This window comes from Microchirus variegatus (genome assembly GCF_963457635.1).
Source record: "Microchirus variegatus genome assembly, chromosome: 16".
Classification (NCBI taxonomy): Eukaryota; Metazoa; Chordata; class Actinopteri; order Pleuronectiformes; family Soleidae; genus Microchirus; species Microchirus variegatus.
This window is the reverse complement of record NC_139817.1, coordinates 19567177-19622077: the sequence shown is the minus strand read 5'-3', so window position 1 is coordinate 19622077 and position 54901 is coordinate 19567177. Positions and strand designations below refer to the sequence as shown.

Sequence of the window (54901 nt, the reverse complement as noted above, 5' to 3'; positions counted from 1 at the left end):
ATGTGTGTGTGTCTCTGTGTGTCTCTCTGTGTCCCTCTCCATCTCCCTCTGTCTGTCTTGTCTGTCTGTCTGGGTGTATTTGACAGTTGCTTCAACATGTGTTGGCATGACATGGACACATCGTGTCTCTGTGCCCACTGTCTCTCTTTTCCTGTCTCTTCTGTGTGTGTGTGTGTAGGGGTGTGTGACAGTTGGACATGTGTTGACCCGCTGACACTGGACGTGGCCAAAAAGTGTATTTTTTGTTGTTGTGAAGTGCAGTGATGCTGTCAATACCTGCGGTTGTTTTGTCGTGTTATTGATTAAATATTGATCATATTCATAACTGATCGATTTATGTGACTGCAGGTGATTCATCGTTTTTTTTTTTTTGTTCATGTTTCAGGATTCAGTCAACGGACAATCGAGTTCAATCAATCACTGCTTCATCAATTGCTCAGTCAACTATTTTGATAATGGATCAATCAATTTGAATGAGTCTGTGATTTCAGCGTGAACATATGGTGATTTGTTGCTCTGTGACAGTAAATTGAACATCTTTGTGGTAAAACTGAACATGTGGTGGTTTGTTGCTCTTTGGCAGTAAGTTTACCAACCACCGAGATTTTTCAAGATTTTCGAATATATTATTAACACAACTAATTTATCAGTAAAGTGAAGTCATTGAGTTTTTCCACCTCTAAATGCAGTGAGAACAAATTGACAGTTAAAAAGCAGAAATCACAGAGCTTGATTTTATTTAAAAATCTCTGAATTGTTGCAGCTTTAGTAAATTCACACTTTCTTCTGTAATGTGCGTGGAAAGTACTTTTCTATAAGGATTTCCCCCAGTGCATTATAAGCGTTGAATGTTTATTTATTTTAAAGATTTTTTTTTAATACACCACAGATTTTTGTAAATCGGGGAACAAGGGTGCTGCGCCCCCATGTAATTGGCGAGGGCCCCCCTTGTCCAGGTGCCAATTGAAACCCAAGTCACACTATCAAATACGTCGGTATTACGGTTGTATCAATTGTCAATAAATATGTTATATTTAGGCATGCACTGAACATTCGGCGGCCGAAACACAGAGAGTACACTGTGGAACAGCACTTTGCGCAAAGAGACTCGTCTAAAATCCAATTTTAAAGGTGAAGATGGTTAAATTAAATTAAATTCATCCATCCATCCATTATCTCTCGCTCTATCCTCCACCGGAGGGTCACGGCGGTTGCTGTGCCTATCTCAGCTGACATTGGGCGATAGGTGGGGTACACCCTGGACAGCTCGCCAGTCCATCGCAGGGCCACATATAGAGACAAACAACCGTTCACTCTCACATTCACACCTACAGTCAATTTAGAGTTCAGTTTTGTGCAAATATTGTCACACTCGACTAAGTCGTTTTTTGTCAAAAAAATGTTTTGGCCTACATCATCTCCTCATGACGCTGGCCACCTATGGTAAAATCGCCTACATCCTCAGTTGTTCAGATCATGTGATTTTACCCCTTTAAGATGATGGCCTATGTCAAGTGTGTGAGTTCAGTGGTGAACCTGAGAAAATGTGTTAGCCGATTATTTTAACAGGGTGACGATATAAAACTTTGTGAACTGAACGTGAACTCTTTGGTATATTGAGGACTCAGACTTCCAGAGTTCCACAACGATGTTCCTGTCATGTGGTCAGATGATCAGAACCTGGAGATTCAGTAATAATAAGTTTGAGATATCAAATATTAGTCTTTCTTATGACTATCAGATCGCTGCGGTTTTTGGAAACCTATTTGATTATGGATTAAGACCTCAAACAGCATCTGGTCTTTGTGATTACGGTGTCACTGTTTGCCCTGACTTTCTTTAACAACAGTGTTGTTGTTGTAGCTCGTGTGGCGGATAGAGCGACACTGAACTGCTCTGGTGAGGCAAACGTTCAAGATCAATTGATGTTCTTTTAAAAAAACGCTGTCACAAGTTCAGAGACGTGGAAACATTACAGTTTGAATAATCCGAGGATTGTGTTTTAGTGTGGATGAACGGATGCCTTTTATTTAGGAAAAGAATTAACATATTTTGTTAAATAAACACATTTGTATGTCGCCCACCCACAAACATATATTTTCCTTTTTTTAAACAGTTTAAAATATTTTGACTTTATTTACAGTGCTGCTAGCATTAGCATTGCTACACTAAAACACAGATGGTAAAAATTCTCATGTTATTTCTAGTTTTATTGTGACCCTTTTCATTGTTTGCAGACAAATGTAACATGAATTAACATGCAGGTAAAATCATCAGGCTGATTATTGATCATTGATAATTTTTCCTCCTCAGGCTCAACACATCATTCCATCATCGTATCCATCAGGTGCAGTTTCAGGCTCCCGGGGTTGGTCTGTATCCAGCCTGTATGCAGCCTGTCCAGGGCCCGGCCTAATTCCTGGTGCTCCTTCATTCCCACCACCTCCTCCCTCCTCCTCCCCCCCCCTTCCCCGCCCCCTCCCTCCATCCTGCATCCGTCCTACCAAAACACTCCGCATCGACATTAGCCTTGAACAGGCAGCGAAGGCTGCCCTTTACAGGTGGATGAATGAAGACTCCATTCAAGAGCCCAGCGGCCCCCCGGCCACGAGCAGATGGTGGTGAGTTCACTCTGACATAAGCAGATTGACAAGAGGAAACTTTTTTTTTTTACTGATCTGCTGCAGCTTTGACGTTAAATAACTGACATCTAGTTAGTGCTGTCTGGACTGTGACTGCCATAAAACCAGAAGGTCACTCTCAGTGAAAACATGGCTACTGACAGGGACAGAAGAACTAACTGATTTTAGCCATTTAACACAGGTCACACCTCATCAAATCTACGCCAGATGAATTCCATATGTTAGGTGCTATTTATTTATTTATTTATTTATTGATCTGGCTAGAAACCAACGTTTGTGGCACTTACTTTCCTGCACACAAACACTTATCAGTGACATCACGTAGCAAACATTTTATATAGTGAACCTTTGCTAAAGTGGATTAGACCTTGTGGCTCTGCTGGCAGCCATGCTGGTTGTAAAACTTGAACTAACCCTTTATCTTAAACTACATTCAACCAACTTAGCCTTTAAATCTGGAAACTAGCATCAATGCATCAAACCAGTGCTGTTGTGTTTCAGGACATTCCGGTGTGTCTGCAAACATGATGAAGAAGAAGAACTCGCACAAGTGAGTTATCTTTGAACTTCTTTTCATCTCTTCTGCTCCTCGTATCTGTTCAACTCTTCTCTTTCATGCGTCTTTTTTTTCTAATTCCTAATTTTTCCTGTTTTGTTTACCTTTGCACCTGCCCGCCCCTTTCAGGAAACAGAGGACCAGCGTTGGTCCTAATAAGACTCTGGCTACACCCAAGAGGAGCATAGTCGGCTATAGGATTCAGCACATTTGGAAGGAGGGCAGTAAGTACCATTGATCCGTCTGTTCATCCATCTCGTATTGCTGCTGTTATATATTATAGCAACCAACCAGTTGCTCTTCTTTGTTTTTGTTCCAGTGTCTCACCTGAAGGCACAAACACTGTTCCTTCAGGGAAGAAGTCTCACATTTTTCCCTTTTGCTTCCTCTTAGGCAAGTCATCTCAGTGGAAGGGGACAGTCCTGGACCAAGTTCCTGTTAACCCCTCCCTCTTTCTCATCAAATACGATGGCTTTGATTGTGTCTACGGCCTGGAGCTGTACAGAGATGAGCGGGTGGTGGGGCTGGAGGTGCTGCCCGACAGAGTGGGTGAGTTTAATCTGGTGAAACTAAGAAGTACGGATTTATCTTCCCAATTGAATCTACTGTCAGTATGTTTGCATGTGCAGTTCAATCGAGCTATGGTCATAGTCTGACTAAGTTTATGCATGCAAGAGTAATCCGACTATGAGTTACATTATCCAGGTATGTTATTCTGACTAAGACTAGCTTAAGACTAATGTGTTTACATGACAAGAAAACCAAACTATTGTCTTAAACCTTTGTGTAACCCTACAACCAGTACAGGTATATACTCGCATGAAGTGAGCACACAAAGTGTACATATGCACCATCTCTTGCCATGTTACAGAGCCTCAAAAGGGAAATGAGCAAAAACTATTGGTGCTCACAATGTTGTATTCGGAGTTTCTGGGTGGACAGGACTTTACGGAAGCTTGTTTGAGTTGATTTTGACCTCATTATAAGGACATTACTATTGTGACCGTCATATTGTCTTGTGTTTCGCTGCGAGGGATACACCAGTTTTAATTGGATATATATTTCATTCATCAGCAGTAATAAACATCATGGTAACTGATTAGTTAGACACCGACGTGTCCTGACCCTAACCCTAACCCCCACGTGTTTGGTCCAGCTCCAGCCCTCGTGAGCGACTCACTACTGGCAGACACGATGATTGGTAAAGCGGTGGAGCACATGTTTGAGACAGAGGATGGGCCAAAGGAGGAGTGGAGGGGGATGGTTCTGGCTCGGGCTCCCATCATGACATGCTGGTTCTACATCACCTACGAGAAAGACCCAGTTCTATACATGTACCAACTGCTGGACGACTACAAGGAAGGAGACCTACGCATCATGCCTGACTCAAGTGAGTCACTTAATTCATTAAGTCATTTTTATTTCTAATGACATCCATTCTACAACCAGGCAGAGGTTAAGTTATATTGCAGAGGAGAAGCCGTTAAATAGAACAATGTGTACGGCTCTCACCTTCAACATTACGTAGTGTCAATCTTGCTCTTGGCTAAATTCTTCTTTTTCAGCGTGCTGGGACTTGATATACCTGTCCGCAGTCTTTTATACATACGGCCACTGGACTCTTTTTTAAAGTCAAAAGAACATGTAAACATCCACGAGCTGCAGCAAAGGCCACTAACCTGCTCTTCTCTGTCTGTAGACGACAACGTAACGACGGAGCGAGAACCCGGCGAGGTGGTTGACAGTCTGGTGGGCAAACAGGTGGAGTATGCCAAAGAAGATGGCGGGAAGCGCTCGGGAATGGTCATCCACCAGGTGGAGGCCAAACCCTCCGTCTACTTCATCAAGTTTGATGACGACTTTCACATTTATGTCTATGACCTGGTCAAGACCTCCTAAGACCAAGAACTCTTGTCTAGGACATGCCAGAAAGACTTCCTGCCCAGATCCAGCATAAACATACCCCCCCCCCCCTTACCTCTGCCTGTGTATATCTGTGGACAGATAATATCAGAGGAGAAGATGCCAACGGTTCCCAAACAACACAAAGTCAAAGCCCTTACAGTTCAATCCTGAGACCCAAAAAAAATAAAATCTGAAACCAGGACCATCAACAGAAAGGAATCACTCACCTTTTCCTGAAACCATGTTGGACTGTTTGAAACCTCCGACATGTGGGGGTGAGGATGAGGGAGGTGTTCATGTCCGACTGTGCCGAGGATGATGAAGGGATGGTGACTTCAGGACGTGGTCTCCATCGGGCATCTGCGTTTTCATTCAAGGCGTAAACAGACATGACGATTGAAAACCTGGAGAAACCAGAGGATGTAGACTCTTTTCATTTCTCTTTCTCGTGTGTTGATTTCTACATTTCCCAGATGTATCTATCGCATCATTAACTGATTTATACATTCATTTTAACACAGCGTTCTCTGTTCTTTTCTTTCTTTCTTTTATTGGAGTTGTGATTTGTTGCTTGACCTTGTTTCTGGTGCTGCTTTGCCTCCCTAAATTTCAACATAAAGGATTGACCGATAACTTGTTTTATAAGGTTTTAAAAATGTTATATTTGTGCCAAAAAGATTCCAGAAAAGTATTGACAGGAAATGGAATCACTAAGATGATGCCACGTTAAGCATTGCCATACTTAAACCTTTCCTTGTTTTATAAACATGTTCAGTTTAATAGAATATAAAGCAGTTTAATCTAATTTAATTGTAATTAACTGAAAACAAGATTATCAGAAAAAAATAACAAATGGAAAGAAAAGAAATATGAACAATCTAAGTGTTGAAATTCAGTTTTATTGAATTTCGTTCTGCATTTTATTTTCTCATCTGTTTTGGATCAGATTTTAAAGGGATAGTTCAGATTTTTTGAAGGTAGTGTGCATGTGCGTGTGCGTGTGCGTGTGTGTGTGTGTGTGTGTGTGTAAATCTATGATATCTTTAGAAAATGTTACACAGCCTTTTCTGGCAGGAAACTGAATTTTATAAACCTCTCACTCCCCCACACCAAATCAGTAAGTTAAAAATATGAAATTCTTTGTTCAGATTTAACTTTTAAAGACTCAAACTTACTAAAAAAAAGGCAGCAGTTGACTTTGGTGCTTTTATCTGTTTTCTTTGGCAGCAAACGTATAAAGATATCATAGACTTAATTGGACACTGACCTTCTGTTTTCCTTGTGTTCTCACTGGCAGCCATGTTTTAGGCTGTTTCTGTGTAATTAAAAAAAAAAACCTTAAATATCCCTTTAATATCAGAACATGACTCATGATGTTGTTGTTCATAAGTGTTTATAGATGTTCATTATTTGTTTTGCATCATTGCCTTGTTTTACTGTGTTGTTCAGTTTCCACCTCAGTTGTTTGTTCAGCTTTAATAAACACTTAGACATGATTACAGCCGTCTTTAAAAAATATATATTATTATTCAAAGAACTGCCTGTAAAAATGTAAATGTAAAATATGGGGGTTAAAGTTAAGTTGCACCTTATTCTCTTCCATCGTGGTCTCTTTGGTTCGTTTCTCTTCTGTCCAGTGGGGACTGCACGTTCTCCGTCGTGAGGAACTTTAAACTGATCTGATCTGATCTCATAACTGACGACTGAAAGTCCCTGCCAATCGCATATTTCGTTCTTCAGGAAGAAACTCTCTCCATGATTTAACATCATATTCATCACAAATAATCTTCTCTTAGTTGCTCTGACCACCGAAAAGCAATGTCTGAATCTAAATGTTTAAAGAAACTGGATCACATCCCCCCTTTGAGTCTGTGTACAGTTGGAGCAGTTCCTCCATATTTTGTTATTTTTCTTTAGTGAAACTGGCTGATTGTAGCGTCTAGATTTGGCTTAAGATTCTGGAACCTAATTTTGAAGATGAACACAGTGCACATTAAGAACATAGCCGGTGTTTATGTCTGAGAACATTTGACTTCCATTGGATGAAGATCTGTTTGTTCTCTGGAGCTTCCAAGATCCAAATGAGCACATCCATCTTTTTTCTTTCTTCAAACATCAAATCAAAAGCCTTTTTCTTTAAATTCACAGCTTCAGGTTCTGGAATGATAAGACCCTTGTATGGAAAATAATGAGAGTTGTTGTGATTGAATTAAAGAGTATGGTATCGTAGAACTCATCCAATTCCAATGTTGATTGTTGTTCCACAGGGTTCTAAACATGTGAAGATAAGAACATCATGGACATCCAGTGTTTAATCATTTTTGATCTCTTCCCAAGACAATCTATTTGCTTTTCTGCAATACATTTTTTCCCCATAAAAAGACATCACAATACAGTTTCTTTGAACTCACAGCATTGGATTCTTTATATGTATGTATGTGTGTGTATATATATATATGTATATATGTATATATATACATGTATGTACACGTATGGATACTGATCTTCAGACTATCCAGAGTAGGAATCACCACCTACTTTGAGTCAAACTTGATGACTCATCGATTAGTTGATTATCAGAAAATGAGTCTGAAATGTATTAATAGTAATAGTAACATTTTTTTTTTTTGCCAGATGTTTGATGTTGTACAACTGAACAGAAAAAACATTTCCATCTGAATCACATAACTAAACTTCAGGGGGAGGCTCACGACTTCTCCACACACAGAGGTGACCTCTGACCTGAGCCATGTGTGATAAGGCAGGGCAATATGACCTGGGTGTTTCCCACAATGCATCTCTTCAGGGTGAAAATGGCAGGATGTTTGGGCTGTAATGAGCCTCCTGGTGTCCGGTGGGAAATCAGGGTGAAATCAAACTGACATGGACAGTCACATCATGGAGATCTGTCTTTCTTGTGGGGACAACAAGCAAGTCCCCATAAAGTAAATGACTTTATTTTAAGGTTAGGTTGAGAGTAGGGTCAGTGTTAGGATTAGGCCAGTATTAATTCTGGTTAAGGATAGAGTAAGTCTCCAGGAAATGAATGTAAGTCAGTTAATCAATCAGTCAATCAAATTCAATGTCCTCTGAAGTCATGGAAATCTCACGTGTGTGTGTATGTGTGTGTGCGCGCGTGTCTGTGTGTGAAGCAGCCCCTGTTCAGAGCTGTGTTTTTGCATGCCTATATAGCTCAGTGTAAATCAATGTGTGTTGCATGTCTGTGTAGTTTTCAGTTCTTCAGCTGATTCTGTCCTCTGTGGCTTTTGGTGCCTTTTATTTGGTTCCCCCGTCCTTTATTTCTCCGGTTATATTTAACGTTTATATCTCCGGTCAGAGGCTGGTGTTTCTGATATTTTGGGGTTCTATTAAAGGACAGAACATGACATCATGGTGGCCGTGAGTTCTGTTTTTGGGTGGATTGTCTCTTGAGTGCCAACTAGAGATGCCAATGTTGTAGAGTAGTGAAATGCTCATACTATTTACAAAAAATTAAAATGTATGTTGTTTTTCACTGGTGATTCTCGCTTATTTTTTGCTTCATCTGCACACAAGCAAAAATAATTTTTAAAACGACAGCCTTTAATATTCTCAGGCTTAAGTTTCTGACTAGCTTCTGACTTTCAGCTAGTACCAGTCACACTCCCACCACACACACAGACACAGTTTCTCACTCACACACACACACACACACACACACACACACACACACACACACACACACACACACACACACACACACACACCTTTACAATTGAGGCCCCTGGCCAGTGCAGGCCCTGAGTAATTTGGTGCCCTAGGCAAGATTTTAGCTGGCGCCCCCTTGCATCGCAGCAGTCAATTTCACAATCGACTTTCATACAATCACACAGAATCTGCATGTGTGCATTCAAGGTTTTTTCAAGGGTGGTACTGAAATATTTTAAAAGTGCATCTGAAGAGAGAAGTATATGTGACAGCCACATCAGCATAATGGTTACCCTCAAAGGGCCAGAGGTAACTGCCATACAGAATACATATAACTAAATGTTACCAAATATAATGTAAAATAAAGCCAACTACTCCGTAACATATTGCTAAATAACTTTCTGTATTTATTACTTGTTCAGTTTCACTTGTCGCACGATGCATATACAATGATACACTGTGAGCTTTGTGGGTAACGCAATCGGTATGCACTATGGGAAATGTAGTTTATGGTCAACACACGCCTTAAAGCAGCATAGACCTATTTTAACACTGATTTTTAAGACCAATTAATGAGGCCGCGGGCCGCATAAAATGCCGTGGCGGGCCACATCTGGCCCCCAGGCCTTGAGTTTGACACATGTGATTTAAGGTCACATAGAGTGGTCCTGTTGCACATATATGTTAGTTATGGAGGTCTACTTACATATATTAACTTGTTTTCAAGTTCAAAAACCTCCTAGTTGCTGTAAACGAGCCGAAATCCTCTTTTCTGACGCTGTTCATCAGCCGCGATGTTTCAGAGTGAACTCTGACCCCCAGAAGACAGAGTCTTGTGATTGGCCAATACTATTCAGCACACCAGCTCTCAGAAGCGCAGCTTCCCCCCTCTGGAACGGTGGATGCACTGCTACTCATTATCAAAACATTGTTTTAACAATGTTTAAAAATAGCTTCATCATGACTCCCCGCCGCAGTCCCTTTTATGACTTTGACCCAGAGTCAGACCCAGAGTCAGAAGACACTGTCGCTCGTGAAACACCTCCACAACGGACGTTATTCTTCTTCTGCGGTTCAATGCACGCAACCGGATGTGCCCGGACTAGTGCCCGGAGCAGGACAATCGGTTGGTCAGGAGAACCGCAGTTTACGTAACTATTACGGGATTTTCAGAGATCTTGCTGAGCCCCGAGATTACGATAAACACATCGTTCTCAGCAATGGCTGAACGGTTTGTTACGAAACCTCAGGGCTTCATAAACAAGGTAATGACGCAGATAAACACACACAAAAACAGCGGGACTTCCGCTACAAGTAAAGAGGCGCTTGATTTGTTCTCTCGCGTTTGTCCTTACAGGCTCCGGTAGAAACATGGCGTCTCGCTGCTAACAGTGGCTATGCGACCGCGGCCCGCGACCATGTTATTTTAAATGACTTTTTGAAACACTAAGAAAATGAAACAAAGAATATTATACAGCGACTAGACAATGCAGGAGCACATAATATGTATACAAAAGTGGATTTTGGGTAATATAAACCAATAAATACTACATATTGTCCCTTTAAAGAATGTTGCTATAGTCCGAAGTAAGCTAGCAAGCTAACACCCAACAACGGTCATTACGATGCATTAAACTATTCATTTCATGCACTTCATCACATTGACATTACTGTACCTCTTCTTTCCTTCTTTTCCTTCCTTGGCGCCGGATGGCTTCAGTCTTTTGGACATAATTCCGATACAGTGTCAATTAATCTTTTTCTTCGTCTCAGAGTCACGGTCACAGTCAGATTCAGGCCTCTTGACCCCACCCCCTCACAGAGGGCAGGTACAGAGCAACGAGCCAGGCACCCAGAAAAAGGCTTCTGCATTATTAAATAGTCTTTGCTATGACTTTATGTTGCTGTGGACTTATTTGATAGTTCGAAATAATAGTAGTAATGGCACTGGTAAAAAAAAAAGTAGTATATATAAAAAAACATTATTTTTTTTTTTTTCTCCCCCCGTTTTCGGCGCCCATCTGCCCCCGTCCGGTCAGGCAGAGCAAAATTTGAAGAGGCGAGTCAGTAGACAACAGTCTTGAGCCAGTGCCCCAAGGCCCTTAAGATTAGATAGTTGTGGCACACAAGGTCCTGAATTGTTTAGGCTTGTGCTTAGGAATGGGAGCTGATAACTTTAGAGAAGGCCGAATAATGTTTTTTCCCTTTTCTTCCCTACCACAGGTGCATTCAATGTGTTTTTCTAGCATAGGAATTTACATACACGCCGCGCCGTGCGGCGCATTAATCGTTTTTCTTCGATTATAATGTTTTTTATGTGGAGAACACGGGAGTAGCATGCTCGTTACTGAAACAAATCTAGATTTTTGTAAGCAGTGAGTTACACAAACAGCGGCCAGCGGTCGCAGTATTTAGTCCGCGACCGTTTTTAAAGGTGAAGTAAGTAGTTTATAGTGCCATCTAGAGGAGAGGCTGAAATTTACAACAAAGAACTGCTCCTCTGCTCACCCCTCCCTTCCCTGAGCGCTACGGTATCCGCAGCTGGTCAAATGTCGTCCTCGTTGTCTTTCTCCGTGTCAGCAGATGAGGTTCGTGAGGCGAGGGAGAGGGAAAGCTACCGCGGCCGTAGCAGACGAAGCGGAGAGAGAGGAGGCGGGACTTCATCTACAAGTAAAGAGACGCTTGATTTGTTCTCTCGCATTTGTCCTTACAGGCTCCGGAAGAAACATGGCATCTCGCTGCTAACAGCGGCAATGCAACAGTGGCCCGCGACCATGTTATTTTACATGACTTTTTGAAACACTACGAAAATGAAACAAAAACCATTATACAGCGACTAGACAATGCAGAATAGATAAGAAAGCATGCAAAGTGTATTATGTATGTAGATCATATATGTAAAACTGAAATTAAAAAAATCTTTAGGAATAAAAACACGTTTTTCAATTACACTGTAACATGTTTAAACTAGGGCTGGACGATTATGGCAAAAATATTACTCACAATTATTTTTGACAGATATTGAAATCATGGTTAATAGACACGATATTTATTGATTTCAAAACTTGAGTATTTATTGAACCACCAAAACTCAACTTTAAATATAATTTAAAAGAACAGCCAGAAATTACAGAGCCTCCGAAGTGACATGAGGAAAAAAAAGGACCACTTTTTTTTTTTAATCTTGAGTTTCCAAAAAAATATGAAAACTTTTTTTGGAAACTCGAGATCTCGGCTGTCCAAGAAAAATATGATTTTTTTTTGGGAAAGTCGAGATCTCGAGTTCCCAGAATATATGGATTTTTTTCATGAAATCATGAATAAAATTCAATTAATCGCCCAGCCATAGTTTAGACCCCCCTCAAATTTTGCCTTTGAGGCTTTCAGGGGGTCTCGAGTGTAAATCAGGGTGGTCTTAGAAACAGTGCAACATATTATGTTTGTCTGATACAAATATAAACGCGAAAGACAGCAGCTGTTCAAAGAACTATCAGATGTGGGTTTAACAGTTCTCTCAAGTCCATTTTTGGAGCATATCGGAACATCTATCTCATTGGAAAAGCAGTTATAACATTCCTTCATTATACTGGGTTGTATGTGAGAATTTAAGATGACTGTTTAGTCTTTACTGTGGAGGGCAGCATTACGCTCTTTTGCGAACAGTCTGCCGAAATTCCATTAGAAGAAGAAGACTCACTAAAGGGGGAGGGGCCAGTGTTAGAAACAAAGATGGAAGCGCTGTGAGAGAGCGCACATGTGGCGTCTCACACACCAAAAAAATCCGTTCTATCGTCATTATATCTTAATGTTGAAATAGTTCAACACTTCTTCAAACCAACAGCATCTTCCGTGGTGACTAGGATTATCTCTACGAAGAAGCGAAAATGCAGCACGACGACGTAAGTGTGATTCATGAATACGAACGTGCTACGTCTGATGTTAGCTAACGTTAGCTTCCCGGTACAAACCATTAATACACATATTTCTGATGTCCCTCTGATGGTTCGATGTCCAGGGGAACGAGTAACCGACCATAACCGTACTTCTATCAATGTAGCAACCGTGGATTGTATAACGACTGCTTTATAGTTTAACATTTAATGCTATGTTAAATGAACAGGTGGTGTCTTGTTAATCGTCTCACCACGTTCTCACTTTTCAACACATGTGCTCACTTCTAGCGTGCACAAGTTGGCAGTACGTTTGATATTCGCTGGATATTCGTTTTCGAAAGACATTTTCTCAATCAACAAATAGACATTTTCTCATTCTAGTTGCCGATGGTAGGCGGCTACTTACTACAGATGATGTTTTGTTGTAAACTTCACCTTCTTGTGAAACAGTATGGAGTTAAATATTTAAAAAAAATCACCAAAAACCAACAAAAATATATTTTCTCTTTCTGATTGCTGTAGTAGTTGCCAATGGTAGGCAACTATTCAACGAAATTACATTTCCATCGTCTGTTTGTCGTAGCCGGCTTGTTGCCAATGGTAGGCTGCTACTTAAGGTAAATATTTCATTTCATACTGTGTCAACATACTGGCAGATGTCAACAAAACTTTACCTGTCGTAAGTAGCTGTCTACCATTGGCAACTACTACAATAATCAGAATGGGAAAACGTCTATTTGTTGATTTTTGTTGATTTTTTTTAAATATTTAATTTCATATTGTTTCACAATAATGGCTAATATCAACAAAACTTCACCTGTATTAAGTAGCTGTCCACCATTGGCAACTACTACAGCAATCAGAATGGGTAAATGTATATTTGTTGATTGAGAAAATGTCTATAGAACGAAAACGAATATCCAGCGAATATCAAACGTCCTGCTAACTTATGCACGCTCTCACTTCTTGTGTTCATGGGTTCAACAAAGATATTAATAATAATTCATATTATATTTTCATATAATTTCGTCAACATTTGTTTAACGTTAATTTTAATTCTTAACAGTTTATTCATGTTTGGTATAGAAACATCATGTCTTGTAATGGTCATTATAGAATAGAATATAATTCTTTATTGTTGTTGGACCAAGGTACGTTTGAACTGTTTGTTTTACTGGTACAATGGACAAAGGCAGAAACCAAAAAAGAATCGATTTAATTTTTTTGGACAGAGAAAAAACAACAAGAAACCTGGAACCTAGTTTTAATGTGTTTTTTTTTGTCAAATGGAGCAAAGAAATCAGACAATATTCACAAATTTAAATTTGTATTAATTGTTAAAAAAACAAACAAAAAAAACCTTGCAGCCCTACTGGTTACCTAAATGTTTCACGAATATTACATGATAAATCATAAAAAATTATTTATAATATATAGTGCTGGGCACTATACGACGTTAACGCATGGCGCGTTTCCATGGCAACTGACCGGAAAAAGATGCCAGTGACATCATGTTTACGTCACTCCCCGATTGTTAAAATGAGTCTCTAAAGTAACGCTAATCTTTAAAAACAGAGGCACACATACGCAGTACGCTGGTTATTTGTAGCGCTGCTCTTTTCCTTTAATAAACGGACCGCTCCAGTTCCCCTGTAGGTGCGCTACGACACTCCAGTGCCGTGGAACGTAAAACAAATCTTTTAACCCCGATTCACGTGAGGCTCATTTTCAGGCTGAAAAAAACGAAATTCCATTTATAAACGGAAAAATCACACCCATGATAAACGCTATCCGAACTCTGAACTGACCACAACTGTCCTTCAAAAACCCACATTTTGAATGGAGCCTGAGGGGTCTGTATAGCTGTAAAACCTTGCAGCAAAATCACGTGGTACATCCGGGCAGCAAATCTTTAGACCAGCGGCGCAGAGCTGCGGCGTTAAGGTTCCAAGGCGCTGGCATGTCCGGTGGAAGTCCGGGGTTATCCTGCATCTCATATCCATAATGCATTAAACTAGACCATTTCATCCCATTTGGTTTGGTTGCTTTCATACCAGGTTCGTACCAAAGTAGGGCGGATAAAGCAGTCCGAGATCACCCCTTCAGGCAGGTCTCTGACCGGTCGATTTGGTGCGCACTAAAGTACCGAGATCACATTCACACTTACGCAAACAAACCGAACCAAGGGACCAAACACACTTGGTCTTTTGGTCTGTGCTCAGATGGTCCTCAGTCTCTTTGTCTGTGCTAAGATGGTTCTCGGTCTGTTTTTCTCTGCAATTATCGCACCATAAACTCCCTCTTCTTTAGTCGGGTAACTCCTGCCCCTGTTTTCTTCATTCTTTTGAGCAGCGCCACCGTGAGAAGTAGTGACGGCTGGCGAGTAAAACTCATTATCATGTACAAGGAAGGACATATCACTGAATCGGTATTTTGACCCACCCCCTACTCTGATGTCATGTTAACGTGATGAGTCTCTAAAGTAACGCTAAACTTAAAAAACAGAGGCACACGTATGCAGTACACAGATACGCTGGTTATTTGTCTTGCGATCTGTCTTTTCGTTGAATAAACAGATCGCTCCAGTACGACTGTAGGCATGCTAACGGTGCTAAAGGAGCTAACTGGTAAACGGTGCCTGGACTCTGTTGCCGCGGCACGTAAACATGACATTACGAGCGTCTTGGTCTTCATGGAAAGCGGCATGCGTTAATGTGCATTAACGTTGACAATAAAAATGATTAACCGCCGTTAACATGCCTAGCACTAGTTTTTATTAATCGATTAATTGTTGCAGCTTAGTTTTCAATACTATTGTAAGTTGGGTCAACATTAAACAGCCTGTTCAACACCAGAATATAAAGGAAATGTCCTTCAGTGTCGAGTCAGATATTGCCCTGTGGGACACTTGTGTGGCTAAACAGTTAAATTATTCTGCCCCTGCAGGTTATCTGGGACATTATTGGCAACAAACAGTTCTGCTCCCACAAAGTCAAGTAAGTTGAAAATGGAATCTGCTTCTCATTCATTCCATTCAGCTCTGTTAGTTATTGATTATGCATGTATTAATACATATTTGCCCTCTGCCTTAGGACGAAGAGTCAGAACTTCTGTCGTAATGAATACAACATCACAGGGTTGTGTAACCGCTCGTCCTGTCCACTATCCAACAGTCAGTATGCCACCATCAGAGAGGAGAAAGGTATGACCTGTCCACACCATGGACAAAAACACTTTAGTTTCTGATGTTTGCCTCCTTGAAATGGCACAGACGTTGCAAGTTGCATGAACATTAAATTTTGATGTAAACTGACAATGCTGTGATCAAAAAAGGAGAAAAGATGAATGTAAATGTTGTTATATCTGCAGGTCAGTGTTTCCTCTACATGAAGGTGATTGAGAGAGCTGCTTTTCCTGCCAAAATGTGGGAGAAGGTGAGTTTTAACTAAATAGAACACATGGCAGGTTCAAGTTTGACCAAACATGTACAAACAGTCCATTTTTAATAATTTATTTTTCCATGTTCTTCCACAAACCTGCAGCTGTCACCCAACAGTGAATTCTTGACCTTTTTGAATAAACTCTTTACTAATGGAATGTTTTTTTGTTTGTTGTGTTTGTTTCTTTGTGCAGGTGAAGCTCAGTAAGAACTATGAGAAAGCTCTGGAACAGATAGATGAGAATCTAATATACTGGCCTCGATTCCTGCGACACAAATGTAAACAGAGATTCACCAAAATCACCCAGTATCTGATCCGTATGCGCAAGCTGGTCCTCAAGAGACAGTAAGTTGATCACTAATCTACAGCTGAAACTATTAGTCGATTAATTGATTACTAAGTAAGTCGACTATTTTGATCATCGATTAATATAAATGTGAACGTTTTCTTTGTTCCATAAAACAAAGAAATCATTGAAACTTAATCAGTTTGGTTTGTGGTCATTGTATTTGAACACACGACATTAAGACTTCAGCATTGGATTGGAAGCTGTGACATCCAATTATTTAATGTTTCACAGAAGTCACACATGATAAATGATTCATTTTCTAAATCAAAAATATATATATTGAAGCCTGAGAGATTTAAATGAGCAGAACTATGAATATGCAAAGTTCTGAGCGAAGTGATGAAAAGAGTTTGAATTACAAAAAAAACACTTCAGTCTCTGAGCCCTGAGACTTAAGTTTGACTAAAACTTTGACTTGACTGATTTTAGGAGGAAGTTGGTCCCTCTGAACAGGAAGGTGGAGCAGCGGGAGAAGAGGAAAGAGGTGAGTTGATGCCACAAAATGTCTCGGTCTGAACATGTCCTCACCTTCGATTAGGGCTGTAAAGTCAAAGTCGACTGACTCGACCAAAATTGTGATTGGTCGACTAAATAAAAAAAAAAACATTATTATTATTATTTTTTATAGTGAATTTCATTAGGAGGAAAGTACCAAGTGGTAATAGGGGTGTTTTAGAGCGCCTGTGTTTCACAGGTAACACCATATCAACCCCCCTTGTTTTCCACTATTTTGGTTTTGTCCACTCTGTGGCTAATGAGAGACAGACAGATTAGCATTGCTATTAATTAGATGTAAATTTTGAGCTTTTCATTTTAGGCTACAGTCAGTCCTTCTGTCACATCCATGTCAAAGACATCAGCAGCATTTTTCAGAAGTAGTTGACGGTAAAAAAGTGGAATGCAAACTTTGCAAGCGACAGTTTGCTTTTCACAGCTCTACTACAAACATATCATTTAAAAACACTAAGCTATGTTTTGAGTATGAACTTATCAGAATTATTAGCATATTTCACTGTTTTAGTCTAATGTACCTGCACAGCACCTGTGCGGCTGCGGGTACATTAGACTAAGACATTGCCACACCCGCAAAGCACCCCCCACCCCCCAATTAGTAAATTTTAGTCGAAATGTCAGGGCTTTAGTCGACCAAGAGTTTCTTTGGTTGATTACAGCCCTACCTTCAAGTTTCAAAAAGTTATTGCCTCTTTGTCCCATGTTTGTAGGAGAAAGCTCTGATTGCTGCTCAGCTGGATAACGCCATCGAGAAGGAGTTGCTGGAGAGACTCAAACAGGGAACGGTGAGTTTGTTGATAACGCTGTAAAAAATACTTCATGTCCTTCATTCTCATTTTATGCTCATTTTTAGAGTCGGTCATCATCTATCAACCCCACTCACTGTCACATGCACACTCGTGTAGGGCCCTATGATTTCCGCGTTAACGGAATTGCTGAATTGGCCAATGGGACTGTCAGACTTTACTTGCCCCCCCCCCCCCCTGCCAGGGTTAGCGTTGCTTATTTATCATTTTAAATAATTTTTTTTATACACCACAGATTTTTCTAAACAGGGGAACAAGGGCACTGCACCCCCATGTAACAGATGAGCGTCCCCTTGTCCAGTTGCCGATTGAAACCCAAGTCACAAATGCGTCATTATTACGGTTACATTGTTCTTGTCCATAAATATGTTATATTTAGGAATGCACTGATAATTCGGCGGCCGAAACGCAGTGAATACACTGTGGAACAGCACCTTTTAAACACTGGAAAGTCTCTTTGCGCAAAAGCGAAACTTGGCTGTATACGGAGCAGTTTATGAACTCCCTGCAACATTCATTTCACACCAGAGAACATTCCCTCTCTTTGAGCATTTAACTAAAGAGATCAGCTCATCTGATGCATCTTTTATTCCCTTAAATGCAGCGCTAAACCGTCTTCTGCAAAGATTTGAGACCACTGAGTGAAAACAATGAAAGGTGCGCTGTGCTCTTCAGAGTCCGTCACCATCTAGATCTACTCGGATAACCTGCACTTCATCCCGACTGTACTCCATCCTCTTCATAAAGATCATTATTTTTATGTGGGGATAAAACACGTAGACTACACTTGCTGTACTTCCTGACACACCTTTTCTTTCCATTTTTTTATTTTCTTCATTCTTATTTATTTTTTTTTTTTTAATACATTTCATACAGTAAAATATGACCATTATAGCTCAATAGCTTCCAGGTTATTTCACCTGCTGGCTCAAAATCAGTGCAGGATCACACTTGTGTAATGAGACACCCCATTATTTAGTTATTTAAAAAAAATACAAATAAAAGGGCTGTTTGACCAGATGAGGGAGCACTACCACTTTTTAATTTGTTGATTTATTTTACTTTTAAATGTGACCATTGCATGGCTTGTTTTAAGATTCACTGGCCAATTACTAATTAGTATTTAACTTCAGTGAAAAAAAAATGCTTTTGCTTGTTATATGCTATATTGCTATATGTTATATAGGGAATATATGGGACCTTTAAAACATCATACCGTAGGAATCTGTGCAGCTCGACAGCGGATTGTTCACGTAATCACGCTGATGCTCCGGTGCTGCTTTTCAATCTGTACGCTGTTGCAGTGTTTTCTGCTCCTGCTGGTTTTAACTGTGTTTCGTGAGCATGTTTCTGACCTTTCTGTGGGTATGTAGCATGTCTGTGTTTGTTAAAGTTAAACATGGCTTTATGAAGTGTTTGTAACTGCGTGTGATGCTGGCTTAGAGTAAGTCTCCAGGAAATGAATGTAAGTCAATGCAATGTTTCCTGAAGTCATGAAAATATGTGTGTTTTCAGTATGGTGACATCTACAATTTCCCCGTCCACGCCTTCGACAAAGCTTTGGATCAGCAGAATGAAGAGAGTGAGTCCGACTCTGAGGAGGAAGAAGAGGAAGATGAAGAGGTGACGGACTGTTCTCATTTTTTTTTTCACTTAAAAATGTCTCAAATCATCCCTCTGATGCTTCACGTCTGTTGTCTTCAGGATGTTGGGAAGAGAGAATTTGTGGCAGAAGAAGAAGTGGAGGAGAGTGACCTGAGTGACTTTGAGGTAAATCATCAACATCAAAATGCGATCATCATGTTCTCCACTCTCCACTCTTTTCGTAAGATGGAACCACAATGTGACATGTCTTCTAAGGAGCATATCCTTATAAAATCAATATTTTACATAGCTTCTTTATGTAAACTAACATGATTAGAATAATTAGGGATGAGAATTACACAACATTTTGAGAGTCGATTGTCGAGGCCCACGTGTTAAATTTGTCGAATTGTCTGCCTTTTTATTTTATTTCTTTTAACAGCAGCAGCAATGCGGGGTGGAAAATATTCTACACTGTACTACCTCATTTTAGGCTAAAATATGGCTGTAATGTCGAATATTGTCCATCAAAGCAGTGGTGATAAAAATGAGGGACAAAAAAGACAAATGGCTGTTCAATGATCACTTGACATTAATATAACATTTCTTTACATTTACATACATATTTCATATTCATATTTCAATAACATAAAATTAGTACATTCAAATGAAAGAAAAGCATGACCCTTGTATGGCTTTGTCTTAATAGGCTGTGTCGAGTTTTAATTGTGCCAACACACTTTTATGACGTAAAACTCTCAGCTTTATAATTGTTATTTTATCTTTCATAATATTTTCGCTGTTTCCCATCCTTATATTTCCTGGGAATCAGGAAATGGTCCTGATTGGATTTTATGGAAGTCTCGTTTCCTCAAATTAAATCTTGGTAAGAAGTTACTAAAACTTGATAGTGTGACTTGGGTTTCAATCGGCACCTGGACAAGCGTTCGCTGCGTGGATTATTTGGGGGCGCATGCGCTCTTGTTCCCCGGTATAGAAAAAGCCGAGGTGTATAGAAAAATCAATTTTAAATAAATAAATAAGCAAGTCTGGCGGCCCGCCAGGCTTATAATACACTGGGGGAAACCCTGTTTACCGTCGTCAAATTTTCGTAGTCGACGTAATTGATTATGTAGACTAATCGTTGCAGCCCTAATCAGTACCAACGGTACTTCAATAAACCTCACCAATTCCCTTAGGCCCATGGAGATACATCACCCTTTAACATGTCTTGTCTGTGAATCTTTTTTTTTTTCAGGAAACTTATTTTCCTTCATTCATGGCTGATAAAATAGAATAATCGGGTGAAATAAACAAAATGTAGAAACCACTGCTTGAGCTTAGTTTAAAAAATGACCGGGCCGAATCATGAACATTTTTGAAAGTGGAAGTTGTGGGTTTTTGGTTTCAGGACATGAACAAGCTGAAGACGAGCAGCGATGAAGAAGGTCAGTCGAGTGACGAAGATGAGGAGGAGATGGAAGTGGAGACCAAGGCCTCCAAAATTAAAGGCAAATCTCCATCCAACGGTGCAGCGGCAAGGAAGAAGCGGGCATACGTGGAGATAGAGTATGAGCAGGAGACGGAGCCTGAATCCAAGAACAGATCTACGTAACGACGTCAGCCGCGACTCACACTTTTGAGCAGAGACTCAGCGGAGGACTTGCTCCTGCATGTACCACAAACACACTCACAGGCAGTGTTGTTCCATCACTCTGCGAAACGGTGACCCTGAGGTAGTTCTTTTCATGTTTGAACAGACGCGTTAAGTTTTATTACACGAGCTCTGTTGTTCACTCAGGACCTTGAGCCAGCGTCCACGCCAAAAATACTTTTTAACTTGGTTTCTTTTTCTTTGGATCTAAATAATTAAATGACAATATGTTTGAAGTTGCAAGAATGCAGTGGAATTGAAGCACTAAATTCTCGTGAAGCAAGACTCTTTAACTCTCTCTCTGTTACAATAGAGCAACAATAATGAACTCTTCAGTGGTTTTGCTGTTTCTGATTCTCATGTTTGATTCTAAATATTTTTGTCCCTAATTGAAATGATCTTCCTGTAAAATAAAAGATAGTTTATGTACTTCAAACATTCTCAGATGATGCTGCAGTGACATGGTAATCAGAGAAACCCCAGGGACTCAAACAAGGTTGTATTTCTGTTATGCATAACAGTAATATGATGAATGTCAATAAATCTTTACAGTATACGCTGTATGTTCCTGTTAAATCTAAATATTTTGTCCTCTGTAATGTTTTGTTTCTCCTGCACAAAATGCTCATGCAGCTTTTTAAAAATGTCAAATCAAACCAACCATGTGGTTGAAGTAAACTTTCCATATTTTGGTTCAACTGTATTTACTTCTAGTTTGTATTCCTTATGACGACAATGCTTTAAAATGCAAATTTCCACTTGCCCAAAAAAAGTTAATACTGCTTGCACCTTGTGACCGAAAGTTTTTTCTCCTTCAAAATCATATGGTTTCATTCATGAGGATAACATTTAACAGATTATACCTAAAAGGAATAGCTTTTTACTTGTTTGAATAACTTTAAATTGCCAGTACAACCCATAAATAGCTGCATTGCACTTGCCACAAGTGCAGCTCCTGCCTTGTGACGGTACGGGTTTTTATGGCCTCAAAATCACTTGCTTTCAGTCGCGAGGGGAATATTTTTCTGTTATTTAAAATATACACCACCGAGTCATTTGTATATGTTGAAAGATCCTTGATGGGCCCAACAAAACACAAAATGCTAAAATTTACATTTCTATTAATATCACGTCTGTCCACCAGAGGGCAGTTAAAACGTCAATCAATTCAGCCCCCATGATGCTTTGCGAAAAAATTTCAAGGGAAGAAAACCGTGGCTTTCTCAATGACCAAGTATGCAAGTACATACAACATACTTGGTTATTGAGAAAGGGCCACTGTTTTCTTACCTTGAAAGGATAGAGATGGCGAGTGAGAGTGACTGCGTGCAGCATGTGTAAGAGTCCAGCTCAGGTGCAGCAGAGACTACAAATGTACATTTTGTGGTCTTTGCATGTAAACTTCCCGCATTTGCAGCAGGTTCTTCCAACTTTTGTCTTTCTATCGGTGCAAAAATGACACTGCCTGTTGTCCTTACTCATGAGAAAAGTACTTGCAGCATCCTGCAGCAGCTGATGAGCAGGGAAGCCGCCCTCCCCTCTCTATGTGCATCTCTCCCATCACAGCATAAAGGTGTTGTACCGCAAAACATCAACCAGGTTGTGGAAAGGGCCAGTGGCTACCTATTTATTCTCCTGCAGGGGTTGGTGCCGACAACCTATGGGTATCCTGAATATTATTCTTTTATAATATGAGACACACAAATCACATTGCTGTTAGCATTTTTACCTCCGCCAAGGAGGTTATGTTTTCGAGTTTGTTTGTTTGTTTGTCTGTTAGCAACATAACTCAAAAAGTCACGGACAGATTTGGATGAAATTTTCAGGAAGTGTCCGCAATGGGACCAGAAATAGTGATTAAATTTGGGGCGTGATCCGTAGATGCTATCACTGCTTACAACACTCGCTGTCTGAGCCAGGCGCGCTAGCAGGGTGTATTTCGTAGGCACTGAGCTGCCTTGGCGGAGGTCTGCGCTCTCCGAGTGCTTTTCTCGTTTATATATAGTTTTGTGCTTACGGATGTAGTAGATGTTTCAAACCCCTGGAAGGCTCTATACTAAATATCCATAAAGGTTCCTTTAAAATAATGCATAGCACCTTTTTAATTCTTCTATTGTGTTTTTTAATAACAAAACATTTTTACACTGCATGCAAAAACATACATGTGACATTTCTGTAAAATGAACATGGGTATCCAATACCAATTATATTTAAGATGTTTTGACATAGATGTCAAATGACAGTATTGCATTATGTTATTTAATATACTAATGCATTCAGAAAATTGCTAATTTATTTAACTTATATATTAATGCCAAGATTGATTAAGATTAGAAGTTGCAGATCCAAGTTGGTATGGAGACATAGAGGAGGGATTAGTAATTACGTCAGACAGTTATTACATGAAGAGGCAAACCATTCCTCCTGAACATGAGAACTGAAAGCTCTGCATCATTATAGTTTCCAGCAATCACTACCAGGGTTACAGTCTCTCAAGAGGACCAGCCTCTGAATTGTCTCCTCTCCTGGGAAATACTGCTCTGCTCCCCACACCGAGCCACTCGCAAAAAGAGAGGAGAGTGTGCAACAGGAGCCACAATGACAGAATTAACATGTAGGAGACAGGAATTTAAAAAGTGTCGGAGCGCAACTATCAGCATTGATGGCTTCAGCTTCACCATTGGTAAGACTCCTGATATTGTGTTACACTCTCTATCTAAGTGTGTGTGTGCGCGTGTACACGTGTGTGTGTGTGTGTGTGTGTGTGTGCGTGTGTTTGAGATGGAGGAAGAGAAGTAATGCTTTGAAGTACCATGTTGCTTAATGGAGGACTTGTTTTTGATGATTTTTAATAATATAAGACTACAATTGCATGACAGATTGTGTAACAGGAGAGGGCAAGGGACAGGGCAAGACGGAGGCAGATGATCTGCTGTGGTGCCCCCTTAAGGGAGAAGCTGAAAAGAGAAGATAAGATTATGATAGTAATTATTCATAATTATCAATCAAAATTAACACCATAATATTATTCCTGACATCAAGTAACATTTGGTTCTTATTGATGTTATTATCCTGCCTCTGTTTAAAGCGGACCCAGATCGGAAGTTCGGAAGTGGAGGGGGTTTTCCGGATTGTCTGATGGAGAGCAGTTTACTCATGGTACTCCTCTCCACAGTGTCCTCAAAAGTGTCATGGCTGAGACCGATTACAGAGCTAGCCTTCTTGATAATCTTATCAAGTCTCTTGGAGTTGTTGTCTCTGATGCTATTCCCCCTGTACATGGCAGGGAATAAGGTGGTTCTAACAACAACAGACTGGTAAAAGATCTCCAGCATCTTGCTGCACATGTTGAAGGGTCTGAGCTTGCATTTCCAGTCCAGTCTGTTGCTGATCATGAGACCCAGGTACCTGTAGTCCAAGTCTTTGCTGGTTGTAGAAAGCTCCGTACAGAGGCGCAGCTTGTGAACAGGCAAGGCAGGCAACTGCTTGGGGCCTCGAACCGATAGGGGGCCCCCCGACACTCGGAGCCTAAAGCCCAATTTATACTCCTGCGTAAAGTGCTCTGCGTAGGTTACCCAGAGCTCTCGACTGCACGAAATATTTTTTAAGTGTTCGTCACTCCGTCAAGGGACAACGGAGACGGCAAGAGCTGCGATTGGTCCTCAGGACAGTCTGAGATAACGCTGCTCTGTGCTGGCAACAGTGCGCACCGAGCATCCACAGAGGTGGAGCTGATCACCGCCGACAATGTCGCTGCCAAACTATAAATACGTCATATCTTAATACACACAGCACATGTTTAGACTCTAAATGGCTAATTTCTCTCCTCAAATTATCTCAAAACTGCGTTCCGTGACACAGAAAAGTGAGAAACGGCCATTGCTCACTGTAGCCAAAAGCACAACAACCTTCCGCAGCGACCCCTTCTGATCGGGCGGGAAATTGCAGGGCGTATCCGTCACCACGACGCAGAAGTATGAAGGCTCGAGTGGTCTCCGTGGTTACGCAGTCGGATAACGCATTAAGCAGTCGGAGAAGTATAATGTGGCCTTAAGGCTGTCCTTGTCTGCAACCTCTCTCCAAGGTAATTGTCTGGAAGAGATATCCATGGTGAGGAGTACAATGTACAGAGTCCTTCTTGTGTCCACTAGATGGCAACTTCATGAACTAAAATTATTTACATGAATCTAATGTTGTATGATGTAAAAAAACTAAACAGGACACAAGATGTGTCCAGCAACCACATAAAGACAGGGACAACATATTAAGTATTTATTAATTGACAAGAGGATCTAGAGTTTTCACAACCATGACCAGATACATACAACAAACATATGACTTACAGTGGTATGCAAAAGTTTTGGTGCCCCTGTACAGTTTCATGATTTTCCAAAATGAAGCTGGCTTGTCCAAATGTGCTTTAGCATACCTCAAGTGAGTTTGTGATGGGTGCAGAGAAAAAGCTTTTTCTGCATTACTCTTCCATACAGCATCTCCTAATGTAAAGTGCGCTGAATAGTTGAACGATGCACAGTGACACCATCTGCAGCAAGATGATGTTGTAGGTCTTTGGAGCTGGTCTGTGGGTTGACTGTGACTGTTCTCACCATCCTTGGCCTCTGCTTATCTGAGATTTTTCTTCGTCTGCCACTTCGGGCCTTAACTAGAACTGTGCCTGTTCTAGTTCCTCACAATGTTCCTCACAGTTGAAACTGAGAGCTTAAATCTCTGAGATAGCTTTCTGTATCCTTCCCCTAAACCATGATGTTGAACAATCATTGTTTTCAGGTCATTTGAGAGTTGTTTTGAGGCTCCCATGTTGCCACTCTTCAGAGAAGATGCAAAGAGGAGAAACACTTACAATTGGCCTCCTTAAATACCCTTTCTCATGATTGGATTCACCTGTGTATGGAGGTCAAGGGTCACTGAGGTTACCAAACCAATTTTGAGTTTCAATAATTAGTGATTAAGGTATTGAAATCAATAAAATGCCCAAACTTATGCACATGCCTAATTATTTTAAATAATTTTTGCACACTTTCTTTAAATCATATAAACTTTATTTCACTACTCAAATATCACTGTGTTTGTCTCCTATATAATATATTTAACTGAAATTTCTTATCTAAACAAGCAATGATTTATAAAGGAAAACATGAATATTTACAGGGGTGCCCAAAACTTTTGCATACCACGGTATCAGTGAGTGCTGGGACCTGTTAAACGAGCACAATCCTCCGTGTGTTTTTTTAAAGCAGTCAGCTTTTAGGACATTACCTTCGTTTAAAGAGGTGGCTTCACTGAAGAGATATATATACGTAAAGTATGACGCAAGTGTGTTAGGCGAGTCCCAAAATCCTCGTTAAAAATGCATTGGAAAGCCATTTTCCTAAAAGAAACGTCAACGAAATCGCCCGGAGAGGCCGGACCATTTAAAACATTACTTGAATCTGATGACTCTGATTAGACACATAATCAGTCTAGAACACTGATAATAACTACTTTGGATGGCAGAGACAGTTGAAAGGAATATTAGTACTAAGGATCTTTGGAATTGGTTAGGAAAACAATGTATCTTTCTCCTAGTTGGTAGTGTGTCGCTCAAAATGCGCCTTTCCACTGTCCGCGCCATGCTTCAGGCCCATTTCTAACCCCCCATATCTCTCCAAAATCCTTGAAAAAAATGTTGCTCTTCAGGACTGCAATCATCTCACTGACAATGACCTCTATGAACAATTTCGGTCTGGTTTTAATCCACACATAGCACAGAAACGGTCTTGGTTTAAAAAAAAGGAAAATCATGGAGTGCAATCGTATTTATAGCATTTAAAATATAATTGTTGTTTGGGCAGCTGTGGCCTTAGGTGGCGATCTAATACATTTTGTTAATATGATGCAGTCTATATAAAAACCTGAAGAGTCAGGAAATGATGGTCATGTTGACAACGAGTTTGTTGTCAGTTGCTAGGGTGCTGAGCTCAGGGAGTCATTATCACTAATGAAGTGGCCTCTTTCACATGAAGGTATATTCTCCAACCATTGTGTTTCTCTTTCTCTGTGTGTGTCAGTGGGTGACTTCAAGTTGTTATTACGTTTCTGAACACAACACAGTTACTATGACTGGGTCGTTGTTCAGGCTGCTGTAGAAACACGGTAGCCATGGTAAACACTGTATTTAAAAAAAATGACATTGTGATTCTGAAATCACTCTATCATTCTAAATCTGAATGGTTGTTTATCTCTATATGAGATCATAAAATATATGTAATCATTTATTGTTTATTCTTCTTTATAGTTGCCAATAAGGCAGTGGAAGGCACCCTTTGTCCACAAGCCCGCATTTCACGTAAGTACGCCACACATTTAGAATTGTTCAATACTAACGTCCGTTCTGGAAATTTAACTGCACATATACGCGCAAAAGAAAATTATGGAATTATGAAAATTGTATAGGCTCATGGTCCCAGAATGCACTATGCACCGCTGTCGCAGCTGGCATTTCTGACCACAAAGGAATTCTGGTCAGCCTGCGCAGTGCTGAGGAGATACTGGCTGATGAGCTACCAATCCCTGATGCACCTGACACCATGGAGAAGACTGCTCTCAGGTCTCATTTCACACAAAACAACACAAACACATCGATTTTGGCTTATTTGAATTGTTTATTTTTACTTACTTATGCTAGACATATCTTATTATTGTCCCTCAGATGTGAATACATATTTGATGTTCCATATTACATGAAAATAAATGAATTCCATTCCATTTATATTTCAAAAATGTAATCTACAAAAATAGTATGGCCATGGTAGTGACACAAAGAAGGTGATTGCAGATACAAGCATCCTTAATAAGCTCTGCAGGATTCATACATCCACAATGAGCTTGCAATAAAGGATTGTGTGTGTGTGTGTGTGTGTGTGCATGCGTGTGTGTTTAAAAAGTCACTGATTTGAGAATGTTGTTTTAGTCAAATTTTGTCAAATGCATGTTTAGTAACCTTTCCTCAGCTATATTGTATATCCTGCATATACTATGCACTGACTAAAACAGATACTGCCCCATTCAGTTAAAGTGGCAGTTGTAATTATCTAGCATCCTTCTCACTGATATAACACTGCAAATCAACAATGGCATTGTTTGGAATGATGTTAGTGTGGTGGTTATATATTGCAGGTTGCGATGTCTTGTAAAGCAGCTTGAGAGAGGGGAGGCGTCTGTGTTGGCTCTGAAGAAAAACCTGGAGTATGCTGCCTCAGTCCTTGAAAGTCTATACATTGAGGAAACCAGGCAAGGATCTTCACCTTGCTTAAATGTGTTATGGGTATACTAAAGTGTAAGCAAGATTAAGCAAATGCAGAAGTAATACAATGTTAAAACACTTAAAGGAAAATTCATTTTAAGTAATTTACAGACCTTTTAGTTCATGACCATCCACCTAAATTTAACCAGTTGGTTTCTTTCAGTTATCCATATACTTTGCTAACTCAACTAATGTGGGAATCAAAAGTTTGTTTACCTTTTAGTAAACCAAAGTATCTTTCAGGATCTAATACTAGCTGAATGACTGTCTTTGAGGAGGAGTAAAAGTGAATACAAGTAGTAAATATAATAGTAAGTTGTATATATGTATATAATATATACATATATACTGTGCTTTCGATAGCTAACACTGATCAAATCTAAATTGCAGCTTTTCTGGTTGATCAGATTGGCATAATATATTTGCAGCATAGACCTATTTTAACACAGATTTTTAAGACCAACTAATCACTCGCGGGCCACATAAAATGACATGGCGGGCCACATCTGGCCCCCGGGCCTTGAGTTACACACATGTGCTGTTGAGGCTTTTTGTCTATAATTGTGTTCTCTTCGTGAGAGACTTTAGAGAAAAGCCATCGCTAGTATATATGCTAAGCTAAGCTATTAGCACCTGGGTCAGAGAGAGTACTGTAGTTTTTCATGTACTTACTAAGTAATAATGTAGTACTTACTATCCTTTCTGTATGGGTACTTTCTTAAAGGTCACATAGAGTGGTCCTGTTGCACATATATGTTAGTTATGGAGGTCTACTTACATATATTAACTTGTTTTTATGGTCAAAAACCTCCTAGTTGCTGTAAACGAGCCGATTGAAATCCTCTTTTCTGACGATGTTCGTCAGCCGCGATGTTTCAGAGTGAACTTTCACCCCCAGAAGACAGAGTCTTGTGATTGGCCAGTACTATTCAGCACACCAGCTCTCAGAAGCGTAGCTCCCCCCTCTGGAACGGTGGATGCACTGCTCCTGATTATCAAAACATTGTTTTAACAGTGTTTAAAAATAGCTTCCCTTTGACGACCTTTGACCCGGAGTCAGACCCAGAGTCAGAAGACACTGTCGCTCGTGAAACACCTCCACAACGGATGTTATTCTTCTTCTGCGGTTCAATGTACGCAACCGGATGTGCCCGGACTAGTGCCCGGAGCAGGAGGATCTGCTGTTCAGGAGAACCGCTGTTTACGTAACTATTACGGGATTTTCCGAGATCTCGTTGAGCCCCGAGATTACAATAAACACAGCGTTCTCAGCAATGGCTGAACTGTTTGTTTGGAACCTTCAGGGCTTCATAAACAAGGTAATGACGCAGATACACACCAAAAAAACAGCGTTAATAGGAACTTCCGGTCTAGTTCCCCTTTAATACATAGATTGTATTACCATCTCGTTTCCTACTAGGTTTCCATGTTCTTACTAGGTCATAACTTACCATCTTGTTTCTTAGTAAATACCAGGTAATTAGCGGACTGTAAAATAAAGGGTTAATTTGAGAGTTAAATTGATTTTCCACCACTGAATGAGGTTGCCATGCTACAAACACATCTGTAGTGGTAGTTATTGCTTTAGCAAATTTCAAAGACTTTCAACTTCAAATCAGAATGAAAGATTTGCCTGTGTTAACAGAGTTTCATATTTATGTCTACATCCTTTATGATGCATGCGTAGATGGCGGGTAAGTTCAGTAAATTTGCCGCCCCGATTCAGCAGTTATGAACGTTACTATTAGTTGGCAGCAGCTTAGGGTTAGTGGGAGGAGGTCATTTGTTGCCGTGCTACAAGTGTTACACATGACCGAGAGACGATGGTTAGAAAAAAGTGCTACATTGTAAGGATATAAACTACATCTATACAAAGAATAAGGAAGAGTATATTTGCATATATGCAATTCTGAACAAGACAATACTGAACATGCACAAGCGTGCAATTTGTGCAAATGTATGAAGGAATAAGGGAATGAAATATTAGAATAAAACTGAAAAAAGAAATGTCAACAATGATGATTTTGTATATTGTGTAAGTGCACTGTTATGCTGAATATGCTGACAGTGGTGCAGGGACTTGTACATTAAGTTACCGCAAAATAAAAAAATAAATTTTAACATTTAAATATAACAACCTCATTTTTACTGCTTGTGGCAGGAATGATTTCCTGCATCCTAATTCCTTCCATTCCTAATTAATTACATAATTTGCTCTACATTTGGTCCCACTACTTAATTCAAAAACACGAGTCATCTACTTTGAAAGTGCTCATTATCTGCTACAATGCTACAATCTGATACAATAGTTTACCCAACTAAACACATTGAATCATGATCATATTCAAAGGAATTTAATGGCTAAAGCATAAAGCTTTTAGACAGCTGTGGACAGAAAAGTGTGATGATTAGTGCAAGTAAATAACAGTTGAACAGTGAGTGAGTTTCTGTGTTTCTGTGAATCTGCTCATCTCTTTCATAGGCGGCTGATGGATCAGGAGGATGAGCTCAGGGATATCCAGACAGAATCCGTCCCATCAGAAGTTCGGGACTGGCTGGCTTCAACTTTTACCCGTCAGAAGGGCCTGATTTTACACTGCAATGAGGATAAGCCACGCTTCCGCAGCATTGTCCATGTAGTGCAGGCTGGAATCTTTGTGGAAAGGTTTGATTGTTTGGTTTAATTTCATTTGGTTTGTTGTACAATTTTAAATACAGTTAAAAACACAGTTTGCATGCACAAATCTGAGGATTATGGAGTTTAATTTGTACCACTGATATTGGAAAATGTGCAAATTGTATTGTAAAAGTATTTCTTTATTTGAATGTGTGTTTTGAGATCCACATATAAAATAACCATTTTATATATTCATATTTTACAAATATAGTTGTGCATTTGTAAAAAAACGTGACATTTTTCAAACTGAATATTGCATGTGTGAATCATAGATCCGCGTGTGGATCGTCACATACCCATTTGTAGATCGAAGCACGCATTTGAGGAACGCATGGTATATTTGTCTCAGTAGTGCCTCCCTTCATCAGCAGGTGGCAGTGTTTTCCAAGTAGAGTCTAGCTTCAATCTGTGAACAAGACGTTCATTCATTTTTCAAAATAAAACCATGGGCACTGTGTTGCATTCTGGGACGTGGTGGCCATGTTGATGGCTTTGCGAATGTAAACAAACAGCAAGTCGAACGAGGAGAAGAAGCAGAGTTGGGAGCAAGAAAATAAATAAATAAATAAAGAAAGAAAAAATATGTTAAAATCCCAAAAAGGTTAGGAATTTAACGGGATACGTTAAATAGGGAAGCCAGGGACCGGTATGTGGACAAAATCGGCACTCCCTGATCTGATTTGCCGCCACTAAAAACAAGATGCATCCACACCACGGCCCTCAAAAGTTATGACTGTCAAATCTCACGGTAACAGTTCTGTACTCCTGTACAAGTAATACATATATATATACATAATACATAGAGAGAGTGAGAGAGTTGTTGCTGTTGTGTGTGTGTGTACGAGTGAGACTGTGAATGGAGCGACAGCGAGAGAATGGAGATGCTTTCACACAGATGTGCTGCAAAATTAAGCACTGAAATAATGGTATGTATTAAAAAGGTTATTTATTTTAAGTTGTATAGGTAAATTTAAGCTTGCGTGTGCCTAGTATTCATCCGTTTCATTACAATATGCAACGGTTCTGTCAACGTTACTGTGGATGAACAGCTCTTTTGAACAAAGGCAAGATGCAGCTTCATCCAACACATTGTCAGCAAACCAGACAAATTTGGCATCAACTTCTGACTTGCTGCTGATGGTGAATGGTGCACCATACCTGGGAAGAGACAAGACGTGGAGGCCAGTTCAGAGGCTCGGAGACTGCGATGTCGGCATTGGTGGAGCCTTACACGGGAAAGGTTCAGGGACATCACTAAAGATAACTTTTCTTCAGTTGGCAAAAAACATTACAAGCCAAGAAAACGAGCCTGGTTGGCACAGTCAATAAAATGAGAAGAGAGCTTCCCCCGTGTTTATAGACGCACCAGGGCAAAACAAAAAATTGTGTATTGTGCACCTCGCTACTGAACTGCGTTCTGACCACATGGGCGCAAAGCCTGTACGTCTACTTGCCTTTTGTCAGCACATATAAGCACATAATCACATCCAACCTCGACATACGCATCAAATCTGAATCAAAACTAAATCAAAACTAAAACATGCCAGTCTGGAATGGAGGAATACAAGGAATCAAGTCTGCTTTAACATGCACAAAATAACCTCTGAAATACTATAACACGCATCAACAAACCAGTTAATGACACAACACACGCATGACCATAATAATTAAGGAAATGCATGGGAAAAAACTATATTTTGCCACCACCCAAAATCTCACAAATCACGTTTACAGGGGAGCTCATGTCTCAATAAGGGGGGCCAAGACCCCCCTGGTTCCCCCGTAGTTCGCACCATGGCCATTATGTCAGTATCAGTATTTGCTTTCTACCATACACAAATAAAAATATCATGGAAACTTCTGCTGAGTTACAATGAGCACTAAAACACACCAAAACAACAGTAACTAAAAACACACACAAAAACAGATATTGCATGGGCACTATGATAGTAATTCCTAATTTGAGACAGATGATGTTACAGTCTATTTTCAATATAAAATACACATATCGTAAAAGTATTTCAGGGACAAATGTGAGGCATTTGAGGCCATTTAGTGGGTGAGTTGACTCGTGTTGCAAGTGTTAGCTGCTTTTGACTTTGTATTTTGGTCTGTCTCTTTCTATGGAACAGGATGTACAGACGAAACTCCATCATGGCTGGTTTCAGCTATCCTCCAAATGTCATCACTGTGCTCAAGGTATAAATGTGATTGTCTGTGCATATGTGCTTGTGTATGTAAATGTTTGTAGCAGATTTCCTTTCTATTACATATTACTATTATGTCTGCTATTTTAAATCTCATTTCCCCTCATTCATGATTTTTTGTTAATTCTGTACAATGACGACAGGTGCATACAGTATGCATGGGCAGAGCTACCCCCCAGTGCCTCCCCTAACTTTTGTGTTTTAAAAACTTCACTTGTAAAAACATCCGCCACTATGTCCACAAGCTTTTCAAAATATCGAAACAAACAATAAATTGAACAAAAGTCAATAATTGGAAATATAATCTTAGGGCCCTGGCTCACTTAGCTACGGCCCTGCATCAAACGTGCAGTGCGCTGTTGTTCACAGTCTGGCTCACACACAGCGAGTCTGCTGCGGTGACTCTGCATCCCGGCACAGAGAGGAGCGACTGAGCTGCCCCCTGACCATCTGAAGGTGAAGTCAGTTTCCCCAGGTGAAGTTTAAACACTCCAATTTAACTTAAAGGTATATTTATAATGAATGTAATCAAAGGTGATTCAGAGTCAGCGATAACAGCACTAAGCATTAAGTAAATGGCCTTATTATAACGTTATGAGACGTTTTTGTACTGTGTGTAGCGTGTGACGTCAGAGAGGTGTGTAGGTGAAGCAGGAAGCAATGTATTCCATATGTCTACATAAGCAAGATGCAGGTGAATATCTCTGTCACCCTGCTAATTTAGAGTTATTCCTCTTATTGTGAGAGCCGCACAATAACAACACAGGCTGTGTATCACCCCGCAGTGCTGTGAATAAAGAGCCGTTCTTCAACGCAGACGAAGTCCTGTAGTTTAATGTGTTGAGCTAAAGGAGCTAGCGGAGAAGCGCACAGTGCTCGCCATCCACTCATACAAACTTAACATTTGAGCCGTCTCACAAGCCCAAACAAGTGAGCGCAGCGTGTCCGTTGTTTTGTTTCTGGTCTAGCTAGATCCGGTGTGGTGTTGTAGTTGTTCTAACGTTACTAGTTGCTGCAAAAGCATGTGAAAAAAAAGTACAAAGTTTGCTTCGCCAAAAAGAGCGTTACAGGGGATACATTATGTGATCTAAAATTAGTTTTGTAGGGAAAAAAAAGCCTGTATATACTGGTATCGGTTCATATCGGAATCAGAAATTAAGTGTTGGACAATATCGGCATATCAAATATCAGTAAAAAAGCCAATATCGGACATCCATTAAAAAAAAAAAAAAAAATGAAAATCTTGATCAAAAAGTGACGTGCTTGGCCGACTTGTTGCTGGTTTTCTCATGGCTGGTCACATTTGTTCTGACAGTGTGAGTGCAAATACAGATATTCTGCCCAGCATTGCAATATTACAAGATTTCTGTAAAAAACTTACTAAACTTAAAAAAAGACCAAAAATAAAAAAACACACAAAAGACACTTAGCAATGAAGAGATAAACGGAACAGACAGACACATTCCTTGAATTAATAGAGAGGTGTATGGGTATGTTGTGTTGATATTCATTTGCTGATAACATAATTTCTTTTCATGTTTTTTTTTCCCAGCATATAGACGTGTGGTCCTTTGATGTATTTGAGCTGAATGATGCTAGTGGAGACCATGCCCTGAAATTTGTCTTCTGTGAACTACTCACCAGATACGACTTGATAAATCGTTTTAAGGTATGTCCACAAACCATTTCCACTGTTTTAATAATTCATTTCAGATATGTAATATATGTTTATCATCATTACTGTTGGGTTTCATCAATCTGTACTATTAAAGGTATCTCAATCACATGATCACATGTAGTGTGTGATCCAAAGACTCTGAAAATTGTGTAATATGATCTTGGTGTATGAAGCTTCAAATAGAGACAGAGTTTGTCCCTTTCACTACCAAGTGAAAGAGGGGCAAAAAGGGAGATTGCCTTTATTCACCCGGTGGCATCTTGGGACGTGTCATACAGAGACCAATAAGGTGACTTTTATACCTTGAGAGAAAAAAGAAACTCTTTGTACACATAGGAGTATGTGGGACTGGGTGTGTGCATGTGTGAGTGTTTACAGAAAGTCAACGCAAGATAGGGTGAAAAGTCCAAACACAGAAGAGGAACAGCGATCACGGCAATATATGGTGATCATCTTAGATCACCAAATGACGCCATGCAACTAAACAACATAATAAAAATAAGTGTCAGTCTGTGGTTACCCAGTGGGGTAAGCCAATGGAATGGACATAGAGTTTCTTCAGAAAAAACTAATCAGCATAGCCAAAGACGGGTAGCTATTCTAACTGGGAGACAGACTGGACTCGTTGCTAGATTAAAACAGGATTTCCCTTATCTTCAGGCAATTAATTGTTTGTGCATCGTTTAGAATTAGCAGTGAATGACTTAAGGTGGTGGCAGGCTGTAACCACTTAGGGTCTGATTTACTAAGATCCCAAATAAAGAGCTCCATTGCTCCACTGTAAACAAACTATAGTTTGTTTGATTTATGAAATAATAGAATAGAATAATAAGAATAATAATTATAGAATAATAATTTCCTGATTTACAAAAAGTATTTTTGTTTATGGATCTCTCAGAGGATATGTGTGTAACCGCAGCCATTTGTGTGCACAAATGGCTGCCAGTTAAGACCTGCCTTTCAAACGTGCTAATCATAGGCACACAAATAAGCACAGCAATCAGTTTCAGGTTTCATAAATCACTTTGCCCGTGATAAAATTACAGATTTAAATTTTCTCCACCCAGCACACGGAAAATTGCGTGTAAATATTTTTTCCGCAACGCAATCCTCGTTGCGCCCTGTTAGTAGATCAGCATCAATGCAAATGTGCGAGTGCAATCCAGTTTGCACCCATTTTTGCAGGTCCAAAGCTTTAGTAAATCAGGCCCTTAAAGTCCTCTGTAAGACTGGACATTGGTAATTTCAGGTCCCTCCTCCCATATAGTCCAGTGTTGAAAATGCATCTGGGAAGGCCCAACCATTTCCTCACAAATTAGCTAATTAAGCTCTCCAGAGACTGGAATCTCACAGATGATCAAGGGCCACAGCAGTCGGGAAGGACCAGTGTTTTAGCCTCCCAGGTAGTAAGTACTTTTTGGTGGATTGTAAGGCACTGATGGTGTATTGCCTTATCTGGTCCACTTCTGTCCTTCTGGTTGATGTCCAGTTGATGTTGAGGAGGAGGTATTGGTGGCATGTCAGATGAAAGGGTCCTCTGCTTCTCTCTGCCCCTTCCCTGAGGTGAGGTTCATTAGACGAGGAAGAGGTTGTTCTATGTAAATGTAATAATTCTGTCTCTTGGCTCCCAGAAGGTGTAAATCTTTGAGGCTAAAATTCTCCCTAAAGCAGTTTGAGAAGTGCCTACATTCAAATGGTCATATCTTCTTCAAATATTATCCGATTTGCATGTGTTTGACATTGTTGGAAAGCTTAGAAATAACTCAAAATGTCCCTTGGTAGACTTGTGACCGGTTTTGCCATGGCTGGCCACATATATTGCCATTGTTGAAAGGAAACCTGATTTTTTTTCAGAACAGCTTGTTCAGACAGGCTCAAGGCACAGTCATATTACTAGACTGGTCAGAAAAGGCTGTTTTGAGGCAGTCATTTATAGGGCTGTCAGTCAGTGGAATTCCCTTCCCATTCGCAAAATGCTTAAAATAGTATGTCTGGTTTGGTCTATTGAGAGTCTAGGAATGTTATAATAATGCAATGTAATGTAATAATATAATAAAAAATAATATTCAACAGGTATGTCATTGAGCTTTTTTTGTGTGTTGCCTTTATAATAGGTCCCTGTTTCTGCTGTCCTGTCATTCATGGACTCATTGGAAATGGGCTACAGAAAATATAAGAACCCCTACCACAACCTGATCCATGCTGCTGATGTCACTCAGACTATCCATTTCCTGATACTCAACACGGGCATGGTGGTACGTATGTTTCACAGCTAAAGATTCATGTGCAAGAAACTCAACCATTTTAACTTTTTGAACAATGAGACAAATTACTCTAAAAAAAAAATTGTCCTTTGTGTGCTGGCTTCCACCAATGACTGCACTGCTGGCTGTACCAATTCAGCACTATCAATAGATTGTCCACTGATGAGATCCACTCCGTGCCAAAATGCTCAGTGTTTATACATTATTTTTTTGAATACATTATTTTCTAAAGAGCTACACTACCGTTCAAAAGTTTGGGGTCACCTATCAAATTGTTACAAGTGTTTATTCATCGAAAGAGTTACACAATGAATAGAACATATAGTCAAGATTAGAAAAGATACATCAAAATAATGATGTAGACTGATGTTTGTGTTTGATTAAAATGTATTAATCATGATATATTTGTGCAGCTGTTGAGATGAATAGAAACAGCTGAGGTTGTAAAGGTGGTTTCATTCAAATCAGTGCAATTACATAAATTATACACTTATATAAAACACATTAATTTGTATGTGTTTGTGTCACAATGTTTTAGATGATGAAGCTCTGATACTTAGATAGACTTTCTGATGGGACACGGTTTCAGCACAAGTACCTGCACAAGATTGATAAATTATCCGGTGACCGTATCCAAAATAACTATTTGAATTGTGATTATTTTTTTTTGTATCCGACCTATATTTATAGTACACAAGATAAAATCCATGAAAGTGCTTAAATACAAATATTGTGAATACACACAAACAAAAGTTTTTTTTTAATTCTCTTACACTCACATAGTGCAGCAGTGAGGGAAATGTACTGTTCTCAGTTATATGTATAAATGTATACAATGAAGCTGGTCAAGTTAGCAGCTCCCAGATTTTCATTGCTTAATGCAGGCAACAGGAGTGCCACCCTCACAAGTGCCTTTGTTTAAAACACCTCTGATTAATCCCTTATCCTAGTTTCATGCAATAGGCCTCTGTTCTTAGGTCTTTTGGCAAGAAGTGGGCAGGACTTATAAATTAGCTAAATGGCCAAGGTGTGATAAGTTTGCTCTCTCTTTCTCTGTCTCTCTGTCTCTCTGTCTTTCTCTCTCTCTCTCTCTCTCTCTCAGCACTGGCTAACTGAGTTGGAGATATTTGCCATCATCTTTGCAGCGGCCATCCATGACTATGAACATACAGGGACCACCAACAACTTCCATATTCAAACCAGGTAGCTTTCATTAAACACAAGCACTGATAAACATGTTTATTTGTTGAAATCCTCTTCACATCTAACCATCAATAAGTAAAGCTACACGCTAAGAAATGATTCATGGGGTTAGTTAGTATAGCCCAAAATCAAGAGCTTTTTCTGCATAAAAAAACAAGTTTGTTATGTGTATACATTATAATGAGTTCATAACTTAATTAAATACGTTGGTCTAAATGAAAATAAATAAAATAGTTTTAACTCAAAAAAACATGAATTTTCAACAGAATGCTCGGTTTTGTGCCTGGTCATTTAAATGTGAATGAGACCCAGGTAAACACACACCCACTGCTTCCAGGGGAGTGTTGATCTAACTTACTATCCACAGCCATATACTGTCTCCACTTATCACCTATTGTCATGCACCGTCGTCCCAACCCCCGCTCCATATACCCCATAGTAATGTCCGTTTACCCGTTGTTACTGCGTTTCACCGTAATGCATAGAGTGACCACGATTTTGGCTTCTCGCGATCATAAAAACATTACAATCGAAGAAAAACGATTAATGCGCCGCGCGGCGTGTATGTAAATTCCTATGCTAGAAAAACACCTTGAATGCACCAGTGTTACTGCAGCTGCAAGTGACGTGTGTGGATCAATAATGAGGAGAGAACGTGGAAACACGACAGAAAGGCAGCCTTTGGTTGAGAAGAAATGTAGGACAACATCTACATCTTTCTGCAGTGCTTTCAAACGCGTGCTCTTCATATTATTGATCCACACGTCACTCGCTAACTGCAGCGGCAAGTAACTGGTGCGTTCAAGGTGTTTTTCTAGCGTAGGAATTTACATACACGATCAACAACAAAGGGCTTGTGAAGCTTGTGAACATTTTTTTCATCAATAAAATATATCCGCTGGACACACAAATTAAATCTGGCTCTCGTTCGGGACCGACCCATCACTAGATGTTTGGTTTCAGTGTTGCTGTGGTCTGAATGTGTTGACAGTTATATTATTATTATAACATGATGTTCTATAAAACTATATTTACAAATAGCGTACATATGTAGAGGTAAGTATATTAATGTCTGAGGATTGATCTGTACTGATGGTTTTTTTTTCCTTTTCATATTTTTTTCATATTGTTTGTTGTACTGGATTGTTGTTGGTTTTTGCTTGTTCATATTGTTTTTTTGTTTGTATTGTTATTGTTTGTCTGTAATTGATGTCAATCACGTGGCATTATGTCACACACAATGACAGTCTTTAGCAACGTCTTGCAGCAGAACAAAGAGAAAGGCAAGTATATGGTTTGTCTAATGAGAATGAGACTGGTGATGAACTGAAGTGCTAGTGTATGAGCGGGCCTTGTGTATAAATCTAGTTGAGTTTAGTCATTAGTGTCCAATAAGAGCTGAGGGTTCAGTTCTGTTCGATTTCACAGTCCATGGAGGACTCCCTTTATTTGATATTTGTGCCTTTCCTTTGTGGTCAGGCTTTGTAGTCAGGTTTTCCAACAGGCCCAAACAGGCTTCTGAGGTTCAAGATGAAATGATTGAACATGTTTATTACAGTGTGGCAAGGGCAAAAGTCACACAGTCTTTTTTTCCCTTCTTTTCACCCAAGACAACTTTATTCATCAGGGCATGAAGACAATTTCCACAAATGGGATGGTGCTGAGAAAGAAACAAATATTTTCCCACATGCTTTCCCCACCATACACATTTATAAAACTTTTAAAATTAAGTTTATTTATGCATTCATTTAATTTAAAAAAAATGTGTGCTTCATAATGAATGTAGTTGTATGGGATTTGCAGATCAGACACAGCCATGTTGTACAATGACCGAGCTGTTCTCGAGAACCACCATGTCAGCGCAGCCTATCGCCTTCTTCAGGACGATGATGAAAAAAACATCTTCTCCAATCTTAACAAAGATGACTGGAGGTGAGAAAAGACGGACTCCATGCAGTTATAGTTTGACTGACTATGAAAGAGTACACCTCAAGTTACAGTTATAAATATATTTTAAAAAGTAATTTAAGCATTGTATCTATGCTGACATTGGCAATGTTAATACAGTGATGTTTAGCAACTAATATAGAATGCTTAACTTAACTATACATCATGATTTCATATGGCACAGAATGAAAAGTAATAGCAAATAGCAATCTCAGTTTCTTTTTAAGGACATTGATATATATATATATATATATATATATGTATATTTGTTTCTCATTCATTCTTGTAGAGATCTGCGAACTTTAGTAGTGGAGATGGTGTTGGCCACTGATATGTCTTGCCACTTTCAGCAGATAAAATCCATGAAAAACCTCCTGCAGCAGCCTGAAGCGTGAGTTGTGGTTTTAAATTCTAACAGTGTGTGGTAAAAGGCATGTGTTGTATAATGTTGATTTTCATGTCAGTGTGACATCAACGAAATTCATTTGTATGATTTGTATGGTGCTTCCAGAACAATATACAAATGTCAGTGAACCTGAAATAGCACTAATTAGTCATATTTTTTTATTTTTAAAATGACTCAAAAACATGGCAATAAACAAGATAGTTGACAACGTCAGTAACATCATTTGCCTCTTCAAGCTCAACAATGAGTTCGGACTCGGAATAATAATAACAATACTACGTGTGGCCAGCCGAGTACGCCGAGGGACATCTTGAGTCATTTACAGATACAGAAGAGTGATTTCTAAGAATTCCAACATGTAATATTTAAAGATGATGTGGTCATTTAAATGTAGGCACTCCTCAAAATGATGTGCTAACTCTCAGCTAGTTGCTAAATCATTAGCATCACAGTCAATACTTCATTCACAAAGCTGTGTCATACACACATTATTCAAGCACATCAGCATTTTAAAACAACAATACTGAGCTAGCCAGAGCCGGCCCTAGGCATAAGCAAACAGCTGCTCGGGGGTGGGAGGACAATTTTTTATTAATATTAATATTAATAACAATATTAATAACAATAATAATAATAATGCATTATATTTGGAGGCGCCTTTCATGACACTCAAGGTCGCCGTAGCATCATAGATACATTCATATATCTGAATAGTAGAAACTCAGCTAAAAGCTCATATAAACCTTTCTTATGTTCACGAAACACACTTTAACACAGATGGATCAAAAAGCAGGAGCGGGAAAAAAACGTCACATCGCGCACATTGAAAAGCGGCACCGGAGCGTCAGCGTGATTATGTAAACAAAAAAAAAATGTGTCGACTGGACAGCGGAGAATCTACAGATTCCAGCGGTACCATTTTTATCACTCTACCCAAGTGTAGGTCGCCTTTTTGTGCATACTCACTGTTAATGAAGCACCTGGTCTGAGCTTGTGTGAAATTACGTGTGTACCGAGATTGTACGTAAACCGAGATTGTGGAACAATCTTCCACAGCATGTTAGACACACCCCTTCACTGTCCACTTTTAAAACGCATCTTCAAACCCATTTTTACTCTATGGCTTTCGAACCAGTATGAGACGTTGGTTTTTATCTTTTTTTTTATAGTTTTATTGTATAACTTGTTTATTTGTGTTGTTTTTATATTTTCTACAGTATTTTATTGTTTCAATGTATGTTTTATTGTTTGTTCTTAGGTCTATTCAGTCCCACGTGTATATGTTTTATTTGTTTTATTTATTCATCTCTGTTTTGACTTAATTTGTTTGCAGGATTGACAAACCAAAGGCCTTATCTTTGCTGCTGCACACTGCTGACATCAGCCACCCCGCAAAAAGTTGGGAACTTCATCACCACTGGACCACATCATTACTGGAGGAGTTCTTCAGACAGGTCAGTTGTGAACAATTTACAATATAGACAATATACAGTAGGAGCCACTCAAAGTATCCTGGTGGAGCACAGTGGCCCCCACGTCATGACGTCATGTACGTCTTTTTCCGATCAGTCGTTAATGTGCCCAGCGCTAATAATATACTTTTTTAAATCAAATGATGACAGCTCCGGACCGGCCCAAAAACATGCGTTGGCCCATTGGCACCGTCGGCATTGCCCGGTATGCCCGATGGCTAGTCCATGGACGATGGGCTGCGAGTGAAACGAAGACTTGGGGCAGAGGCAATAAAACCGCTGCACAGTTTATCCAACCGCACACCTGACCTGCGCACCCCCCCCCCCAAAAAAAAATCTGCTCAGATCTGCATGATTCACGTGGGGCTCATTTTCAGGCTGAAAAAAACCCGGAAAAATCACACCCCTGCCCAACTACTAATTTCCACGGTTCTAATTACTAATAAATACTTTCATAATGAATGCAGAAATCACAATGTGTTGTTTCAATCAGTGTCACATTTTATTGTGCACTTTTGAAGATGCAAAATAGAAAGTAAACTGACAGTGACATGACAGTACAAATACTAAAACTAAATATACCATACATCCATTATCTACCTCTCCACCAGAGGGTTGCGGGGGGTGCCGTGCCCATCTCAGCTGACATTGGGCGATAGGCGGGGTACAGAAAAAGCCACCCCCCTTCGTAGATATTTTTTTTTGACCATAAAGTTAAGCATTTGGGGTCTTGCTCACGGAGGGTTAGCTTCTGGGGAAATTGACTGATCAGTGATGTGGTCCCTATGGTGGAGACTGAAGGTCTAATACATAAGCAGGGGCCAGCTTCTGGGGAAATTAACTGAAGCTTACCCCCGCGAACTGCAGAGCTTGGAATTGACACTTGCCTTGCAACAGAATAACATCTCTTTGTTTGGAAAAAAAAGTCTTGTGTCACGGAGTCTCATTCTGCATCATCATCTCACCCTAATGAAGTGATTGTCAGAATATCAAACAGCCACTGATTACATGCATGCCACCATTTTGATTGTATAAATAACAAAATATGTTAAATAAATAATGGTAAAGAAGATAATGTAATAATGTGTAAGTGAACACGTTCTGACAGTACGTTGTAATGTCGATTTTGTTTTCAGGGTGATAAAGAAGCAGAGCTGGGTCTACCTTTCTCCCCTCTATGTGACCGCACCTCAACAATGGTGGCACAGTCCCAAATTGGTAAGGTTCACTCATACAACTAATGCTCCTCTGTTGGAGATGGCCCCCATGTCAATGCTTCAGGTTCTTTGGGACTGTGGATGAATCAAGTTGGTACATTGTCAATAGTTGATCTACTGTTGCTTCTATTGGTAAGATCAAATATACTGTTTTGTGACTTTGCTGTTTGAAATCCTTTGTTTTATTGGCCTGAGTGAAACAAATAACAGTAAATCACCAGATCTCATGTCCTCTGTCAAATCTGTCTCACACTCGGGGTTAAATGAATGTATAAAATGAATGTATTGAGCATGAGCAGGTCTTGGTTAGAGGGATGTGTGCTTCTTGACCCTCTCCTTTGCACATCTGCAGCAAAGATGGCGGTAACGCGCAGATGCAGCGACCCGGTGCTCCTCTTTAAACCATTGCTGTGCTTGTGCTCAAACTGTGTGCTCGCACTCAGTTATATTGCTACTCGTGCTAAAGTTCGGGCTCTTCTTGTAGTCTCTGCTCTGCTCTCTGATTTTATGTGCATCAACGCTGTCAACCAATAGAAGGCTGGTTAGTGTTGACCAGATTATCCCTGCTTCTTTGTGGGTGCTGTACTTCAAGGAGTGTTGCATATGGGTGGGCATTCTTTCAACCGGGTTAATTCAATTTATTTTTTTGACAGTAATTTGAATCTGAATTTTGAGAACTGAATTTTGAGTGTTGAATTTGAACATTTTAATTTCAAATTATACTATTCAGTTTTTCAATGCGATCATTCAAATTAAACAATACAAATTAAAATTATGTGATTCAAATTCAGTTTTTTAAATGTAATTATTCAAGTTTAGCAATTAAAATTCAAATATAAATGATTCAAAGTCAGTTTCTGGTGGCACATATTTCAGCCCATATTCATCTGCCTGTGACGTCATAATGTAAACAAAATACAATTACACCACATCCCCCCTTCCTTTAGGTCAGAAATGACCTGGAACTGCATTTTAATTTAACCTTAGCTCGGGCTTCAATACAAATACAAAAACATTATTTGTGTCATCAACAAAACAGTATCTCAGCTTTTGCTATCAATGTGACCATATTTCACATAACACAATAACAGTTGTGTCTCAACAAGCCTCTCTGACCAACAGTGCTACCTGTAGATCCCACGATACAAATAACTTCTCGGTGGTGCTTCTCTCCTTGTACGAGAGTGTCTCTGTGGTAACCCCCGTGACATCTAATTTTATACCACCTGAGTGGTTTCTGAGCTCTGCCTAGCTTTCTGTCTCTGTATAATACCTGCAAACACATGCTCAGGAATGGCTGATACTTCAGCTCCCGTATCTTATATGTCACTTTTCTGCCTTTCACATCTATGTCAGCCATCCTCACAGTCCTCAGAAGTCACTGACCCTCGAAGCAGTTCATCTGCATCATACAGTTTACCACAGTCCTCAGCTACTGCATTAACTGAGGTGGCTGATCTGCACACTCACATGACCATGTTTACTGTAGTTGTGGAATTCTACGCTTTTAGCTGGACATTGAAATGCACGGTGAGAAGGCGATGTGCCACATTTACTACATGACATACTACTGTATATCTCCTCTTAGTCTCTATTGGTTTCTTGAATGGCTTTTGATGTCCTTGTGACAATTCTTTGAATTTACTTTTGTGCAGTTTGCCCTTTTTAAAGTGCATTGCATCCATGGCTATTTTACCGACAGCTGCATCCCCTCTCAGGTCTGACTGCTGGCGGCTAATTTCCCCAGACTGCATAGCCATGGTGATTGCTTTGGTGAGAGTGGGTTTTCTATACAGCTGCATTTTCTCTGACAATGCTGCATCTTGGAGACTCACTAACTAGCCTGTCTCTCAAGAGTTTGTTGTGCAGTTGACCATACTCAGTTTTCTGAGAGTGCATATGTCAGGCGAGAACCCAACAGCACGACACACAAGACAGAGTAGCTGAGGTGTAACAGGCAGTGTTTAATTCGAAGGCAGAGTTCAATAACCAGGAAGTCAAATCCGACGAGGAGAAGACAGGCAGGGATCAAAACTAGGAAATCGGTCCACGAGGGAAACAAATCCAATAAGGGGCAGGCAAAACGGGAAGGCCCACAGGTCAGCAGCAGGTTCAGGCAATGTCAGGATCAGAGAGAATACAACACTGGATAACTAGGTTTGACGCTAGACAATCTGGCAGAGAACAAGGGGAAATGGGCCGGTATATATGTGACCAGCCACGGACCAAGGGGGAACAAGTCGGCCCAGCGCAAAACGAGAAAAATAGGAAAAAGGTTTTTTTCAGCTGATGGTCACAGAGAATACACATGGCTAATTAATATGCACGCACAGAGAGAGAGAGAGGGAGGGAGGGGGAGAGAAAGTGTCTGGAACTTTCCAGCAGTTATTCAGCGTGTGCAGTGTCTGTGTGTGTGTGTGTGCAGTGCGAAATTAAAGCGTGATTGTTATCAAAGCTTTGTTTACCAAAGGAAGACAAAGAAAACTGGATAATAACTGAACTGTGGCTGAACTTCTCAACAAAGGCAGAGACAGCACAGAGACTGCTGGTGAGTGGACTGTTAGCATTTTAAGCTAGCGATCTTTATGCTAACGTGTTAGCAGACTTCATCGTCACAAAAACAACAAACAGATGGATTATTCAGCGGCTGAAAGAGAGCAGGACAGACACCGTAGTTGTCTGAGATGATGACGTGACGCCAGCACCGCTCTATTTCTCTTTTCTTGTTATTGTTATTCACTAACTCAGCACAAACATGTGCTGATGTGCTTGAATCGTGAGTGAATGACACAGCTTTGTGTATGAGGTATTGACTGTGATGCTAATGATTTAGCAACGAGTTGTGAGTTAGGACATTATCAGCTCATTCAAGATCAGACTGATCCATCCACACTACACCACAGAGCCACTTCTCTGGGGTTTTCTCAGGAGAAAATGAAAGGAAAATTTGATAAAAAATCTGTGAAGCGAGATTTTCAGGTTGGCGACAAAGTGCTCGTTCTTCTCCCACTCCCTAGTTTTGCCTTTCAAGCAAAGTTTTGTGGCCCTGTTGTGATTGAGAAACAGTTATGTGAAACTGATTTTGTTTTCGCCACTCCTGACCGCAGGCGAAAAAACTAGAGTTTGTCACGTGAATATTTTAAAACCATATGTCACTCACGGTGACGTATGTAGCGTAGCCTCCGTCACCTCTGTTACTCCTCACGTGTACTTGCCAGAAAGTGATGGTCTCTGTGTACATGGTTCTCCGTGTTCAAGACTGCAAAATTCAGAAATGTTGAAAAATCTCTCGAGTCATTTGCAGCATTTAGATGGTCCTGTCCAAGCTGACATTGTTAAACTGATTGATAGTCACCTCACCCAGTTTTCTGACACGCCCACCTCACATCTCATGATATTGATGTCGGTCACCACCTGCCAATCAAACAACATGCCTACAGAGTCAACCCCACCAAGCGCTCCCTCCTTAAAATACAGGGATTGATTATTTATTGGAGAATGGTTTAGATGTGCCCAGCTCCAGTGCATGGAGTTCTCCCTGTCTGCTTGTTTCCAAACCTGATCTGATGGCACGTTTTTGTACAGATTTTAGAAAGGCGAACAATGTCACAAAGCCCGACTCCTATCCTCTTCCCTGCATGGAAGACTGCGTTGACAGAGTCGGTTCTGCAAAATTTGTTGCTAAACTTGATCTCCTGAAAGGATACCGGCAAGTCCCGTTAACACCACGTGCTTCAGAGATCTCAGCTTTTGTCACACATCATTGTGAAGTTTATTTGGATGATGTTGTTGCATATTCTGAGTTGTGGTCAGAGCATATAAAAAATCTGGAAGGGATTTTTGACAGGTTGAGAGATGCCAATCTTACCCTTATCCTAGCAAAATGTGAGTTCGGTAAGGCCACAGTCACTTACCTTGGCAAACAGGTGGGCCAAGGCCAAGTGCGCACTGTCCAGGCCAAAGTCCAGGCTATTATCCCATCCCCAGAACCAGACGTGAGCTCCGCCGTTTTCTGGGTATGACGGGGTATTACCGAAGTTTTTGCAGAAACTATGCTGATGTAGCCGCCCCTCTCACCAGTTTGACCAGTGTTAAAGAGAAGCTTGTTTGGAGCTATGCTTGTGATATCGCTTTTCGTTCCTGTAAAGCTCTCCTCTGCAGCTCACCTGTCCTGGCAGCCCCAAACTTCACTCGCCAGTTTAAGTTGGAGGTGGATGCCAGTGCCAGTGGGGCCGGGGCTGTACTGCTGCAGGAGGATGAGCAAGGTATTGTTCATACCATTTGTTATTTCTCAAAAAGATTCAGTGTTCCCCAACTTAACTACAGCACCATAGAGAAGGAGGCTCTATTCTTACTGCTGGCATTACAGTATTTTGAGGTGTATATTGGTTCCAGTTCTTTACCTGTTTCAATGTTCACTGACCACAACCCGCTCGTTTTCCTGAACCAGATGCGGAATGAGAACCAGCGTTTGATGAGGTGGTCTCTGTTAGTGCAGGATTTCAATGTAGAAATTCGCCACAAGAAGGGAATCGATAATGTTATGGCCAATGCTCTTTCTCGTGTCTCCCAGTCCTAATCTCATCTTTTTGGGATAGATGTTCTTTTTAGGAAGGGGGGTGTCACGGCCCCAGCCGTTAGTTTTTGCGCTTTAGACCAGAGTGAGTGCTCCTGTTCTGCACTGCACCATCTTTGTATGTTTCACAGGTACCCGCCTCCCGTGTATTGAGTGAACTTTGTCTCATCCAACTTAGCAATCGTGTTTTCTCTGTTAGCCTGCTTAGTACTATTCACTAAAATAATGAATTGTGATGGCACTGTTATTTTTGACATTTCTTTTTGTTAGGAAGTCGTAAGGGTGTAACTGCCATTTATTTTGATTCCCCTTTTTTCTCCTGTTTCTGTTAGTTCAGGGAGTTAGGTTTAGATTTTGTAATTGTTTTTCTTCTTTGTTTTCTCCCTCAGGGCAAGTTAGTTTTGTTGGAGAAGGTAGTTTCTGTTGTTTATTATTTTGGCCTTGGTTCACCCTGAAGACATGCTTCACTTATTTATCTGTTTTATTTGGTTGTGACTGTGCCTATGCCTATGTAATACATTGCACTTTGCACTGTGAACAATAAATACCATCATTTTATACTGCAAAACGTTGTTCTCTGTCTCGTTTATGTTGTGCCCCGTTCACCTAGACCGGGGCGTAACAGTATGCCTAAGCAAGGCGTCGGGTAAACCATGCTTTCATTGAACCATTGTAATAGTTGTGTACTTCTGTCATTACAGGATTCATTGACTTCATCGTGGAGCCAACATTTACTGTATTGACTGAGATGATTGAGACGATTGTGACACCAGTAATTGAAGAGGTATCTCGCTCTGGATTGGCCAGCTTCGACCACTCCAGGTGACCAGACACAATGCTGATATATCATTAGACTGTGTACATAAATGTTAAATGTAATGTTGTCTTTCTGAAGAAGCCACTCCATCCTTCAAATAACAGTATTGGGGGGTCAATCAGCTGCACATCACAGAGGAAACACATGGCTACTTTATTTGCAGCTCGTAGGCTCTTTACTGCTACTGCTACTTCAAGAAGCCGCATGTATTTTCACCATTGAATGAAGATGGACAAGGAAAAACACATTGCAGAAGAACTACATTTACTGTAATGCATTAAATGTTGCCATAACACATAAGGCATTACTAAAACTAATTGGTAATATTTTCCTCGGTACAAATCTCAGTTACACGCATTACATTTTAAATCCAAAATTAAGTTTGTTGTTTTTATACAAATTTGCCAAAGCAAAGGAGCATCAACATCTGTGCAAATGTTTACATCCTGTTTGTGCTAGAGAACTATTAATTGAGGAAAAGATGACTGCAGCAGCAGAGATGGACTCTCCATTTGCGAGATGGACATACAGTTCGTTAGAGACAAGGATATGAAGAACATAATAGTTGCGAAAAGTAATATTAATAATAGTGCACTTTGTTTGCGAAACCAAAACATCATATAAGCTAGTAGCCAAAAGAAAGCAAACTGAGGATGAGGGCGGAGAAAAAACTAAGCAGCAAAAACTAACATTATCTTTCAACAGTGGATTCTCAATCTTTTAGAAAAATTGTGAGCTAGATCCCTGTCCAGGCTAGCTAGTTGTGGAATATACCACTCTGTCTCTCCCTCACGTGTTGTGGGCGCAATTGTTTCCTCCATGAATGTTTTGTATTGTTCATAATATTGTTTATTGGCCTTTAACTTCCTTTTAAGACACTGCAGGCAAAGTGTGGCCAGCCTCTTGTTTGGTAGGCTGGGTGAACTGTTGCCTTTCAAGAGAAGAGGCATCTCATGATGCCCGTTCTGCTTCTGCGTAATGGTGGTCACTGAGGAACTGTATGAACTGAGCATCATCCTGGGACACGTATTTATCTTTGCAAGGTCTCTCATTGAAGTTTTATAACCTCGGTAGCCGATGGAATTGGTAGTTCCTTACTGTCAGCCTATGCACAAATCTCTGACCTACCTCCTCGTCTGTGTAGGTTGGGATTTGATGACCCTATTATACTCCATCCTAGTTCCGATCACTGTTCAAATGACTGATTTCTGTCACCTATAATTCATTCAAGAGGGGCTAGTGCTGATGGACAGTCATAACCAATCAAAAGCCCTACATCACAGTCTTGAAGAAGTGGTAATTTATCTGCCAAGTGTCTGAGGTGAGGCCACAACGGTGCTGTTTTCTTTGTTGGAACGCAAGACTTGTACACTGGGCTAAAGTCACAGGTGTCGGTCCTGCTGTAGGCTTGCTGCTTTCATGTTTATCTTGAGCGTAACTCCTTGTTTGTGCAGTTGTGTTGAGAACTTTAGCTCTCCTTGGTGTCACATTTGTCACAATGTCACATATGTACATTTGTCCACAGTATTAAGGGCTGGGAAGGAAGGCAGTCCAGTGTGAAAAATACAGGCTCAGGAGCCAGCAGCTCTCTGACCACAGTTGACTTCATGAGTTTCAAGGTCACATGGAACCAAGAGATTCATCACAACAGGGAATTATGGAAGGCCAAGGAAGCAAAAGGTAGATACATCAATCTTTACTATTGTTGGGGGACAACATTAATGGCAATAATTTGATCAACCTACGTTTTTTCACATGCACAAAAGACACAGACTGTTACTTTCAATGGATACAAAGTAACAATTTATTAAATTTAATAACACAATATCAATGGAGCAAGTTGAATCAATGAATCCAAATAACAAAAAGTTGATTGGACAAACTAGCTCAATGAATATCAAAAGCATAATGAAAATTTAGTAATTTTAACTAATTTATGTCGCTATACACAAGCTATACAACATAAAAACTAGTGTGTGTTTGTGTGAGAGGGTGTGCATGACCGTGGGAAACAGGAAATAAAGACGAGACGGGGCTCTTAATTTTTTTTTTATCCACTTCTTCCCTGACCCTCTTTTTGTAGTCCCTGCTCGAAAATGACATGCCCAAACTAAATAGAGTAAACCTCTGCAGTTACAAGCTCTATGTGAATTATCTCAGTATCAAAATGAAGATAACACTTGTGAGATTCCACCAGAGGTGTAAGTTTCACTGTAGATGCCACTGTGTCAGAGTAAATGTACATGGAACACAGCATAACTGAAGGATTTTTTTCTCTCGCCTAAAAAAACATTGCATTTTAAAGCAAATATCACCTTTAAAAAATGCAGTAGTAGCTTAAAAACACATGGAGGTCATGTAACAACATGTGGACATGAGCTGTGCACAGTCTGATGCTGCTGAAATGAAGCAGAGTGAAATTACAGGTACTACCAGGTTTTACTAGCAGCGCATGGTCCTCTCCCTCCTCTTGCTCACTCAGGTCTCAGCCCACTTCTTTTGCCGTTTTCAAAATCTATGATCATCTTTGATGTACACTATCTCGAGGATATGCCAACCATATCATCCCACCAGTCTTTTCTGCCTGGAAACCAAAATGTGGTTGCTAATTCAACCTTTCTCTCTCTCTCTCTCTCTGCAGACCCTCAACCTGACTCCCCTTTGATTCATTACTGTAAAAGGCCGAGCTACTGTGCCAGGTCCTACCAGCTCATGAGATCTAAGGCCACTGAAAGGTGGCCCATTGATGCAAGGGAGAAGGCCAGGAGACTGCAGCACATCTCCCTGCATCACCGAAAGTGAAGGCTGTTAAGCTGCCTTCTATTACAACTGATTATTATTATTATCATTATTAATAAAAATAATGATAATAATAATAATGATAAACAATGTTTTTACTGGTTATGTGTTTTCCCTGCAGTTCTTGTTTTTTTTTTATCAATATGTCTGACTGGTGTGCAAACATGACACTTGTCCCAGTAACAAGAAAATACTGACTTGCAGCTGGTTGCACAAGCACCTTCCCCGTCCAAACACCTGTTTCCATATTAATATAAATGCAAATATGCAATTTGTTTGTATTATTATTATTTTTTTTTTTAATTAAGACAGGGGTTATTTTAAAGCTGTAATTTCTGTCAATTCACACCCGTTTTTCACTTTTTCTTTCCCCACAATCTTTTTATTGAAACATGCAGATATAGCAGATAGCACGTACCAAAAAATCAAAACCCCCAGACAAAGACCAAATACAAGAGACAGATCAACAACAAATGTTTCCACAAATTTAAATGTGAATGAAAAGCGGAGTGAGTGAGAGGTTTCACCAGAACTGTCTGTGCTTTTAGGTGATTTTAAGAACAACTGCAAGTCATATGAAAGTGAAAACAATCACTTTTTTGTTTATTAGAATTTTATGTGATTATTTTCATGGACCTCAGCTCGAGTGTGCACCTCGACTTGAAGCTTAGTTTAAGGAAAAAAACATGAAGATGCATGCAACAGTATGGGTTCATGTCAAGAAAGAGTACACTTAGGATTTTTGCCTCACTGTGTAACTGCTAAACAATTGTTTTATTTTAGGATTGTCTTAGTGTCTTAGAGTCTCATGTAAATAAACAAATAAAGTTAATTTGAAGTTAGTGTTTTTTTTCATTACTCAAAACTCAGGCTCAACGAGTGGCAGATGTTGCTGCAATGCATCGCTGTGTCTTTTGTACTTATTAGATTAGCTTATTTTCAGATTTCTGCTTTTTCTGCTATTGCATGACATAATACTTGCAAGTAAATATTTCTGGAAACGTTCTATTTCTTTGGATGGCTTCGTGCTTTCCTTTGTTTCCTGCTTATTTAGGTGAAATGAGCTTACTTTCAGATTTCTGCTTTTTTTCAGCACATGATAAAAACACCACAATCGCCAGAATGAAATGCTTTCATATTGAAAGTTTCTGCAAACCACAAAAACATTCAGTATGAAAGGAATTTAAAATATGTTTCCTTGTAACATTTTTTGATGCATTTTACCTGGTCTCAGGGCTTTATATTAGCCAAAATTAATGTTTTTGAATCCATTTGTTGGGGTTGTTGTTGCAAAATATTAATAATACCATGGTGAGTGTAGAAATAAGACATAAGAACAGCAGCTGACTGTGAGTGTTATTCTTCAACAACATATAATTATTATTAATAAGAATGTTGTAATCACTCATTTACAGCAGGTGCTGGTCAAGAGACGTATATCCAGTTCTTTTAGCACAAGTCTTTGGTATAGACTCTCTCTAAATCCAGTCACACTTTTCTAGCTGATATTTGTGAACATTTAGCTCACTTTCTTTGAGGTAGAAATGAGCCCTTAAATGCGCCTTTAAAAAAGTTACGTTAACACACCCAGAGCACCAAATGGTGCGCATGAAAGTATACAGCTACAAAAATAGTATACATCTGTATTTTTGCCTTTTCTTTTTTTTTTTAGGTTTTAGACCAACATCTCCTCTTTCCATCCATATCAAATAATATTTGATATGGATGGAAAGAGGAGATGTTGGTTATGTATGTCAACCATAATATGGTATTGACATACATAACTTGGTAGTATTTGATGAGAATCCTTTGATATCAAATAAAGATTGATTGATTGATTGATTGATTGATAGACAGTCAGGTTAAGTACATCTGTCATAAGGTCAAACTAAATTTAAACTGTTTTCGTTTTATCAGAAGAAACCTGTCACACCAAGCGGCAAAACTGTACATGCATGTAATGATTCCTTCTCATTTATCATATTGCATCACACCATGGTCACAGGCTTCCTCAACCACTATGAAACCTACAGTCTCTAATAAAAATCATGGATCAGAAACCACTGAAACGGCATCACTGCCACATTTTAAGGAAACACAACCTTCTCACCTTTGAAAATTGTATTAATCTTAGTATTGTAAGATTCTTTTTAAATGTCTTAACAACCACGTGTCTGTCCATGTGACTGTTCATTGAAGTGGCCATTAGGCATCAGAGCTCTCACAGGTCGATCACACGAGCCTCCACCTGTGGTGATTGTCTCGTCCCAAGATGCAGGACCTCTTTCTGTCAGTCTGCTCTCTCTGTAAAGGGGGCCAAACTTTGGAAATCTCTACCCACTGAGCTAAAACTGGAACCCAACAATAAAGCTTTTAACAAAGGACTCAAACAATGGCTAAAGTCTAACCAACAGTGCTCACATGAATAGTCCGTAAGTGGTTGATGCTTGCTCATATTGCCTTTGCTCTGTATCCTATTTATTTTTTTAGACTGGAAATTGCCTGCATTGCTTTATTTTCTTTTTCCTTTGATTTGTTGTTGTTTTTCCTATCTTTTTCTGTCTTTTTCCTTTTCCTCAAGAAATGTGTGCCCGCGTATGCCAACATTTTTATGGCAGATTGGGAGACAGGAGCCCTCCGACAGTGTGAGAAAAGACCCATTTATTATTATCGCTATTTAGAGGATATTTGGGGCGTACGGACACACTCAGAAAAGGATTTCCAAATTTAACCCAAATACTCTTAATAATTACAATCCATCTATTAAGGTTAAATCCACCATGGATCCAAATTCTGTAGATTTTTTGTACACAACCACATTTAAGGGGACCCACTTTTAATCAAACTAATCGATTGCACATTAGAGTTTTTTTCAAAAAGACAGATACACATGCACTATTGCATAAGACCAGCTTTCACCTGAAACACACTTTTGCAGGTCTAATTAAATCGCAATTGTTAAGTTTCCACAGGATCTGCACACAGAAAGACTTTTTTTCATAAGGCTTCTTGAGTGCTGTTCTCTGCTTTGGCCACCAGAGGGTACTCTAGGACCTTTTTAAGAAATCGTTACAAGCGGTTTCTTCAAATTAAACCTCAAATTGTGTCCTCTGTGGTGCCATTCATCACCACTTATTTCTCTTTGATGCAGGGTTCAACAGGTCAGTTGAAAAACCTTTACACACAAATAAACATCACTTTTATTGCATGTACAGTATACATTACAGTTTCAAAGGATTTAAACGTAAATAAATATGTTTTTAAAGTAATGTCTAACAATTTAACACATTTAATTAGAAACTAGAA

At 39.8% G+C, this 54901-nt stretch overlaps 3 protein-coding genes across 3 annotated transcripts; all 3 read left to right on the top strand.

The window, feature by feature from the left end:
• Positions 1-2569: 2569 nt before the first annotated feature.
• LOC310938239 (spindlin-1-like) lies at positions 2570-5097 on the top strand (the record flags this gene model as incomplete). The annotated part of the gene is made up of 6 exons (XM_083902724.1): positions 2570-2621; positions 3144-3192; positions 3328-3422; positions 3592-3747; positions 4355-4588; positions 4898-5097. The coding sequence occupies 6 exons, from the start codon at positions 2570-2572 to the stop codon at positions 5095-5097; spliced, it is 786 nt and encodes a 261-aa protein (XP_083758850.1).
• Positions 5098-12528: 7431 nt separating this feature from the next.
• mak16 (MAK16 homolog) lies at positions 12529-21594 on the top strand. The gene is made up of 10 exons (XM_083902743.1): positions 12529-12689; positions 15630-15679; positions 15776-15885; positions 16053-16117; positions 16317-16468; positions 16902-16956; positions 17696-17770; positions 19307-19414; positions 19496-19561; positions 20787-21594. Exons 1-10 carry the CDS (start codon positions 12675-12677, stop codon positions 20988-20990), a joined length of 900 nt encoding a protein of 299 aa, XP_083758869.1. The 5' UTR covers positions 12529-12674; the 3' UTR covers positions 20991-21594.
• A 2033-nt stretch (positions 21595-23627) lies between these two features.
• LOC310937981 (dual specificity calcium/calmodulin-dependent 3',5'-cyclic nucleotide phosphodiesterase 1C-like) lies at positions 23628-51598 on the top strand (the record flags this gene model as incomplete). The annotated part of the gene is made up of 15 exons (XM_083902372.1): positions 23628-23712; positions 27522-27636; positions 28206-28346; positions 30815-30997; positions 33142-33208; positions 34769-34885; positions 37009-37149; positions 38261-38361; positions 40165-40293; positions 40598-40699; positions 42048-42168; positions 43323-43404; positions 48681-48801; positions 50322-50476; positions 51438-51598. 15 exons carry the CDS (start codon positions 23628-23630, stop codon positions 51596-51598), a joined length of 1821 nt encoding a protein of 606 aa, XP_083758498.1.
• Positions 51599-54901: the final 3303 nt, after the last annotated feature.

Coding starts and splice junctions, on each gene's coding strand:
- mak16 (XM_083902743.1), top strand. Junction 15,680..15,775: donor TTCTGCTCCCACAAAGTCAA/GTAAGTTGAAAA, acceptor CCTCTGCCTTAG/GACGAAGAGTCAGAACTTCT. Junction 16,957..17,695: donor AGCGGGAGAAGAGGAAAGAG/GTGAGTTGATGC, acceptor CCATGTTTGTAG/GAGAAAGCTCTGATTGCTGC.